The sequence below is a fragment of the Dendronephthya gigantea genome, unplaced genomic scaffold (assembly GCF_004324835.1).
Source record: "Dendronephthya gigantea isolate DGI-Jeju-01 unplaced genomic scaffold, DenGig_1.0 000196F, whole genome shotgun sequence".
NCBI lineage: Eukaryota > Metazoa > Cnidaria > Anthozoa > Malacalcyonacea > Nephtheidae > Dendronephthya > Dendronephthya gigantea.
In genome coordinates, this window is record NW_021163206.1 from 29,857 (window position 1) to 101,423 (window position 71,567).

A 71,567-nucleotide genomic window follows, 5' to 3' on the forward strand; every position below is an offset into this window, starting at 1 on the left:
GTTCAGCGGACAGCTAGTGATTTGCATCGGTTATCAAGCCAATCAGATTACGGCTAGTTCATTTATTATACCCAGCCTCCTCTTTTTGACGTGATTTGCTAGCCTGATTTCGTATTATAATTGGGTCAATTTTGTTTATTTTCCAGACTTGGTCTTGAAGCTAGAGGAAGAATTGCATACTGTAACATCTTCATCGTCCAAATAATTACACATCCCGGCAGGTGCAGTATACAATTTATTTGAAAACATTGTTGAAACAAGCATTATATGACTGCAGCCTCGTTAGAAATGCCTTAACTTTTGCAGTCTTTTGTCTTTTTGTCACCCAGTTACATTTTCGAACTTCTGGTCAAAGTACGAAATCACTCGAGAAAGTGATTTCATTGTCCGTTGCAAGTGAGTTTATGAAGTGGTTTCCGAGCTTGTTTCAACATTTCATTTGTTAAATTTGGATGTGCAAAGGATTTTAGGCGATTATTGAGTTGGAGCAAGCTCTGCATGATTCAATATGCCAGTATTGCAGCAAAATATTGTTAAAACTGGGAAATGAAATGCATACATTATTTAAGCAAATCTTCTTCAATGTAGATCAAATTGGTGGTGCAATACAAAGACAGTTCGCGGACGCCTTGAAAGTATGTATACAGTAGTCTTTGACATGATAGAAGACTTAGTGGTAGAAATTTGGGGAAAGGGCTCGTATGTTGATATTTTTTGACGTTTATTGCTGTAATAGCTTTCTTGTAACTCCCCTTATCTACATGTTTTCAAGCAGTCGTTAACCTGGTTTCCTTTGTGTCGTAATTGTTGTAAACAATCATTTTCGTAAACAATCATTTTCACGGATAAAATCTAGTCCAATCTTTCCACATTATAGCATCCCAGGTAGTTTTTCAGAACGGCGATGCATTAGGGTCGAGCGAAAAGAAAGATGTGCAACAAGCTGGCACATTTACGGTGCAATCATCTCAACCTGTGTGTATTAAAAGTAAACTCTGCATGGCAGGTAGTTAATGAAAAATGAGACAATTCATGTATTGCTGTAGCTAAATTAAGTTTCTTGTTTTTTAGGTTCATGTTCAACAGCCAGCGAATGACGGTTGGAAGAGGAAGCAACTGGATGTTTGGTCAACCAGCAAAGCAGCTGGTGGCGTCAAAGGTGATCAATTACGTCCACCATAGCATTAAGCTACAAGATGATCTTTTGTATAGTCATTTTTTAATAACGGTGATTGATTTAGGAAACCTATAACGGCTCTTCATTACTTTTTGACGCTCTTAAGAAGTTCTACTGTATAATTCTACAACAAATCTGAGGAATTACAAACCGATTTCATATTCTAATTGGGAAACTCGTATTTTAGGCTATTCTCTGCTAGTTGGGCTATTCCCTATAGTTATGCTGATCGGATTCATATCTTTACAATTACGTGTGGCTCCAGGAAATCTGATCAGAACTTTTCATGCTACAGCGATATACCAGTGGAACTTCAAAACCTACATGTCATCAAGAAACATCAGATGTTTGTTGGAATCCTCAAAAGTTCTAAACTCTTCGTACAAAAACAGGTAGAAATTTTTTTAATATATATTTTGAAAGGAGAGTCTCTAACCCCTCATCGTTTCTGGATTACTACTACTTTTAAGCGGTGTACATGCAATAATACCACTACACTATCAGTGGCAATTCTAAGGGCGTCCCCTTTTCCACAGGAACAACGTGAACTACTTGACAAAAATGGGGATTGCAATAGGTAAGTTAAAAAAATTAAATCGTAGGAAAATGTCTAGTTTCATGTTACCTTTTAATATAAAATTTGCCCAGGTTCGTCCAGATGAATTGTTCGTCTCTTGTATAAATACAGCTAATGTGATTTTTATACAGATTAATCTTACTGGACCTTTTGATGGTGCTTCCTTAGGTCGAAATTCTAAATCGGTTAGGGTTTTGTGTGTTGTTAAAACTGATATAGGAACGATATTTCATATCCTAGTCCGTTACGTTAATTCACAATGATTATCTTTTTTTTGTAAGAGTTTTGGTCTATGGAACCGACTTGAGACACAAAAAACTATTTTTGTTGAGCCACGACGAAAAAACGAATTTACAGAGGTTAGTTCTATTGCCATCCAGCAAAATCTTAAGACTAGACTTTTTAACAAATGAATATATAGTTAAACAGTTCATCTGTACGTTTTTACGAGGACGAAAAACGGATCATTTTGATCAGGAGGTTATGTTCAACTAAATAACTCGCAATGAACAAGCTGATTGAGGTTTGTCAAAGGATTTATGGTCTGTTTTAGGCAATGGAAGGATTTTATGAAAACGTTCGCAACCCATGCAGAGAACAAGCGTGCTGTTTCTTGTCGTTTGCCAAAGAAAGGTATGGTGTCTACTGTATTTTTTCGACGTATTAATACCAAAGTCTTTAAACACATACATTTAAGACGGCTTGTCAAGTTTAAAACCTTGTATAGTAATAAGCTTGTTGGCGAATCTGCTGAAAACCTGTCAGATTTGGTGGAAATAGGTAATAATTTCATGTCCAGTGTCCGCGAATATAATCCTTGATTCAAATCTTTTAGTATAAGCAATTAGGTCAGGGTTAGGGTGAGGTTTAGAATTAAAAGTTAGGAATAATTTCGTGCATCCTGGACATGAAACAAGTTATGGACATGAAACTATGATCGAAACATACAAGTCAAACACATCCTGATAACAGACCGTCAAAAAAATTGATACGAGCCTCGGATGTTTTACAAGAAACTCCTGTGTTTCTCACGTTTAGGTCAGCAAAACCGGGAAACGAAGATTTAACTGTTGAAATTGACGTTTTCTATTGATTTTTGTTTGAGACCGAAAGTATGTGTGCCAGGATCAGGTGACCAGCTGTGCATTCACCCCCAGGTTCTTGAACAAGAAACACACACGGCCAAGGCAAGTGTAAATGACTTCATTGACCGTTGGTAAATAGGCTTGTAGCTCAAATTCTACATACCATGTACCCATTTTCTTACACGGTCGATACACTGAATAATTTACTATCTTACTGTATAGGTGCACAGGTTGTATAACCACCCTCGCGATATTTTGCCCTTAAAATAAGGTAGTAATCCCCACAGTTCATGAAAGTTCTCTTGACTATTTTCAGAGGCATTTGTGCCATACAAAGGTGTTATCATGCAAAGACGTGTCATTACTATAATTTGCTGCAACAAGGTACTACCACTAAGAGATGTTTATATTGGGCTATTCGGCCATTGCCATTGGCGTATACAGTATCGTCAGATATTGTTTGGTATTCACTATATTAAATATACACACTAAATTTAGGCTCAACTCAACATATATATGCATGAGCGATATACTTATGCTGATCGGATTCATATCTTTACAATTACGTGTAACTGCAGGAAGTTTAATCGGAACTTATTTCATCCTACAGCGATATACCAGTGGAACTTCAAAATCCACATGTCATCAAGAAACATCAGATGTTTGTTTGAATCCTCAAAACAGTACCCGACTCCGCAGTTTTAAATTCTTCGTACGAAAACAAGTAGAAATTTTGTAATATATTTTGAAAGGAGAGTCTCTAACCCCTCTTCTTTTCTGGATTACTACTATTTTTAAGCGTGTTCATGCTATAATACCACTACACTATCATTGGCAATTCTAAGGGCGTCCCCTTTTCCACAGGAACAACGTGAACTACTTGACAAGCCTGGGTATTGCAATGGGTAAGTTACAGAAAAATAAAATCGGAGAAAAATGTCTGGTTTCATATTATCTTTTATTATAAAATTTTTAATATCTTTAAGTTAATTCTTAAAGAAAATTGTACTACGAGGATGGTTGCTTTCGGATTTTGCGGGAAAATTTAGATAGTTCGATCCTGCGATTTCATGAGTCAAATTTCACCAGTGTAATATAGTACAAATCAACATAGAAATTCGTATCGTCAATATCGTCAATTGAAGAAACAATAGGGTGAAATGTCAATATTTTCAAACAGCTTTTGGAAATCAACAGGCAAAAAAACACGTGCTTTATATGTAACAAGACGCCTACTAGGCGTTATATGATCGCGTCGTTCACAGCGCCAGCCCAGCTATGCAAATTTTGTGTCGTAAATGTTCTTAATAATAAAAATGAACAATATACCGAACTATAGTCGCATGTTGAAAGCAGGAGAAACACAAAACAGCCCATTTCGAAACTGCTTGAAATCCTTTAGTGCAGGCTTACTCTGCTCGGCGTGTGCAGTTAGTTGTATGTGTAATGAGTGTAAAGATAACACTTGCTAGCATTTTGATCGCTTTATTGATTCTACTTTACTGCTTCAAAGTTCGAAGGTGAAACGAAATATGCCCAAAGTGAATACAACACGTGATATAACTAGCAACTTACCTGTGCGCAGGTTCCCGATTAGGGTGATATGGCCCGCAGCTAGCGACGCTGGGGGTCGACCCGAGAGGAAAATAAAAAAAAAACCAAGCCGAAACTATAGATCGCTGTCGCTACGCGACGCGATCAATAATATAGTGCCTTTATCTATTTCACTTTCCAATCTGACACTGGGATAGTCCGGATGTTTTGCAAAATAAAAGCAGCCTTCTTTCTTCATGTACAGGTCCCTCTGTTCTCCAATGTACGTCACTTCCGGTGAAAAAGCCACGAAAAAAAGCCAACTTTGAGGCCAAAATGAACGAATGCGTCATCGAAGAAAGAATGCGTCAACAGCGCGCCATAATTAAGCGCTCGACCGCATCTGAAGCTTTACCTCCAAAGGTCGCAGAGAGTGTAACAAACGAAAACTGCTCACCGAGAAACATTCTGCGAAATGGTGCAACATTGCTAAAGAAGCAAGAGATCTTAGGTCTCGCCTACAGAAACAAACATATTACGCAGGTATATGAATTTACTATGCTATAATTGCAACTATTTCAGCATATATAAATACTGATCCAGATTGGTACTGATGGTTGAATAGCTGATATTGGTTGAGCAGGTAATGATACTGTTTAGCAGATAAGGTTTTTGAACAATCTGGTGGGAGGTTTCAGTGTGCAATTATGGGCAAAATCCAGGCAATTATATATGGCATATCTTCACCACTTGGCGTAGCCAAGATTTAACTTCACAGTTGTGAAGTTAAAATACTTTTTAAGGGTCATAAGTAGCTTTCTTGTTTTTCAAAGCTTTTTACGACAGTTGAAAAATTAGGTCACTATCCAGTGGATAACTTTATCCATGCACCTTTTGAACAACTGGCCCCAAGGCTGTAAACAGGATTTTTGCCAGGGGGGCACTGTGTGTGTTGAGGAACAGGTGCCCCCCATATAAGGCTTATGTCATCACTGATATAGTGCAAAATTACATGGTTTCTTCCAACAATATATATAATACAGGTGCTCTATAATAGTGCTATTAGTTTTTATAAAGCTTTTGTAGATTTCAATGAATGTAGGTGACAAATGAAGAAATCCTATATTAGATGTCAACCATATTATAGTCCAAAAGGGTTGCTGGGGCAAACAAACGTCATGATCTGCTGCCAGCATTGTTTTATTTTTTTATTTGCGCTGATGCAAACGCCGTTCAGCAGCCTTCAAGAGTTTTACTAAACAGATTATTGCAATGGACATTTCTATAAGCATATCGTCGATGCCATTCTCTAAATTTTAAAATTCACAATGAAACATGTTGATAACCACATATTAACTCTAAGGGCCTAACTCTAAGGGCCTAACTTCACGGGCGCCTGTTCTCGGCGAAATGCGAAATATTTTGCCTGTTTCTTTTGAATTTCGACCGCTGAATCAATTAATTTATGCATCATTGCTCACAATTCAAAAGAAGCAGGAGAAATATTTCGCATTTTGCTTGAAAATTTAGCCCGTGGAATTAAGGCTTAAGACAAACAATTTATGCATACAATTTCAAAAATTACTTACCCTTTCATGATATGAAGAGAACACAAATACATTTACACTACATTTTTAACATAAATTATTTCCCATTGCTGGAAGCCATCTTGTTCCAGTCGCGTGTTCCAGTTCGAGTTGATAAACATAAAACAAATGATTCGCGCGGCTTTTGCTCTACAATGGAGATTACAAGAACATCATTTTCACACAATTGAAAATATGATTGTATATAAATCACAGAGGGTCTATACTGTATAGTACAGTATGTATTTTGTGATATCTATAACACAAAAATATACAGAAAAAAATACAGGTTGTTTTCTTTCATATACACATATTACTCTGGTAAGAAAGCTCCATTTTAATGAGATTTATCGAACTAGGATATGTGCGAATTTGTCATTTGTTTATAATATTCAACAACAATTTCAAAGATTTACTTGCCTTTTAAATTCTGATTTTCCTGTTGGACGGGATAGTGAAGCGAAGAACATTTGATGAGAATATTCGAAGTGTATACAGCAAACAACAGCTGAACATCACGTGTTTTATGTAGAACGAAGTTTGGCTGTGAATAGCCAGTTATAAATCTTCAATCTCTTTACACCTAGGTTGAAAGAAAGCTCCATTTTAATATGATTTATCGGATTAGGATATCATGGCCGTAAAACGCCATATTGCCACTGGGTTTAAATTTACTATATTTGCGAATTTGTCAGTTTATCATATTCTACAACAGTTCCAAAGATTTACTTGCCTTTTAAATTCGGATTTTCGTGTTGGACGGGATAGTAAAGCGAAGAAATACGATCATACTGTCATACATTTGATGAGAATATTCGAAGTGTATAGAGCAAACAACAGCTGAAATCATGTGTTTTATGTAGAACGAAGTTTGGCTGTGAATAGCCATTTATAAATCTTCAATCCCGTTTACACTTAGGTTGAAAGAAAGCTCCATTTTAATGAGATTTATCGAACTAGGATATCATGGCAGTAAAACGCCATATTGCCACTGGATTTAGATTTACTATATTTGCGAATTTGTCAGTTTATATTATTCTACAACAATTTCAAAGATTTACTTGCCTTTTAAATTCTGATTTTCCTGTTGGACGGGATAGTGAAGCGAAGAAATACGATCAAGTGTATAGAGCAAACAACAGCTGAACATCACGTGTTTTATGTAGAACGAAGTTTGGCTGTGAATAGCCATTTATAAATCTTCAATCCCCTTTACATCTACGTTGAAAGAAAGCTCCATTTTAATAAGATTTATGGAACTAGGATATCATGGCCGTAAAACGCCATATTGCCACTGGATTTAAATTTACTATATTTGCAAATTTGTCAGTTTATCATATTCTACAACAGTTCCAAAGATTTACTTGCCTTTTCAATTCCGATTTTCCTTTTGGACGGGATAGTTGACCCATTCAAGAGAGATGTAAGAGTATTATTTAATTTTGACTTATCCGCCGTTTAAGCTATAAATGGCCTTGATACAACCGGGCCGGGACTATAAGTAAATGTGTGGAGCTGTATTATTATTATAAATCCAGACTGTCTTAGAGCGTTTTGAGATCGTTTAGATTGTTGTACGAGAGTTGTTTCATGAAATTGTTGTAAATTGAAAATAGAAGTAAAACCAGCGTGTGCAGGTTAATTTACTGAAGGAAGCTTGCCAAGAATTTAGTGAAAATATTTGACAAACTTTAAGCAGTTTTCATTATTGGCTGAATACCAACTGTATATTTACGGTCTACACAAAGGTCTCGGAGATGTCAATTTCAAAACAAAAAGTCAATTTCGTTTAAACTATGTACTTACAGCACGGTTTTTACCCTGGGTGACACATTGGACGAGACGAGGCAGCTCGTCGTGAAGAGAAGCGTGGCGTCATAGAATTTCACGTCGTTGGAACTGGCTGCGAGGACAGCTCTCTCAAAAGAATATTATGTGGTTGATTGGCTTGACAAAAAGTATTTTCATATCAACTAACGCGAATGCCGAAAGAATATATCACGAGATTGGTTTTGATCAGTAAGTGAACCAGTAAATTTTTAGCTGCAAACTATTGCACGGTCAAAATGGATGCGCTGTGCTTTAAATTGCTGTGCATCAAATTGGACGCAGGCACCAATTTTAGCCGTCCCGTGCTAATAAATTGACTACATCATTCTATAAAGAGCTTCTTGCTACTTTAGATGTTTTGGTTGTTGAATGTATGCAAATATCATCGTAGATAAATTGTACTGATAATTTGCTCACTTTAACTTAATCTAATGATCTGCCATCTGAGCCACTTTGTTTAGCAACAAAAGAACGAGACACATTTTTACGGCATCCATGTATAAAAACTATCGCACAAGGTAAATTTCATTCAGTCTCGAACAACGGGTTTTCACTTGTGTTAAACATTACAGACATTAAAATAATCTCCGGTTTTCTTAAACACCGTTTAAAAAATTGAAATCTGGATTACCATCACGCATTCATAAATGGAAAAAATTGCGATTAGCTAGTATTTTTGTCCAATTGGCTTCTAATATCCGCTTGCATTAAAATATGTTTGCTAATTTGCATGCTAGCCCGGACAAATAATTATGATCTTATTAACTCTCCTTCTTTCGGCGTTCTGTGAATAAAAATTTTTTTTAAATGCAAGCGTAAATTGAATATACTAACCAAAGCCAAAGCGTAAATTGAATATGTTAACACATTGAGTTTTTTAACACACACTCGATCTTTTTATTTTAAAATGTCGTCCAGTTTCGGTGACCATTCATATTGGTAGGCATGATATCTCTTGAAGAATGATTCGATTGGATTTTATACCTTATTGTATTACTTATATATAATAAATGTAATATTACACTAACTCCGGTTAACTCGAACCCCCGGTAACTCGAACAATTTTCCTTTGCCCTTGGGGGTTCGAATTAGCGAGGAAATTCTGTATTTTAAAAGCTCACTCAAATTCTATGAGTGGGAGTCATAACATTTCCATGGCGGTATTTCCACTCGAATAAGAGCTTAATTTTCAGTGTTTTACCTTAAATCTTTGTATCAACTAAGAAATAACTTTCTCTTTGATCGGTGATGACAAAATTTGTATGTGAGTGTAACACAGCCTACATGCGATAGTGTGGATACGGAAGAATATCTGATAATCGTTTGATATTTATCTGTTTTGAGAGCGTAATGTCGAAAATTTTTGTATTCGGTGTAATTAGACAGAAATTCTAGTTTCTACAGGGATCGTTTATGAAAGTATGGGTTAATGTTTGTCGCAGATAAACTACCCGAGGTAGAAGTATTAGCAACATCTAGTCAAGAATTGTGTGACAGGCAGGAGATGATTGCATTTTCTCATTGCTTTTCTGCAGTTGTCAGCATTAAAATTGGATCTTGCCAGTCACGGAAAACCTTTGAATACGTACAATCCAGAAAGTCAGTTTATACAAGACCTTCGAGAGAAAGGTGAGTGTACTTTCTGACGGTTTTGAAATACTATCTTTATTCGTGTTTAGAATCTTAATAATCACGACTGCCGTAGAACATTCTAAATCTACTGAATTAATTGAAACGTATAGATCGTGCATGATGTAACCCAACCACTGTCAGTTGTTAGACCATATATAGAATGCATATCTCTTGCTGTCCTGATCCACCTAAAATAACGTGATATAGCTATGACGCCTGTCTATGGAGATTTATTTCATTCCAAACCGTTCACAATTGGTAAATTACGACCTTTTCCAAAACAGTAAATTGATTGCGGCTTGAAAACCTAAAATTTCTCATCAACACATAACAAACTTTAAATTCACTTCATAAAATTTGAATGATTTAGTCAGGATTTGAATTTTAAACGTTTTCCTCTTTTTTTCAGAAATCTTTGGTATGAAGGGAGTTGTATCGTCAGCTGAAGGATTACACACCAAACTACGTCAAGCTGCTCAACGGATTAATGGATTAACAAAAGAACGCAAACAGTTGATTAAAATGGGAAATAAGCTGAGAGCTGAATTGTTGAAATATAAAGGTATTTGAAGGAATGTTTTGGTATATCTATTAAAATGGCATTAATATATAGACGTTAGTCGAAATAAATTACTGTAAGAATGAATTGAATACATTTTTCGTATAGTCATGACGCGTAGCTTCTGTTGTTCGCAAAAGACTAACTGCATGCATGTGCAAAGAGAACCCGCGATGATTACGTCACTACCACATGTAGGGTAGTGACACGTGACCGGGCCCCAGAACACTGCGGCAAAACGTCTGGGCACACGCCGGTCGGTTATAAGCATATTGGGAAATTTTCAATTGGAATTGTTGAAACAAAACATGCATGTTCATTGATAAAATATAAGTTAAACTTGTACTTCAAAATGTACCAAAAAAGTGGACTAAACATTCGTTTAATGTGTCCTGGCATTTAAATATGAAATAAAATTGTAATGCAGATTAAAAATACAAAACAATCGCACCGTAACCATTTTCTTCACCTGGGCGGCATATATTTAGGCGTATGGCAATTTCACGTTGATATTACAATGTAAAAGCTAGGAATAAGATTCAGTTTTGTGCGTTTTAGACAAGAAACAAAATTATCATCATCAAAGTATTTATACCAATTCATTTATTCAACGCGGGACATAAGAAGCAAGTGATTTCGAAATTATCAGTAACGACGAAGAATTTTTGATACTACGCACGTGCCCCCCCCCAAAAGAAAAGAATCCTAGGGCCCAAAAGTGCCGGGGTTTTGGTGAAAAATGCCTTTTTGGAAATGGTAATTCTGTAAATACAACTTTAAAATCGAAGGTGGCCTTTTTTGTTTCCAATGTACGCCCAGGGCCTACAGGTACGCCCACTTACCCGTTCCTAATCTTTGTGTAGACCATGATGAATATAAACCACACTACAGTCACTACTTACTAGTCGTGTCTTTGGTGCTTTGGCAATAAAACCGTCCCTATACATATTTTTAATTGCCCTTTCTATTAGTTAGAGCCCGCCCCCCAATCTCGGTATTCTCCCTACGCCATTGAGAATGGAAATTTCGGTTATTTACGGAAGAAAGATCGCTTTGAAACACTATAAATATGCCAAAAGCTTTGAAATAAAAGTCAAACGGTAAAATACGCGCAAGACTTAATTCTTCCACGCGGCGAATCCGGCTTGATTTTGTTAAATCAATTTGGACATATTTTTGACCGTTTATTAGCTTTTATTCAATTTTCTGTTTCTTTGTGCGTGAGGACAGTTTTCGGACATACGACACATACGGTGCGTTTTAATATGTGCACCCAGGTATATGTGAATGTACGCTTTCTGAGCATACTCGATCGAAGCTAAACGACACTGCATGCATACATATTCTGTGACTTGATCAAAATTATATTCGAATGTACGCAAGCAAAACGACACACTGACACAGCTCGCTTTTTTTGTTTACTCGATCCGTGTTGTGAACGCCTTTTAAGGCGTATTAAAGGTTACGTCTGCGGAACGAAAGAAGTATCTAAGCGATAAGCATTTGTGTTTTAACCGTGCCGATCATTGTGCTTCTGATTGCCGAAGCCGATTTTTTTGTACCAAATGTAAGCGTAGACATCATACCTTGATTTGTGACCTCCCGGGTGATACGAAGCCTCCTGCTGCGCCCTTTAATGAAATGCTACTTAGTCTTATAGTTCTGTCGTTTATCCTGTCGTAGTTGTTAATATAAATAGTGTTAAATGTCGCGCCGTAATCGACACGGGGCGGGAAGTTTCTACGCCTCGTCTGCATTGCTCCACAAAATAAAAGCGAAACCCAAAAAACGAGAAATGCGTCATATAGAAATGATTATTATTGAAAAAATTTCCAGGTAGTTTAGAGCAACTTTTGTGAAGGCTGAGCAACTAGCATCAATGTTCACGTTTTGACAATGAATAGCAATGCGACACCCCTTAATTGTTCGTGAAATCATTTTTCCAAAACGGTGAAATCTAGACACAAATTGGTACGTGATAGGGGGGGGTTGCTCTCGTTGAAAGAAGAATTTACGCCGATCCGACATCTTTTGTCCAAAACGGAAGTTAATTTCACAAACCTGTCTGGGGTGTTTTTTTGGCGAACATACATTAAAATGATGGAATGGTATGGATGAAAAAAAAGTCAGTCACCCTCTACGGCATTGCATACCCAGGTAATCTGAGTGAAAAAATCAACGAATAAGAAGCCATATCCTTTGCTTCACTGAAGACTGGCTTATCATATCCTTCATATCATATAACTGCGGCATTTGAAAAATTTTAGTTAGTTCATTATTTCAATGTAAAAATGCATTTGTTTTTTCGTCAAAATCAATTAGAATTTTTATTTTTGCCCGTTTTACATTAAAAAATGTTGAGTTTAGAACTACTCAGTTTGTGCAGGCGCCTTTTGACGTATTTGAAGCCATGACTAACCAGCTGATCTGAGATCATGACATCATAAAGCGTCTTATAAATTTCACATATATTGCAACTCAACAAACTATAAAACTTTCATCAGAAGTGAATTCAATCCGACAAAATTGGATCGTATGAACAGGTTGACTTCCAGGATTGGATTTTAAAATTTGATCAAAGCGTATGTACGCCTATGTATCTATTCTTACGTAATCTCCGACCACGCGGGACCAGCGTAGTTTTGCGTGACACACGTGGGGCGATCAATGCACAAAACAGCTTTACCAAATCAAAGAAAAATATTATATAGAAACTAGAAATTTTTCTTCAATGAATGTATTTTAGCACAATATGAAGCTTAAATAGGCGGGCTAATCGCTGTATATACTATACTAGATGTACTGTCCGCCGCAAAACAATCGCAAACTGTCGAAATATATCAGCAAACTGTGCTGAAGTTGGCATGACCTTCGTGCACTCAATGTGTTATTAATATGCTGCAAATACCAATGTCTGCAAACGATTCAGACTCCGTGGTTTTACAGAAGGAAAAAGAATGGCGTGAAGCTTCTCAACTCAGAGTTCAGGCACTGGAAGAAACTATAGCTGAAAAAGATAGGGAGTTCAGACACTAGGAAAAGTTGAGATTTCGTAAGTTGAAGGATGATTTTGAGTATAACTTCAAACCTATATTAGAACGAGATCAAGAGTTAGAGAAATATGATACGGTGATTGGTAAAGTTAAGGAAGATGAGCACGTTAAGACTGCTCAAGTTAGTGAATTGTGTGTGAAGATTGATGAATTCAACATCAAATTACAAAATGAACAGAAGTCCAAAGAGGAGCTACAGAAACACTACCAAAAGGTAAATTTTTTAATTTTTTTATTTTGATGAATCGATTCTGCATACAAAAATATTTAAATGAAAACAGGATAAAATTAATTGAGCTAGGAGTCTGTTAAAACCTTTAACAGGCTTTTTAATTTAAACCCCTAGTTGCAATGGCTTGGTGCAATATAGTTGAACATAGTGACATTGGTGTCTAATATTAATAGGCCGTATTCTCTGGCACGAAAAGTCGCTTAGAAAACGATTTTCGTTGCCCCCCTTCGGGCACTACTTGAAAACACGATAGAAAATTAGGATAAATTATAGAAAGTCTAAATTCACTTGTTTTCACCTTCACAAACCTGCAGTTTTCGAGCATTTCATCTTCGAAAAATCAGTAAATTTGCATGTTTTGCAATACACCGACGCCATTTTGATTCAGGAAATGTATTGGATACTTGGTGTAATATACGACATATATTGCAGATTCAGCAGTTTTATACCAGGATTTAAATGAAGTTTCCAGCATTTTTGCGGGGCAAGCAGGTTTCAACAAGGAAGCTTTGAGTCAAGTTTTACGAGGTTTTTCACAAATTTTCATAGTTTTTCTAAACTAAATTAGTCAGAGAAGACTTAGACAATTTTGCTTACACGCATCAAAATCATCCACGGGCGTTTTGTTTCAGTCAAGTTATATGAAATAATTACTACACAATTCCTTTCCTGCTTAACCTTTGTTTTATATTAACTACTTTTATAATACACACGTTTTCTCAACAAAACTATTTACAACATCTCAGTTTTTTTACAAAGTTAATTACCAACGCCTTTATCTTATTATCATCAATCCACTAAAAAAACGAATTTTTTGAGCGAAGACCCAGACATCTTTACGAAGTTGAAAGAGAACAAATTTCAAACATTTTCCTTATGAAAACGTGAGAGGACTTGTGAAAACTGCCAAGTTGGCCCAGTCTAAACTTGCTGAAGTATTGGAACCTGAATCTGGAAATCCAGAAGTCAATGTTATTCAGTCGATGAAAGGAAAATGCAAAACATTTGGCGATGATGCAGAGAGACAACGAAGAGCTGAAAAGTGAAAAAGGAGTCCAGAAAGTTCACATCTTCGGAAAAGATCAGAGTGTTCCAAAATAGTGGAAAAAGTGTTTAAGATCCGGTGAAAACAAGGAATCCCTCATATATTTTTTATGTGAACACTGGAGGTGATGGGACTCCTCCCGGTGGTTTTCCATTTCAACTATGTACGTAACTGCTAAAGAAAGATGCTATGTTTTATATCCCGGTGATTCCCCGAACGATAGTGTTACAAGTAATGAGGTGTCTTCGCTTCATAGCAACCACGAAAAAGCAGACACTCGTTTAATTCTACATGCTAACCACGCAGCAGCAACGTACGATAAAGTTGTTATCAAAATCCCTGATACAGATGTTCTTATACCTGCGATTACCATGCAACAACAGATGCAAAAAGAGATTTTCTTTTGACTGGCACGGGAGATGGACGTCGTTGCGTATTTGTAGCAATTATCTCGAAATTCTTGGGCGTAGATGTTGCTCCTTGTTTACCAGGCTTTCATGCTTTTACCGGTAATGGCATTAGCAATCAAGCAGCATCATAGTATCAGTGTTTAAGTGCAGAAATTGATCTTTCATCACCGGTTGGCAATGGCTGGACGTTTGACGATAAAGAGCTAGAGATAACTTGGATGACACGCCCACCCGCTCCGCGATCTTAAATTGAGTGTGCTGAGTGAAAGTGCAAGACTGGATGCTCGACCATGCGTTATTCCTGCAAAAAGGCTGACTTAAAATGCACCGACCTATGTTTGTGTGGTGATTGCCAGAATGCAGTGGTTGAAGATGGTAATGAGAATAATAGCAGTTATGGCCTGGCTCAATCTGATGACGATGATGAACTTGAAGGATCAGGATCTATTCTGGATTTCGGAGATGACGTCGATGATGAGTTGTGGTATTAGCTGTCCGATTAAAAGGGTTGAGTTCAACGTTTCATTTGTGTTTTGAAATCATAAGGCTCTTGTAATTCTCCCACAATTTTATTTGGTTGAAATTGATTTAAGATACGCAGTATGTTGTTTCTGTATTATATAGTTTTAACTATAGCAAGTTAGTTTATTATAAAGGAGAGTAGCATCAGTGTATGGGGTAGTAAGGTTGTAGGATAATGCGTTCTTTTCTTATTTGCAAAATTCCAGACTTTGTTGTCTGCCAATTTGTTATGTGTTTTCTTTTCGGGTCAAAGAAAGAAAGATCAGCAATGGAAGAATTACCACAATTCAATTCTAAGAAGAAAGAGAAGCGTTGGCTTTTAACCTGTAAAAGCGTTGCTGCAGCATGGGAGGGAGAACACGCTCCAGATTTTCCCAGATTAAAAGAATTGTGTAGTAATTATTTTATATAAATTGACTAGAAAGAAAACGCTCGTGGATTATTTTGATGCGTGTAAATAAAGTTGTTCTTATTTATTTGTAAATTCCAAGAGCAGAATGCTATAAAAAATCACAAAATGTCGGATGTTTTTCCGATTAATTTTGTCTGTTCTCTGACTAATTTAGTTTAGAAAAACTATGAAAATTTGTGAAAAACCTCGTAAAACTTGACTCAAAGCTTCCTTGTTGAAACCTGCTTGCCCCGCAAAAATGCTGGAAACTTCATTTAAATCCTGGTATAAAACTGCTGAATCTGCAATATATGTCGTATATTACACCAAGTATCCAATACATTTCCTGAATCAAAATGGCGTCGGTGTATTGCAAAACATGCAAATTTACTGATTTTTCGAAGATGAAATGCTCGAAAACTGCAGGTTTGTGAAGGTGAAAACAAGTGAATTTAGACTTTCTATAATTTATCCTAATTTTCTATCGTGTTTTCAAGTAGTGCCCGAAGGGGGGCAACGAAACTGAACGATAATCGGCCACAGAATACGGCCTATAAATTGTGAAGATGAAATTAATTACATTTGATAAAAGATAAATATATAAAAGCTAACTGTCTTATATTTACATGAAGAGAAGTTACAATTGTGTAATATACACTTAATGTATGCTCCCGAGGGAAATGGTGAATTTTGTTTTTCCAAGAGTCTGACTGAAGGGAAAACATAACTCACTATTTCCAAAGGTAGTGTACATTAAGTGTTTTGTTGTATAGGAACGAAAACATAAATGTTACACAACAATTTTATTTAAAAAAGAAACCCACTTTACTTTGTTATGACAAGAAGCAGGCAACAATTTTTCACTGATTGGGGCACTCCTTTCGTTGCCTTATGTAGTTAGTCCTCCGATAAGGTTTATGAAGTTTTGTTGAATTTCAATCGTTACATATAGTTGTGCTGTATACGTGTACATATGTGCAGGAATAAATTTATCCTGTGATATAGCTAGCAACGAAAAGCAACCCTGTAATTGACTGAGAACAAACTGGGCAGCCATTAAGCATATTTAGAACTGTTCCAGAATAGCTGCAGCTGAGCTGCAAGCTTTCTCTTCTGCTTGTCTTTCTTCACTAGCTATATGTTTAATTCTGATATGTTCAACAAATGATATGGTTAATTATGTCTAGAGATTGCAAGAATATCAGAATCAATTTAAAGCTTTTCAAGAAGAGAAAGATAATGTAGTTGCTAAAGAACGGGAGGAGCTTTCGTCTTATCGGAAAAATCTGGAGCTACAATTAAGGTAATCTAGTTCACCTCATGCAATCATTGTTTGTAACTGGAATACCATCAGAGCTCTTAAAGACATTTAAATTTTCGGTGATCATAATTAATGAACTCTAAAGGTAGGGTACACTGATGCTAATTAATGTAAACCATGTTTAAACAAACACCTTGTTTACATTTTCACTCACTACATTTCTAAAAATATCAAGAGCAGTCAGAATAGTTGACACTATTTTGGTTTGCTATAGTTCTAAATGAGAGCTGGAGTTTATGTTCCGAAAAGTAAAAAATGTGCTAAATTTCAGAAATTTTAAATCAAGTAGTCTACCCATATTGTTACAAGCAGAACTGATGTGAAGAAGTCACTGTAAACTACCTTTTAGTATCAGTAGAGATATATTACATGCAATGTATGCCAATGTGCAATTATGAACTTTGAGAACTTACTGAGGCTATAATTAACAATGAGTTACAGTGATTATGTTAATAAAGCATTTTTTAAAATATTGGTTAAAAATCAACATTTTGATTTTTTAGAGCAACAGAAAATGATTTTGAGTTTCGTCATCCAGAAAATGTCAGTAATTTTGATGAAGCAATAAGAAAAAGAGAACAAGAATATCGATCAAAACTGGATGAAACAAGAAGTCTCTTATTGTCAAATGACCTTAAGGTAATAATTTATACTCATTACAACCATTACAGGCCTATCTGCATGCTTTCCATTTGCCAATATATACCTCAAATACAATATTACCACCATTTTATTACTGAAGCTCCCTTCTCCTTGGACCTTTTTTTCATCTCTCTCCAAAAAACCTCCTGTGCACTTTAAACACTACATGTTGTGGCTTTAAACTATTTCACCACATAGACCAGTTGTTTAAGGCCATTTTGTGGATGACTAATACTAAGAATATTACATGTTGTGCATTGTAAACATACAAGGTGTGTGTGTAACTGTTTTCCTCAGTTAAACTATCTTGCTACCAACAAGGTTTCGCTTTTTCCCTAACTTCTTGACGAATTTAGGAATTCGCTCTCTGAGCTAAATTTTACCTATGTAGTCTAGATGCTTAAACGAGTGCATTTGGTCAAACGAGACTACCGAGCCAAACGTATAAATTGCCCGTCATAAATTAGGCTTTTGGTTTAAAGTACATATCTAGAAAGTGCTTTGTGGGATGGTTTGTCGATCATTGTCACTTGTCTTTAATAATTGACAGGTTTTTTTAGATCTGAAGTTTAACAAAAGAACTGGAGTTAATGCGATGTGATAGTCGTCGATGTAAAGAGGAACTCGACAAGAGAGAACTGAGAACTCGGGAGCTGAAGAAGATGCTTGAAGAAAAAGATTGTATGCTTTCTGATTTGGAAAACACTCATAAGTATAAGTAAGGTCACAGATCTCGAAGCACAACTGGAAAATATGAGGAGAATGGGAGACAACTTACAGGAGGATTTTAAAGGAAACATGCCGAATTGGATCGCTTTGCTCGGGAAAAGAAGAAATGTTGGCCAACGCTAAACGAGTAAGTCGCTATTGCAAATGTAGTCTAAGGCTTAATAACCGAGCTAAAAACCTTACGAAACTGGTAACACAGTAAGTTTTTTCTCTGGTAATATAGTTTTCTTGAGTAATTTGCCTTGTTTCCATGAACTGGGCAAAACTGGTAACACAGTAAGTTTTTCTCTGGTGATATAGTTTTCTTGAGTAATTTGCCTTGTTTCCTTGACATTTATACTTTATACATATATATATATATATATATATATATATATATATATATATATATATATATATATATATATATATATATATACACAAAGTGTATCAAAAAAATGTCCCAAATGTAAAATTTCCGTTTTTCAGAATATTTTGCAGAATTTGGCAAATTTTTGTGTTCCTAGAGATAGTTAAGACTTATCTGGTATACCTAGGCCAAGTTTGGTTTTTCATTAACAAAGTTATGTTACCGGGGGGGTGTTCCTTTCCACTGATATTGAGAGGGCTTGCGCGCGAAAATGTGAAGCTGAAATTGAGATATTATTTACCTGTCTAAAAGTAGGAAAGCTTTTTAATAAATTGTCAAAGTTTCAGGAAAAATAATGCAAACTGGGAGCAACGCGTGACCCCTAAAAGTGACAAATATTTTATTGCAAGCAGTGGATTAAATGCATGGTTGATTTTAGCGTAACCGATCTCATACAAGGTGGGCAAATGAATAAATTAAAGCGAGAAACGAAACAAGAAGACGAAGCGATTTAATAACAAGATTTTTATTCGTGATGTTAATCCTCAACATTTCCACCATTTCTTTTAAGCAAACTGCGGCTCGTGTGAGCATGGTAAACACTGAACGGCGAACCATTTGTCTGTCTTGCCTCAAATTATCCATTTCGTTCGAAATTCTTTCTTGCAAATCGCCTACACTACCACCGGCAAATTTAGGCGAATGGACAGACAAACGGTCCACTGTTCAGTGTTTAGCATGCTCAGACAAGCGTAGAATGAAATGGTGGACATGCTGAGGGTTAACATCACGAATAAATCGCTTTGTTTTTGTGTTCAGTTTCTCGCTTTAATTTATTCATTTGCCCAGCCTTACATGAGATCGGTCACGCTAAAATCAACGATGCATTTAATCCACTGCGCGCAATGAAATATTTGTCACCTTTAGGGGTCGTGCGTTGCTACCAGTATGTATTATTTTTCCTGAAACTTTATTAAAAAGCTTTCCTACTCTTATACAGCTAAATAATATCTCAATTTCAGCTTCACATTTTCACGCGCAAGCCCTCTCAATATCAGTGGAAAGGAACCCCCCCCCCGGTAACATAATTTTGTTAATGAAAAACCAAACTTTGCCTAGATACCGTAATTATTCGAATAAACGCCGCGGCGTTTATTAAATATTTAGCAATTAAGATGCGGCGTTTATTCGAGGGCGGCGTTTATTCAAGGGAGGCGTTTATTGCAAACTCGTAACAACTCTCAATTTATTGTGTAATTTTAAACGCCAATTTAACCAATACAATCAATCCCCAAAAAAACTAAGTGTAAAAGTTATGTGTCTTTTCTATTTATATAATTATATATGAAAATTGAACTGTGGTTATAAATAAATGCTTCGAATAAACGCCGCAATGACGAAAAGGTTGCGGCGTTTATTTGAGGGCGGCGTTTAATGATATTTTTGCTTATCCCTGCGGCGTTAATTCGAGGGCGGCGTTTATTCGAGGGAGGCGTTTATTCGAGTAATTACGGTATACCAGATAAGTCTTAACTATCTCTAGGAACACAAAAATTTGCCAAATTCTGCAAAATATCCTGAAAAACGGAAATTTTACATTTGGGACATTTTTTGATACACCCTGTATATATAGCCTGAAAACTTAATAGAACTGGGCACTGGTAACAATTTTATCCGTGCCGTGCCGATAAATTTAGTCTATAGTGTAAATGGCGCTGGTATTCGAGTGCTACATTCCTGCATGGATTTTAGAAAGCTGTGTCGATTATTGATGATCAACGCTCTTTCTCTTTCCAGGTTCGTCAGAAGCAACTAAACATTGATCAACTTCACTATCAGTTGACAACAGAGAATCTTCGGGCCAGCGAAGAAATGAATGTTTTGAAGCAGCAGAACTCTGATCTCAAGCTGCCGGTAACCCAAGCAAGACAACAGGCTGACCAATTTTACAAAACGGGTTTGGAGAGAAATATTGATGCCGTATCATTATAATAAACCAGGTAAGTTCGATGATATTGTTAAATAACTAGATCGCAGATGCAAAATGGAAATAGGTATATAACATTAAAACAAATTAAACGTGTAAATGTATCACAGTCTGAAGCTTAACGGTGAACTCACTTTCAATTGTACTCTACCCTGTTGCTGGTTAATGCAAGATCGAACGAAATTTATATGTACTTTTAAAACCGCAAGCAGTTAAGAGAGGATTTGATTAGGTATCAGCCGGATGTCAGTAACATCCTGGGAGATTCACTGAGTAAAAGCGAGCAGCTATAATGCTAAACCTAAGATATCAGTTGTGACAGCCTTATGCCTGTATTCTAAAAGCTCACTCGAACGGCCTTTAGTGGAGATCTCAATCTAAGTCATAACATTCCCAAGGCGGTATTTCCACTCGAATAAGAGCTTTATTTTCAGTGTTTTACCTTAGATCTTTTTATCGATTAAGAAATTACTTTCTCTTTGATCAGTGATAACAAAATTTGGTTGTCGCACTCGATGAGTGAGGGTGTAACACGGCCTACAGGCGAAGAATTACTGCATGATAATTGTTTGATATTTATCTGTTTTGAGAGCGTAATGTCCGAAATTTTTGTATTCGGTGTAATTAGACGAAAGTCGAGTTCGTGCAGAGATTGTTTATGAAATATTGGTTAATGTTTGTCGCAGATAAACTACCGCAGGTATAGAAGTATTAGCAACATCTAGTCAAGAATTGTGTGACAGACAGGAGATGATTGCTTTTTCTTATTGGAGTTGCTTTTCTGCAGTTGTCAGCATGCATTAAAATTGGATCTTGCCAGTCACGGAAACCTTTGAATACGTACAATCCAGAAAGTCAGTTTATACAAGACCTTCGAGAGAAAGGTGAGTGTACTTTCTGACGCTTTTGAAATATTATCTTTATTCGTGTTTAGAATCTTAAGAACGTAGAACCTTCTAAATCTACTGAATTGAAATGTATATATAAATTGTGATGGACCCAACCACTGTCCGGTTGTTAGACCATATATAGAATGCCTATCCCTTGCTGTCTTGATCCACCTGAAATGGCGTGATATAGCTATGACGCTATAGTATAGCTATGACGCTATAGTATAGCTATGACGCTATGGTAGCTACGACGTTAAAAAGTCTACGTAGATATATTTCATTCCAACTCGTTCACAATTGGTAAATTATGATCTTTTCCAAAACTGAAAATTGATTGCGGCGGGAAAACCTAAAATTTCTCATCAACACATAAGAGACCCTAAATTCATTTCATAAAATTCTGAACTACTTAGCCGAGATTTGAATTTTAAACGTTTTCCTTTTTTTTTAAGAAGTCAAGCTGCTCAACGGATTAATGGATTAACAAAAGAACGCGAACAGTTGATTAAAATTGGGAAATAAGCTGACAGCTGAATTGTTGAAATATAAAGGTATTTTAAAGGATGTTTTGGTATCTACTGACTACTGTATTAAGATGGCATTATATAAAACACGTATTCCCTATAACCCCACAAGTGAACACATGGCTCAATTAAGAGTAAAAGTACATATATGAATTGTACAAAAATTACAAGTACAAGTATATATATAAGTCTCAACAGGTCTAACAACAGGTCTCGTTCCTCGAGCACTATATCCATATTGCTGAACTATTTGGTTGCCTTACAGTAACACGAATTGAAGGACATTGAATAAGAGACACACTCTGTTGTGACTTTTAAATACAAGGAAATAAAATGGTGTCTTATACTTACAATGTCTGGTTCGTCAACAAAAACTAGCTGGTTCGGATGCAAGCAATCTATGACAATATATTCCTCGTGTTGGGATAATATTACACTGCACGTTGGACTACCGAAACGGCAAGGCTTCACATTATCCCTGTTTAAAAACGTCTGAAACGTTTTCATAACGTCTGAAACGTTTTCACTCTCCATACTTTCCAAATTTAATTTGGCGCGAAAAATTAGATAACATACATGGCTGCTGCTCCCGGATTCACTGATAGTTCTGGTGTTACGAAGAACTTCACTGCTCCCGGATTGACTGATAGTTCTGGTGTTACGAAGAACTTCACTTACAAGTTGGTTATAAATTGCACACCTCAGGTATCAAAGCAGAAATTGTTGACTTCCCAACACGAAACTGATACTAAAGAAAATTTAAAAACACATATCTTTTAACTTGGCTTGGCTTATACCTCAAATGTATTTGTGTCCATCCTCAAATACCCTCGGTAGCTTTCTTCGTCTTCGAGCCTCATTTCTTGGACGAGGGCGTGATAAGCGCCTCTTTCGTTTCTTCTGGCAATCCAACTCTTTTGCCACATATTACGTTTCCTGTCTTTGCGTGCCTTTCTTCTTTTCACCACAACGTAACGGCAACCAACATAGCAGCAGCAGCAAGTTTCTTAGCTTCCTCGTCAGCCATTTAAACCCATTGATTTAAACCTCATTTTGGGAATTTGTTTATGGTTGAAACACCTATACGTTTCTTTACGCTGGCCACCTACCTCCCCCCTAAGCCCGTCAAAAAAAATATCGGGTTGTCTGAACAGTCCACCAAAAATCGGGCCGTACGTAGTTTTGGTTTACATACAACTTTCAATTAATACAAAGAAATTTACCATACAAATTAGTGAAATTACAATAATAAACTACAAAATACTTATTAGAATTACAATTTGGAGAATACTATAAAAAAGACTACAAACTCTAATTCCCTTTTTTAACCAATGCAAACTGATTTATAATATCCCAGACTTGACTTGCGCGTGTGATACTCGCGCGCGTGCCGCGCTTACTTTGTTTACTGAAGCCTAGTTTCCATAAGGTTGTTATCTGTCGCTACGTGTCTTTCGGAGTCTTTGGAGTAATCTTGAAAGACCGATAACGACAAAGAAAAACCGAAAACGACAGTGTCGTACATCGTCACTATACCAAAAACAAAAAGGAGGCCCTTAGCAAGGAGTTTCTTCTTCAACTAAATTTGTTTATGCTCATATAAGTTTTTTCTACTTAGTAAAATATTCCATACTTATTTGTTATAAATTTTAGATTCTTCTGTATGTCACCGGACCGCTTTGACCAGAATTTTGTCGTTTCTTTTCGTTATACGTCTTTGAGATAGGGGTTCTTTCTATCCCAACGACACTGTCGTTTTCGGTTTTTCTGTATCGGTATATTGGTCTTTCAAGGTTACTCGTCAAACGACAGGTAGCGAAAGATAACGACCTCAGTATCGAAACTAGGCTTTAAGGCGGATTTCCAGACGGTGCAAAATGTCGCTTGATCGACTTTTTGCGATCGCTTTTCTTTGAAATATAAACAACAAGATGCCTACTCAGGCGATCACGGATCACTCGGGCTACAGTTATCTCGTAGTGACATGGCATGTTCGTGACACCCGCGCGAGAAACGATCCTAGGACGATTTCGATTGGTTCGAAGAATTCGTGCCGCCCACGCGTGATTTTTGTAAACTCGCGACGCAAAAGAAAAAACCGAGCCCATTTTATAACTCCGTCTACCTACGGCAACCTCGCTACCTACGGTAGCCCGAGTAATAAGGCGGAACTAATCCATTAGATGAGCTTGACTTAACACATTCGAAAGAGAGCGATGAAAGTCTGGGCTGAAAATTTGCATTTTATCTTTTGTCTCATAAAACGTCTCATCCAGTTGGGCAAAATATAATCGACCAAAAATATCGGGAAAAAAATTTGTTTGAAAAAAAAATTGTTTGTACAAGAGACAAGTCGTCGTTTGACAACATTTGACAACATTTTACGCGTTTTAAACTGATTGCAGCCAAGGGCGTAGGAAGCATCCAAAGGTTGGGGGGGGCACCAGCTTCTAGGGGCACTTTTGGTTAATAAAAATGGCGGTTAAAATGGTTAATAAAAATATATATATATAGGGAAGGTTTGAATCAGGGACCGCCGACCGCAGAGCATTTTTCGTATTTCTTGGGCTTCGTACTGCTAGGGGGGTCCGGGGGCATGCTCCCCCGAGAAAATTTTGAGATATGGGCCTCTGAAATGGCCGCAAATCCCTCTCAATTTAAGGATTATTGGGAAATAGTACATACTTTTTTGTTTCTTTTCGCTTCCAAAAAGGGCACTTTTGGTCCCTTGAAAAATCTTGGGGGGGGCACGTGCCCCCAGTGCTCCCCCCTTCCTACGCCACTGATTGCAGCCACTAGGACTTTACATTTAGTAAATCAGTTTACAGTTGTCACTCTTCAGAGCATCATGCACTTCAAAATTTAGCACCTTCAGGTATTAAATCATTGACACTTACATCTAGTTTAGTAAGTTTACAGCTGTCACTCTTCAGAGCATCACTTAAATATTTAGCACCCTCAGCTGTTAGACCATTGCGACTTACATTTAATTTAGTAAGTTTACATTTGTCACTTTTCAGAGCATCACTTAAATATTTAGCACCTTCGGCTGTTAAAGCGTTGTCACTTACATCTCATTTAGTAAGTTTACAGTTGTCACTCTTCAGAGCATCACTTAAATATTCAGAACCTTGAGCTGTTAGTCCATTGCCGCTTACATCTAGTTTATTATGTTTACAGCTACCTCTCTTCAGAGCATCACTTAAATATTTTGCACCTTGAGCTGTTAAATTATTGCCACTTACATGCAGTTTATTACCACTGCCTCTTACATTTAGCTAAATTAGCTTGGTAAGTTTACAGGTGCCACTCTTTAGAGCATCACTTAAATATTTTGCACATTGAGCTGTTAAACCACTGCCTCTTACATTTAGCTTGGTAAATTTACAGGTGCCACTCTTCAGAGCATCACATAAATCGTTAGCAGCTTCAGCTGTTTAACGATTGCCACTCAAATATAGTTTAGTAAGTTCACGGTCGTTACTCTCATGATTTTCGTTCTTCAAAAACTTAACCAATTCACGGATAGCAATGTTCGTCAGAGTACAACCATTGATCTTATAAGCTGTTTCAAGTTATTGATGTGGCGTAAAAATTATTATAGTTCTTTATTATAGTTCAATTAAGAACTCACTAATTCAGTTGCTCGTCTGAACTCTCTCTGAAGGCCTCCAAACGTCGGATATATACAAATATACCGCTACATCATTTTTGGCAGTTCCGCTTTTGTTCTTTCTTGGCAGAACCTTGGAAAATGAGCCTAGGTATCAGATTAGAACGGATATGCGGGTCATCTAGCAGAGTTTTGTGTAATCCGACCCAAAATCGTCACAAAATCTTTTTTACGACGTAAATGCACGAGCAATGGCTTGATTGACAGCTCGAGATGCCCGCTTACCATACCATTGTTGACCATTTAATCCATAAAAATACACGATTATGAGTTAAATAAATTTGTTCCTGACTCAGAAAAAGTTTATGAAACTATTGTGGTAGTAATGGAATAAACAATTATATATTACTCAGAGATTATATACAGTCACGAATTTATATAGAGATTTGAACACGGGCTAAATTCACCACTTGCACCGTGGGCGCCACGTGTACTTGACACGTGATCAAAAATGTAAACAATCGCAAAAGTTCGGACTACGGGTCACGCAAACTCTCACGCGATAGTATAAAAAACATTAGTACATTGCACGCAAATTGGGTTGTTCCGTAGTTTTTTCAAACTTGTGCTGTTTAAATTTTCTATTCTGTTTGATTAAAAAAGATATATATCTATATATATGATGTCGCGCGAAAACATAGATGATAAGTTCAAAGCGATGAGTGTGAAAGAGCTTCAAAAATATTTATCGGATCACGGCGTTACCGTAAGCGGCCATCTAAAACCTACTTTAATCAATATTGCATCTTCTGTCGAAAAAATGGGGTTGCCAGTTGATCCGAATTTTACAAAGGATGACCATAAAGAAAGTCTGGAGCGTCGATTATTTATTCATGATATTCAAATAAACGACCTGTTATATATATATATATATGTATTATATAGACGTTGTGTTATTTGTTAGATCGGAATAGATCGGAACATTATCGAGACGATTCTCCTTTTGGAGTATGGGATTGTAAGAGAGCGGACATGTTGTTAGATTGTGATTTTGCAGTCGAGTTACGTTTGTAAAACGATTTGAAGTTGATAAATAAAACAGTGTACAGTCAGTACAACAATGGCGACGAGTTCCGCAGCCGTTACGGCTACAAAAGGACCCAAGCTAAAAGTTTTACCCTTCGATCCTCATGGTGATCGGTTGGACCTAGGAAAACGATGGGAAAAGTGGTTTGAATGGTTTGAGAGAGACCTCAAATACAATGGATGTGACCCAAGTAAAACCCCAGAAATAGCCAAAATGGCCCTGTTAATATACGCAGGCACTGATGTTGAAAACCTGCACGACACGCTGCCAGAACCAGGCAGACCAGACGGGGTAGAAGAAGCAGATTGGACGGTGTATGAGAAGTCAAAAACCAAATTGGAAATACATTTTTCACCAAAACAGTGTAATGATTTCGCCATTTTTGAGTTACTCCGAATGAAGACAGAGCCCTCGGAAAGTATCACAAGTTATGCAACGAGACTGCGTAAAGCGGCAAAAAAGTGCAACTTTACAGATTGGTCAGCTGAAAAGATGATTAAGAGCCTAATCATTAGTAATATGTATCATGATACCCTTCGCCTAAAATTTCTACAGAAGGATCGAACACTCGACCAAATCTTAGATATCGCAAGAAAAAAAGAAGATGCTGTCGCCCGAAGTAAAGTAATGGATGGAGCCCGCGACCGGAAGTGAACAAGGTGGATACAAAACGAAGCTACGCATCACCAAAGAACCCAGACCAGTGCAACAGGTGCGGACATGAGAAACATATCCCTGCTTCAGAGTGCCCAGCCTTAACCAGAGTCTGCAACTATTGCAAGAAGAAAGGACACTATGCCAGCAAGTGTTTCAAGAAGCAAAAGGAAGCAGGAGTCAAGCGTATCGAGGAAGAGTCCCAAGACAACACTGAGAATGACTCCGACACAGATGAGTATGATGTGGCCCAAATCGGATTTGTAAACAATCTTGGGATGAGGGAGAAGCCATCGTTGATGAGAGTCCGTACCAACGACCAAGAAGTATTGTGGCAACCAGATACGGGGACCCAAAAGAATGTTTGGGATGAGAAACAATTCCGCAGCTTTGAGAAGAAGACCAAGGAACCGGTAAAGCTGTCGCCAACAAATATCAAGCTGTTTGCATATGGGGGCAAGACACCACTGTCGGTCATTGGATCGTTCAAAGCAGTATTGGCAGCAGGGGATCGGACAGTCAGCACCGAAATATATGTAACATCGGAACCATCCGCCTACCCACTACTCTCTGAACAGTCAGCAAAGCAGCTACAGCTAGTCAAATACAATGAAAGTTTCCTCGTAAAGCAAGTATCCGAGCCCTGTAAGAAAGTTATGGCAACAGCCAGACGCCAAGAGGTAGCAGACATGATTGCAGACAACCCAGAGGTATTCACGGGCAAGATCGGTAAAGCCAAGACGAAGGAAGTGTCACTGATGATCGACGACAGTATCACACCTGTTGTTCAGAAACAAAGACGAATACCGTTCAATCTCTTGGACCGGGCAGAAAACAAGATCCAAGACCTCCTCGATCAAGACATCATTGAACGAGTCCCGGACAACCAGCCACGTAGTTGGGTTAGTCCCCCAGTAATTGCTCCGAAACCAGATTCCAATGATATTCGTTTCTGCATTGATATGCGTATGGCGAACGAAGCTATACAATGCCCGTGTACACAGATACCAACAATGGCGGATATCGTAAACAAATTCCAAGGAGCAGAACGCTTCACCAAACTGGACCTCAAGGAAGCATACCACCAGTTTGTTCTAGACGAGCCATCGCGCAACATCACCACATTCTATGGCCCTGATGGCCTCTACCGTTACAAGAGGCTCAACTACGGAACCAAGTCTGCCCAGGATATCCTCCAGCTGGAGATGCACAAGATGCTGTCTGGTGTCCCAAACCAAGTGAACATAGCGGATGACATCTTGATCGGCGGATCAGTTGAAGAGCATGACACAACCTTGCAGAAGGTCCTGTCAGCTTTAACCAGCAATGGCATCACGGTGAACCCAGACAAATGCATCTTCGATGTAGAGGAGGTGTGCTTTGTTGGACTGGTGTTCAACAAGTAGGGCATCAAGCCGGACCCAAAGAATGTACGGAATCTACAAGACGCAAGCCAGCCTACAAGCAAAGCGGAATTACGATCTTTTCTCGGAATGGCAGGGTTTAGTGAACGCTTCATCCCGAACTTTGCAAGTATTGTCCACCCTCTACGGCAAAAGCTCAAAGAAAATGTCTGGGCCTGGGACGGAAAGTGCCAAGAAGCATTCGTAAAGTTGCAAGCCTCGCTAAGTGATTTCTCATTATTGCACCATTACGTCATCGGACATGACACCGAAGTAGTAGTAGACGCCAGCAAGACGGGGCTAGGAGCAGTTCTTGTCCAGCGGGCATCAAAGAATGAGGCCTTCCACCCAGTTATGTACAAGTCGAGGGCACTGAAAGAAGTGGAAACTAGATATTGCTCGACGGAACGAGAAGCACTGGCCGTACGCTGGGCATGCCGGAAGCTAAGGAAGTACCTGCTTGGTGCACCAAAATTCCGTATTGTTACCGACCACCGCCCATTGACCTACATGTTCCACAAACGGTGCGGAGAACTACCTCCAAGAGTTGAGAACTTTGTTATGGACGTGCAAGAGTTCGAGTATGAAGTTGTTTACCGCCCAGGGAAAACATGCATTGCTGACTACATGTCGCGCCATCATGTCGAGAGAGAAGGATCAAGCCGAGTGTCCGAGATCGAAGCAGCAGCTGAAAGCGTTGTCGAGGGATGGTACTGCCACGCCCTGAATGAACAAAGGGCAGTGACGGTAGATGACATTAGAACTGAAGGGGATAAATGCGAGTCTTACCAGAAACTGGTTAAAGCAGTTCAATCAGGAACTAACCAGGAAGATGAAGAATTAAAACCTTTTATGGTTCCAGAAATCAAACACGACTTGAGCGTGGTCAATGGTGTGGTGTGTCGAGGATCACGTGTTGTCATTCCCGCTGCCCTACAAAGACGGGTTGTGGAATTGAGTCACCGAGCACACCAAGGAGTCAGCAAAGCAAAACAGTTCTTACGAACATTCTGCTGGTTCCCCGGGATGGATAGGGCTGTCGAAAACCAGGTACGAGGTTGTCTACCTTGCCAAGCTGTCCAACCAGCCAACAATAACCAGCCAATCAAACCATCGGAGTTACCAACCGGACCGTGGCAGTATGTGGAAATGGACTTCCAAGGCCCATATCCCAATGGGGAGTACATATTCATCATGATCGATCGCTACAGTCGATGGCCCGAGATGGCATGGTTTCGAAAAGCGCCTAATGCAAACACCACAATCGCAGCCATGCAGAGAATATTCACCAACAAAGGTGTTCCAGCAGTGTGTCAGTCGGACAACGGATCACCGTTCCAATCAAGAGAAATGGAACAGTTCGCCCAAAGCAGCGGATACCACCATCATCACATTACCCCTGAGTGGCCCAGAGCGAATGGGACAGTTGAACGCTTCAATCGGAGCATGAAGGAAGCTCTGCAAACAGCAACCCTGGAAGGGACTCCCCTGAGAGATGCATCCCAAAGATTTTTACAGATGTACCGATCCACCCCGCACAGCGCGACCAACGTCAGCCCACATGCTGCAATGCATGGCGGGAGAGAAATGCGGACAGTACTGCCACTTATGACACCGATCGACCAGGTTGTAGATCGGACACGAGACCAGGAATACAAAGGCAAGATGAGAAACGGGCTTTCACCGCACAAACTTCGCGTAGGAGACACTGTTATCGTGAAGCAGACGAAAGCCAATAAGTTGACAACCACGTTCAATCCTACCCCTTTGAGAATCACGGAGGTTCAAGGCTCGAGAATTACTGCACAGGAGATTAACGGAAGCTGGACGGTTACGAGGGACGCGTCTTACTTCCGGAAGATTCAGACCGACGCACTTGCAGACAACGAAGATGAGGACGACGCGTCAGGCGAGAGTGAGGGAGAGACGGAGAATAGAAATGCGGGTAATGATACGTTGCAGGGGGAACAAAAACAACAAGAGACGCCGAACAAGAACGCCGAGCAAGCGCAGAGACCACGACGAACAACCCGAATGCCTACTTATTTGAAAGACTATGACATTTAACGGGTCGGACTATTATTGTTGGTGGGGAGAGATGTTATATATATATATGTATTATATAGACGTTGTGTTATTTGTTAGATCGGAATAGATCGGAACATTATCGGGACGATTCTCCTTTTGGAGTATGGGATTGTAAGAGAGCGAACATGTTGTTAGATTGTGATTTTGCAGTCGAGTTACGTTTGTAAAACGATTTGAAGTTGATAAATAAAACAGTGTACAGTCAGTACAACACGACCCGTTTACCATGAAAACAGAGAACAACTTCGTCCAGTCACCCCCATTTGGATTGTACGATATATTTAATCATTTAATATATCATTCCACCGTATATGATAAGCAAGGACTTGCTTCATACAAGTCATACGATGATTACAGACTGTTTGTAAACGGTTATGTCCATTCGTTACAAGCAACAACTTTACAAGATTGTGGAGTTCATGTGTACGTTGGTAAAGTGCAGCCAAGCATGAAATCAACAACTGACGACGGCAAAAGGTTTTACGAACTGTGGTTTATTTTAGAAGGTCGTGGACCAAATCGTGGTAGTGTTATAGATGCGTTTTGTACATGTAAAGGAGGCAGGGATGGTGGGTGCAAACATATAGCCGCTGCAATGTATTCGCTCGAGGATTTGTTGAACACCCGTGAGGAGGATAGCGTGACAAGCGGACCTTGTAAATGGACAAGAAAACCTCGCGTGAACACAGAGCCTTGTCCTGTGAAGGAGTTAAATATTACGAAGGATAGGATTGCACCTGCAGTTAAAGCAAAGAAAAGACCATACCAGTGGCTCCAAAATAAAGATTTTGATCCAAGGCAAATTCAGAAACCCGTAGACAACGAGGAAATTGCACGATTTACGTCGAGAATGAAAGAATTGAATCCTGGATCACCCCTCTTCCCACTGCTGAATAAATTATATTTATTAACAGATGAACCTTGCAAACCAACTTCACCTGCTTGTACCAAAGCACCACTGTCTGACCAGCAGAATAAACCATCTTTGGGTATAATGGCACAAAAAATTATCAAGTTACTCCATTTACACAGATCCCTAAGTCCAAATGATCTACTTGCATATTTGAAATTGAGTGATGAGGAAATCAAAAATATAAATGAATCCACTATTGAGCAATGGCAATCTGAGGACTGGTACATTCACAAACAAGGGTTCCTGTCGGCATTTAAATGCAAAAACTATTGCACCAGGCAAAACAGTATTAGAGAAGGAAAGTTTGATGGTTTTTGTAAACTGGCAAAACAGACTGTAAATGTTTCAGCTAGTGTACCAAGGGAAAAAATGCACAAGGACATCAATAATCCTAGGGAATGGGGATTAAACAATGAAGCAAATGCAAGAAATGCATACAAGAATGTACAAAGCCATTTGCATCATAATGTCCAACTTCAACATTGTGGCTTCATGATATCAGCTAAAAAACCTTTCATGGGAGCAAGTCTTGATGACATTAGAAGTTGTGGGTGCATAACTGGTTGCCCCAATGTAGCTGTTGAATATAAGTGTCCATGGTCGCATAAGGATAAAGATCCCAAGGCTGCATTTCTCTCAAAAGAAATTGGAGGTGTTATTGTCAATGGTAAATTATGTTTGCAAACAAGCTGCAAGTATTATTATCAAGTCCAGATGCAGATGTTTGTCATTGGCTTGTTATCCTGTGATTTTGTTGTGTGGACAACAAAAGGAATTCAATGTGCAACAGTGCCATATGATGCTAAGTTCATGAATGATGTAATTTTGCAATTGGAGGAGTTTTGGATAGGGCAGGTTGCACCTTTGCTGATATTAGAAGTTGAACATTTTACTGAGGAAGGTAATTACATATAATTTTGGAACTTATGCTTTAATTATTACTTCTTTCCAATAAAGAATATAGTTCTACATAACAAAGTTCTTGTAGAATATTGAAATTCCTTAATTTTCATCCATTTCAGATCACTCAAAATCTGAAGCGGAGACTGCCAAAGCGTGTGCAGGTTCTTGTGAAGATAAAGGTAACATTTCTCATTTGTGACTAATGATATAAGTTGTATACCTTTATCTTGCTTCTCTTTTTGTTCACACCTTGAAATTTATCAACAATAAATCTATGATTACAGGGCAAGATGGATCCATTTATATAATTGATGATGATTCTGAACCAATTGCAAATTCCTCCATTAAACTTAATGATGTTGAAATCAAAGAGCATGATCTATTTTCATTAACCCCTGGAAGGATGATCAATGATGTTATTGCAACTGCATTGTTAAAGTAGGTATTCCTGCAAGTATATATGTATACTGTGTCATGTACATGCAATAACAATTTATAATTATGCTTGCATATAGTGAACAGTTATGCCATTTTCCTGTAATTGACTGCCTGTTTTATTCCATTTTGTGTGGGGAACAAGACGGTGGCCTAGCTTCTGACAGGTAAGACAGTAATTAATTAATCTAAAATACAAAATACTGTGCCATTAAAATATTTATTGTATTTATTTATGTATAGGAAAACAAGAATGGTGGCTGCTGAAAAATATTTAACAAAAGATCATCTGGAAAAGGATTATGTTGTGATTCCTGTTGTGCGAAGGTATACATTTAATGAGCATGCAAAATGTACACACTTCTCTTTTACAGAAATATAATTCACCATTTTACACTTTTTTCATTACAGCCTTCATTAGTTACTCAAAGTATTGACACCATGGTATGACATTGTATTTATGCTTACAATAAATGTTATGAATATAGCATATAATTGTAAGTATTGCAAAATTCTTAGGCACATTATTATCATGGATTCACTCACATGGGACAAGTCTATTAGGCAAACCGAATTTCAGTATGTAGTCAGGTAAATGCTTTTTTTATTAACAATTTGATAAAGAATTTATATGAATTATTAGTTGTCCTCATTGAATAGTATTTTAATTAGGTACCTGGATCACCTCTGCACTGTCAAAAATATTCCAAAAAAACACATGCAACTATCACATCATGTACTGAAGGTAAAATTATGTATGCATTCTGATATTTATGTTATTCCACACATCTCACTTCCAGCTTAATTTTTTATATAATAGGTTCCAAGGCAACAGATTGACAGTAACAGTTGTGGGATATATAATGCATTGTTCCTAAAGCATTTTTTAATGGTGAGCAAACATTTGAGTATAAAAATGAATCATATATATATATATATTATATATATATATATATATATATATATATATATATATATAATATTATATATATATATATGTATATATATATATATAATACATAATTATTCTTTTTCACTAGGATTTAGACATATATGAAAGTAACCCAAATCATTATGTCAATGAAAATCATCAATGGTTTACTTGTGAATACGCTGAAGAATACAGGAGACAAATTAAAAGGCAATGGGATATGCAGTTTTTACTCCACACTAAATTTGGAAAATCATAATTTTTGAGATCCAAAATGTAAATACAAAATATAACTGATTTCTATGTACATATAAAACAAAAAGATTCCTCATTTCTTCAATCTGTGTCTTTGATAATTGACGGTTGAAGATTGACCAGATAGGCACACACCTTAGCAATAGAATTTATGTAAGGCTTTATAGTAAGTGGAATTGGGCTTCTTAAAATTCTAAAAAGTTTTAGCTTTCTTATCATCCTCTCCACATGAACCCTCGCTCGAGCAATTCGACGGGTTAAAGTCACTGCTTGTTCAGATATTTTGTTCTTTGCCATGATTGGAGGAGCCAACAAGTATACATGGTGAAGGGCGAGGATGTCCTGAATGTTAAAACCTTTGTCTGCCATGACAACGTCATTAGCTTCCAAAGCATTAAGAAAACCACTTCTTTGCACTATAGATTTGTCACTGATTGACCCACTATATAATTCTGAAACAAAATTAAAATGACAGATCGGAGAGAGGGAAACCAACAGCTTGAAAGTATTTGCTGACTTGTATCCACTATATGTTCTACGTTGGCTTGATGGATTGGAAGGTTTTTCAATGTAGAATTCAGTACAATCAATTACAGCTCGAAGATTTGGATAAGGTCTGAAAACCTTATATTAAGGTCTGAAAATCAGATATTCCGAAATTGTTGGCCAGCATAAGTAATGTTGGACTTCGCTTTAACCTCACCAAAGTCATCACAAACTGTTCTTTAATACTCAGGGTTGTTTGTATAACTTTTTGCTATAGATAAATAAAATGGTCAAATATTAACAAGAAGACCAAGCAAAACATACCAAACTGGTATTTACTGACCTTCACATGCTTTTTATCCATCTTAGATTTTTTCAGTTTAACACTCTTTCGCCCTTTCCACAACTTTAGCTTCTTTGCCTTTGACTTCAAGTGACCGAGAAGTAATTATATTGACTTATTTGTTAAACCTTGAATATAAATAAAATAATGAAGTATAATGTAATGCAATATATATAATTATTTATTCAAAGGATTATATATACAAACATACCTGTGTAGTGGAAAGTATTTTTTGGATCATCTACCAACGCCATAAACAACTGCCTTCGTAACCGCTTAATATTTTTCAGTTCAGAGTCTTTGTACAGCGAAATGTCGGTCAAATCAATATCAGTCTACATAACAAAAATATGTGCGAGTATTGAGTCACTTTGACATAAATTGTAATCCATGTAAAATAAAATCCATCTGAGTGCTGAGAAATTAATACGTGTATTTAAATTGCATGTACGCAGTGTACAACAAACCTGTGTACATGTACTGTTATGTTTCACTGTACTTTTCGGCGGAGAACAACCCGAGTTAAATGCATTAAGTTCTTTGTTATTTGTTCTTTGTTTGTCATTAAGTTCATTAAGTTCACTATTAATAGTGTCTTCATTTGCATCAATCGCGTCGACTTTTTCCACGCTCAAATTTAATAAACTTTCGGCAAGAGATAATTCTTCCGAAGATCTCGCTGTGCTCGACGACAAATTCAAAAGTGCCTCAGCAACCTCCTTCTCAAAAGCGCGTTGTTTTCTCTTGGTAGAGCTACGTCGTTTCCTTTCAAATCGTTTAGCCTTAACAAAACACGATTTTTAGTTGGGATGCGTTCATTAATGCATGTCGAAAATCATTACTTAATAATTTTATTTAATGCATATTATTACCTTTTCATTGCTCGAGACGGCGGACACAGGATCTGGGTTTTCCTTCGTTGGTCCATTGGTACCGATAAAATGTAAACTACAAATGTAGCTGTCTTTCGTGCACTGAACGAAATTATCACCTCGGTGACACGCGATTATCCATTTTCTTCTCCTCTCTGCCGATCGTACAATACCAGGAAAATGATAAAATTTAATTGGGTCATTGTTTTTATTTCTCTTATGCAGGTGCGGGTATCTTGAATCATTTTTACATGTTCCCCAAGCGCATCTTTTAGTTGCGACCATAGTCCGAACTTTTGCGTGCAATGTACTAATGTTTTCTATACTATCGCGTGAGAGTTTGCGTGACCCGTAGTCCGAACTTTTGCGATTGTTTACATTTTTGATCACGTGTCAAGTACACGTGGCGCCCACGGTGCAAGTGGTGAATTAACTTTGGAGTCCCGAATTGCCACATATTCCTCGTTTCGTTTATTTCTTAAAAAAATTATAATGATTAGAACCACTTTATAACCAACCTTAAATTCTCTTTTGTTTACCACCTCATCTAGGAATTGTTTTTTCAATTCCACCTGAAATGCGAGGGAAAACAAAAAAATGTTTTTGAACTTTGGAGAAGATGTCTAGAGATAATAATGGATTTTTACCATTGTTGGAGTACTAATAACTGATTATTGACCGACGGATATGTGTTTTACGACCAACCAATCAGAGTAGAGGATCTTGAAAAGCCATATTATTAATAAATCAAACTTGAGTAACCAGAAATCCAAGCGTATTTCTATTATCGGATGAAAGATATTCAAAAGATACTCGTTTCCCAATTTACTTTTGGGAATATTAAAACAGCATTAGCTAGGTGGTTAATTGGAACCACCTTTGAATCAAAAGCCAGTGGATATGGTAGTCCAGTTATGACGACAGTACGACCGTTGATATCACTAAAATCGACACCTTCGCTGACCTAAACGTCAAGAAACACACGAGTTTCTTGTAAAACATCCGAGGCTCGTATCAATTCTTTTTGCGATCTGTTATCAGGATGTGTTTGTGTTTTCTAAACCTCATGAACACCATAACTTTTACCCATATATATACAGTAGGAGGCAAAAGTTTGAGTCCAGTCGTTGTAGAATTCCAGTATTAAATCCTGGCAGCGTATTGGAGTTAAGACATGCGTGCTAGTGTTTCAGTACTGTAAACTATATTAATTGCACACTGTTTTGGTCCTAATGATCTAAATTATAACAAAATAAAGTTCTCATTCCTTTACACTGCCCAAGATGGGTAGGAAAAAGGGCAAAGTGATGGTGCACAAGGACAAATAGTTCCATTAAGTATTGAAGGATTCTTTCCTCGTAAGATCGCAGAAGAAGTGAGAATTTAAAAAGGTGGTATGCAACTAACCTTGGAGAGGTTCGAAGAAACTAAATCCTACTCAAGCAAACTTTTAGCTGCTTTGGTCATGCTCGGTTTGGCAATATTGAAAGATATAATAGGATCCTAATTAAAGAAAAGTATCATCCAATTCTTCAAGGACATGGAATTTCATCTGGTACAAAGATGATCGCACGTCTAACTACATGATAATCACCCTAAGCACATGCACATCTTCTATGTGCCAGAAATCGTTTAGAAGCAAACTCATTCTGGTGATCTCGTTGTCATGGCTTTCCACCTCATATTCCAGATCTAAAACCTATGGAGCACTTGTAGAACCGTTTTAACCGGAAGAGGGCGAGGCACAGACCCGCAGCCAGGCTGACTTGAGGCAAGTGGTCAACGAATGCTGGCAAGGTATTGAACGTGTGACATTAAAAAACCTATGGAATCTATGCGAGCAAGAATAAAGGTCATTTCAAGAGCAAAAAAGAGGGAACTAAGCAATGACATGTAAATGCATGTTTGCACATTAAAATACGTAAAAATGAATATCATAACATCTCATAGTTGTTGTACAGCATGTATTTTTCTGTTTACTTGTTTACTTTTTTCTAGTTCACTTATCGGTAAGGTTTTCTGTAGAATATTAATATATGCTGCTGAAACAAAGAAATACAGTCACTGGACTCAAACTTTTGCCTCCTACTGTATATATATATATATATATATATATATATATATATATATATATATATATATATATATATATATATATATATATATATTCTTAAACTAAGAAAATGCTCTTCGCATTAAATTTGAAGAATTTCAGCTGAAAGTAAACTTTAAAATTTAAAATTACTTGTGTTTCAAATGTTCCTTATTGTTGAAGTTTGTTGATTTCAAAAAGTTAATATGGTTCATATTTTACTGTTTTTCGTTCCAATCATTAGATGATTTTATTAATTTATCTAATTAGGAGTATGAGTAAAAATGCCCTAGTCAACAATGAAGCTTTTCGTACTTGCACCTTATACAAGCATGGCGTGACATGTTCGGTCAAGAACCATTAAAATAGAAGAAAGTCATAATATAATGTTTGCAAAATGCTGTTTTCATTTACAGAAATCCGGCGTGAGAAAATTCAAAGCATTCAAAGGTTTAATACTGATAATTGTATGGTCCAGCCTGACGCAGAGCTGATTCTTCTATTTATCCCATTATGCTTTTCGAGCGTAGACCACGAGGGATATTTGAATACTAAGCGAAACAACCTATAACGCTGTTAATGCATATTAAAGAAATATTGTTTTTTTAAGGCGAATATGGATTTCTATCTTGTTATTTACTTTATATATTACCGATAAAGATATGGACGTTTAGGATGTGAAAAAATATACACTATATCGGCGCAAATTTGTGGTATCTCATAAGGTGAGTTGATGTTTCATGATGTCATATGCCAACATGCTGATCGAGTGTGTTATTATATACAACGTATAAGCCTTTATTTGTTAGCCTTCGTTAGCCTTTATTCGACCCTATTATAGATCAAGAATTGCAGTTAGGTCTTTTTTCATCGTTCAATGATTTGCGCTATGATTTTCCATGTTATTATCTGTTTATATAGTTAAATAGTTGGCTATAGTAGGGATAGCTAAACAATACCTTAGAATTCCAGCAATTATGGCCTGGCTAGAATACCTCAGAGGAGCAAAATAGAATAGTCCAATGTTGTGATATATATATAACGAAGGAGCAGCATATGGCAGTGTTTCTAATGTCTTTGTTTGAAATGTAGGATATTATAAATAGTTGAGTTATATTTTGATTTTTCAGATTGATACTAAATCGAGAGGGGTTAATGTAACAGTGCTTCTCCACAGCAGGGTTGGGACTGTTCCAAAGGGTATAAATTGTGCATCAGAGTCTGCCTATATCATTAAAATTATCACAAAGCTCTCTTTTTTGCCTTCAGATACATTTATCCATCCATATCTTGTTAGGGACAGTTTTTGGATTTAACACAATTTGATTTCATTGGATAAGACCTCTATCTATATATTGTTTGAATCAATTACATGCATTTACATGGTGAATTGATTGGAATTTACACTATCATAGGGAGGTAGAAAAGCCGTGTAGAATGGGCTGAAGGATGGGCATATTTGATAATAGTCTTAAAGTAGTTTTCTTAAAGATGCCGGTATAGCAGGGGATAGCTAAAGAATAGCTTAAAATTCCCCATAGTAGCTAAATTATTATTTACTAGTATTTTTTGTTTGATGTACTCAATTCCTAACACGATTGCAAAGTTTTATTTTAAGTGTGAACTTAGGATTTACTTCACTCCAATTTTTAAATTATTTACTCTCAACTTTATCTGATGATGTCTCATCTGATTTTAAGGACCACAAAAATCCTTTTGCAATAATTGATCTGTACTGCAATAATTGATATTTAAAAACATGTCAAATAAGCACTGGACAAATACAAAACCTTCAAAGCCTAGGTGCAATATTATATATGATCATTTCTCTGTATTTCTATATAATCATGTAGGACCTATAATTCTCATGTATTAATGTCTGCTGTGTTTTCTATATTATGACTCATGAATATTTTAGTAAATTTACATTACATTCATACATGTAACAAAATATCATGTCAGAGTTTCTAGGGTTTCTTGAGAATTAACTTATCTTATAATAAGAAAAATATTTTCTTGGAAATATATCTTATATTAAGAAAATTTCTTAAGAAAATTTCTTTTTCTCATTATAAACATTCTATAAGAAATTTTGGACTAATTTCAAGAAAATTTTCTTAAACTGAGAAATTATTTGCGTGCAACTTTTCTTATTTTAAGAAAATTTTCTTAAGAAAAAAAGTAAGAAAAATTTCTTATAATTCTCTCAAAAAAATTTGAACTCATTAAAATGAGTTTTTTTTTCTTGAAATATGAAAATGACTTTTTGCTGTTTACTTATACTAGAGGATTTTAATTAGAATCAAGGATTATATTTGTTGACTCTGGACAATTAATACCTGTTTCCACCAAATCTGACACATTTTCAGCAGATTAACTTACAGCTTTTAAACCTGACAAGCTGTCTTAAATGTCTGTGTTTAAAGACTTTGGTGTTAATACGATGGAAAAATGCAGTAGAACCCATACTTTTCCTCGGCAAATGGCAAGAAACACAGGACCTTTGTTCTCTAGATTGTGAAATTTTTCAGAAAATTTTTCCATTGCCTAAGACCATAAAACCTCAATATGCCTGTTCATTAACAATTATTTAGATGAACATAACCTTCAGATCAAATGACCTGTTTTTCGAATAACTCAAACCAGTTAACTATGATCATTGCATGTTGCATGAGAATTGCATCTAAGTTTGGTTTGTTGATAAATAAAATCTATGAAATTCTGCAGAATGGATTTCTATTTAGACATCCCTTTCAGACTGCCATAATTCGAATTCACTGGTAATTAGTACTAAAGGCCATGTTACACGGTGCAATTTTTCTTGCAACTTGCAATGCAATTGCACTGCTAAGATATTTAAATTATTAGTCTGCAAGAAGAAAAGTGCGTGAAGTGTATGAACACAAAAGTTTTGTTATTCCCAAATTTACATACATCTCTCAAAAGTAGAATTGCACTGCAAGTTGCAAGAAAAATTGCGCAGTGTAACAGGGCCTTAACATTGTGGTTACAGCGATTTGCAAGTCGCTTCATTATGGACAAAACCCCAACAAAGAAATGTTCACGTAGAACAAGATACCAAACATTAATTCTTGTGGTAGTTTTTTGAGTGTCTAGTTATTGGACGCAACAATTGGGTTGTACAATACAATATGTACAGCCGTATATACACTCCTGGTATATTAGCTATATATCGATCATCCCAATGATGCTTTAACATTATTTAAACCTCTGATTGTTCATTCCAGGGTTTCACTGAGGAAGAAAGACAACTTCAACAGAATATTCGCAAATTACAAAACCAACTCGAAGCTAAAGAACAGGAACATCGTCAAAGGGAATGGAAACTTGTGGACAAACTGAAGGAAAATGATGTCACAATACATACGTAAGCTTTATGAAATTCCTCAGGGGGGGAGGGACGGGGGACAAGACCATGTATATTGAAATGGGTTCTTACCTAAATCATTCACATTCTGCATTTCTGATTTCTGTACCAATATATGTTCATTGGCGGATCTGGCGTAAGTCGAAATGCATTATTTATTTTGATTGTTAACCTCCAAAGGTTCATTACTCGTGTCTAGTGTCTACGAGTAGCTTTTTTTGAAAATATTTTTAATTCTCAATATGTCCAATATCCAAATGTGAGCTGTTCTAGTTTATTTTCACAAACCTAAGTTCTGCCACAGGGCATGTCTATTTCAAAACTCAGAATATATCCGCTTTTGAACCGAGAAACCATATTTAACTTATAATACTGGGCTGTAGGAAGGCCTTATTATGACTTTCATGAATTCATCCGTTCAAGAATAGTGCTTTTGAACAAGTTGATGTTGAAATTCGACAACTTTTTAACAATTCGAGAGGAACGACTTTTTACAGGTGACAAGTGATTTTTTTTTATTACACAGGCTAAATCAATCAATCGCAAACTTAAAGAGCAAGATGGACTAACAGAACCAGGAATATTCCAGATTAACTGTAGCAAAGGATGTTGAACTGGAAACGTTGCATCAACAGGATGCCAATATGAGATCTGAACTCGCGCAGAGAAAAAATAATTTTGAGAGGTTCGAATAAACGTTGAATATAACTTTGTTTTCTCGATTGTCTTTAAATTCCGACCTATCGTAAAACGTTCCTCAATAATTGCAGGCTCACCGTATGAGGTGATTTTTCATGGGGTTTAAACATATCTGGTCAGATAAACCTGGCCATTATTTGAAGCCATTCAATCCATCCGTCTAAAACACCTCCTTCGCTGAGCTGAAGTGCAAATATGTGTTCATTAATATTGTACTACAGTATAAATAAGGATTGATAACAAACGATTTTTTAAGGTAAAGAAAAAGTGAAAAAGTTTGATCGAAAATCTTAAAAAAAACATACCCGCAATTTACGAATCCTATTTTGTATTGATATTACTAGTCGTGTATCGTATTGAAGATTTCTATTAAAGATGTAAATTCAGGTCTTGATCCAACTTTTTTCTTTAGGAGGCAGAAAGAGTTGTCTTTATCTTTGGAAAGAGAGTCGTCGTTGGAACGTTCTAGGGCTCAGCTAGAGTTAGATTGGCAGCGCAGATATGAATAGGAAGAAAGAACTGGGTACATATGATAAACAAGGAGAACTAGTTAAGAATTTAACACAAGGCAAAGAAGAGGTGAATATATATATGAATATGTAAAAAATAAAATTTTACACCCCTTTCCATTGCCTCTACCCTACCCTTTTTCAATTTGGAATCCCGTTAAAGTTTCAGCCCTACAAGGTCCAAATGAAGCGATATAATGTTACTAAACTGATCATCAGGGACTTCAACGTCAACATTAAGGTTGATAGAACTCTTCTGTATTTTTTCACATCAGGCGTTATCGTTGGTGTAACAACAGAAACGTGAACTGCTTCACAAGGATAGTGTTATCCATACTTTGAAGACACAAAGAGATGAATCAGTTTCTATCCTCAAGCTTCATGGACTAACCGTGCCTTCCCAAATATCAGGTGAGTTTTACACCTTGATTGTAGGTAGATTGTAAACGCTTAGCGTTCGGTTTTTATACGGCGTATATGGGGCCCTAGCTCTTCCAGCTGGGCAGATTAACACAAATAGAGGAAATGATGTAAATTGAACAAAATTTTGTACAAGGTGTGACGGGGTGTAAAATCCTCGAGAAATTTTAAAAATGATTTAAAACATTGGTGCCAAATGAGACATCTTTTGAGATTGTTCTTCTATACCACAACTATGTATATAGAGTCTCTTTATGTAAATTCGTAATTCAACTAATGATTGTATGCAGTGGTAACAGGAAACTCATCGATTCCAAATTCAGTCTCCGTTATTCGCCGTAATAAAGTTGTTGAAAATAGATTGCAAGTCGAATCATGCTCCTCTCGTAGTGGCTATACTTAAAAGCCAATTGATGTGCTTAACGAGGTAACTGTCGCAAGATGTATAAACTTTAGATGCGGACGGAAATATCAAACGAAAATATCTTAGTATTTTCGAAACCTTACTGATTATATTACTCGAAGTTTAACGCGCATGTAATTTTCACTGAAACAAGACGCCTGTTCTGGCGTTAACTCCGGCGTGCCGTGCACGTGCCAGTCTTCAATATAAAGCTTCTGAACATAAACAATACAGTTCATATAAATCATATTCATTTAAATGCCTTGCGAACCTAAATGTTGTTCGATCGCAAAATTCAGAAGCACATCGTACTTTAAAAAGTATAGAAGTTCAATTGTTCAAAAATGTAAATAAACGGCATGATACATTCGCTTTGTCTTACACTTAACACTTTGCCTTTGGAATTCGCGCTTGTATAGTTATATTAATTAAATCTTCAATCCTGTGCAAACTATGACGAGTCAAAGCGCCCATACACGACCACATCATCTTGTTAAACGGCGAAATAGCAGCGATATTACTAAAATAGGACCAGAATCTACATGTATTAAATATATTCTTACCCCAATTCAATCTAAACTTAATCGAAAAGCATGAAAAGAACGGTTTATTTGTTCCTCTTGGAGGAATTGCTGTATCATGCGAGCGAAATCGAATCGCGCATCGGAAAATTAGCCAAAGCTGTGCACCACAACTCTTGGGAGACAAGACTGGGACATAGATAAATGCAATCACATACACATTTTAAACACTAGTATATTTCGCGCCATTTCAGACTTGCCACGACGAAAAAAAAATAAAAAAAAGAAACAAAAACAAAACAAAACCGAGGCGAATTTTCAACTCCGTCGCTGACGCCGGAGTAATAACGCGATTTTTCTTCATTGCCGAAACACTTGACACATTCCAAAATTATTTTCAGTTTGTACTGATGTAATTGAGGACCTACCCTGCGCTCGCGAATCTGAAACCTTTTTATAATATAAGTATGATATAACGAGCAATTTGATTGGCTACCGCGCGTGCATTGTGAGGCCATAACAGTGAACTCTAAAAAGACTGGAACGATAACTTGGCCGCCATCTTTGAAGCCAGCACTGATGGCCGCCATGAAGGCCAAGAGTTGAAATTACACCACCAAAACAACGCCGGTTTTTATACACAAATCCTTCTCATCTGATCATGAATAAAAGCTTAAAACAAGCATTGACACTTAGATTTTACTAAAAAACAAGTTTTATGAACGTGAAAAGGTGCAAACCTATTTTTTTTGCGAGTTGAAGGCGAAGTTTTTTTTCGGCCCGTTCAAATTCTTTAAATATTTAAGTACAAAGCTGGTACCTCGCCGGTTTTTACAGTAAGATGATGCGGATTACTTAGGTCTATCCAAAAAGGGTAAATTCGTTGTTTAAAGTTGAAGTGGTCAAATAAAAATTGCACTTTTCTCGCAATTTTTTGCCAAAAAATACGATTTTTACGGAATTTTCACTCTCCCCAGTTCTTTTGAAGGCTTGATTTGCTCGCTCGGCTGCCGCCTTAATCAGCAAATTATATTCAAATCGGCTTCATCCAATGACTAGTCTTTATTGTTGAGTTATCGTTCCAGTCTTATTAGAGTTCACTGGGCCATAATGCACGCTTCTGGCTTTTGAAGTTTTTGTTGCTAAGCAACATCTTTAATAACATGTAAGAAGAATTTCATTATTGATCAAATAAATAAATTTTGTTGTTGCCCTATAATTTCTTCTTATATTATAAAAGAATTAAAAAAGCTTGTCGCGTGCCTTTATGGTGTAATAATGCACATCGTGCATTATTACACCATAAAGGCACGCGACTCGTTTTTTAATTCTTAAACATCGATACCTCTCCCATTGCTTCGCAAGATTTTATCATTTCTCTAGATTTTATCAGTCATGCATGTTTCACCAGTCGAAGATGTTGGCACACCAGCAGCGAATATGAATAATAAAGAACTTCCAGTTCAGAACGAAAATTTGCGTCTGTTATTCATCAAATGAGAGAGGACATGGAGGATTTGACGAAACAGTTGACGCAACGTACCACTGGATCGATTACTAATGCAAGAGATGGCGTACCCATTACGGAAGGTAATTAAATGATAATAAAGCGGGAAAATATTTCATAACAAAACAATTTCGAAAATATAAAGCCAGATTGTTTTCTATGCATGGATGATTTTAATTTTTTCTTAAAACCTTATGTTTAATATAGCTACTCTACTGTAGCCTGGGTTTGACCCCCGGGGCTTATTAGGCAATCCCCGTTCTACTGTACATATATAGCTTCTGTATTTTGAAAGACATATTTTTAGAATGACTAATCGTTATAGTGATCGTAACAAAGATCAGTGTGAATGGAATTAATCTGGTATTTCTTTACTAAACATTTCAGAATATGTGACAAGTCTGAAAAAAGAAATTTGAGAAGTGAAGGCGAGAAACCGCGAACTGACCCAATCCATGGCTAATACAAATGCTAAACTGAAAATACTGAGCCAACTTACGTTTTAGATGGAAGTAAGGATAATGTTCATGTAAGAGGTCTGGTGGCACAGCTGAACAGCACAATCGGTAAGTGGTAGATAACAAAGTTCAACCATACAACAGCAGTTCAAGAAGTTACAAAGCTTAAACATAGCATCATTAAATTGAAACATTACCTCATCCCCCGCATACCCAGCAGTTTTCATTGTGTTATCTGAATAGTTATAGTTTAACGTTGAATTAGTTTTCTGTGTCTAATGTCAAATTTTAACCTACAATGTCCTGAATAATTTCTGCGGATTTTCGCTCCGCACGCGGGTAGTATAAAAACAACCCCTACATACATTGCCTCGATATGCTGATTTATTACACCGAGTTACATAACTGTTCACTATCTTTACTGCAAATATTTCCGTTAAGTCAAATATTTGACTTTCAAGTTACGTAATTTTGTGGGTCATTAAAAAAACACTATAGCATGTTGATTAGCCCTGAGAATTTACCCGAGTGAAAATTTGAAAAAAATGCCTGTATTTTTTTGCAAGACACAACTGGAGTATCAAGGATTAATGTAAGAGCTGATATTCCAATCGCATTGTACTATTGACCATGGTAACTTAAATTGTGGGAATCGCACGAAAGGCATTCTGTATTAACCGACTAGAATTTCAGATAAGGTATATAATATAATTGCCTATTTCACAATATATATTCTTGCACGTCTTTAGGTAGTTTACGCCAGGGCGTCTATAAGATAGGGCGGCGAAACGCACGGATGGCGTGTTGAAACATGTGTGATGCGATTTTAGGACTGGGACGGGGCGGTCGGCGAAAAATTCTCGAGCGAAACAATATTTACTTGGTTTTTAACAAGCTCGATTAAAACCACTCAATCTCTGAAGCTATTAACGCGACATCTAAAATAAGATTTCTCCTGTGTAATTTATAACTCTTTCTATTAATATTGTGTCTTAAAATTGTTTCTTCAAAGTTAACTGACCGAATTTGTCAAATTAAAACTACGGACACGCACGGCTACTTGGTCTGTTTTTAGATGTATCATACATATTTTGATTTTTCTCAGTGAGGAAAATCCCCAAAAGCATTATACTTCAAGATTTGGTGTCCAGAATATTGACGAACATTTGTAGCAAATTTCACTACACAACGTTTTGAACCTTTTTTGCAATCATTTGTGGAAGTGAACGTATTCAAACTTTCTACAACAAAATTGTTTTCACGGCTGCGAGGTCGGAAAATATCAACACAAAATCCCGTTAAATTATATTATATACTTAGATAACGTTCCGAATTGAAAATATGATATGTTTTTCTTTCGTCATGGCAATGTCGACCTAGCCAAGCTAAAAACAAAACAAGAAAATGCTAACTTACTTGCAGGAGCATTTGACCGCGTCACAACAACGTTTTCGAATTTTCAAAATACAAAATTTCCATTAAAAAATTGAAAACCTTGCCATAGCTCCTAAAGCTGGGAAATTTAGAAAATAACTCTCTTGTTCATTAACATCGATTCCACGTGCAAATAGTCGCATAATGTTTTGAACCTTTTTCACAATTTTCTCTGGAAAACGACAACCATAAAACGGAACCATGTTTACAAACTTGTCTTGGTAACCAGCGGACTTGGACGAGTATAAAAAACACGAAGAAACCCTTTCAAGAACAGCAATTATCTCATTTACATTGAAATTAACAGTATTTCCAACTGGAAATGACGAATTTGTGTCATCTGTTTCCAGATCAGTGTCATCCAAACTAATAATCATCTCAAGTTCTTCGTCTTCTAAGTAACCCGCCGCCATTTTGAAAACAGTTTTTCGAATCTTTATGGGGGGTCCGCACATCACACATGTTTCAACACGCCATCCGTGCGTTTCGCCGCCCTATCTTATAGGCGCCCTGTTTACGCCAAGAGAAATTAAAACTTATACCTCAATTGGGAAAATGTAAAGCAATTATCGTTCATCTTCAATGTTTACTTCATCATTCTTCAGAAGAGGTGAGTCTTCTTCTCTAAATGGCTATAGACTTCTGTTTTAATGCACTTGTATTTTTATCCGTCATCGCTGAGAATGTTTGTGATGTATGTTCTCGCATTTTTATGGTGTGTATTTATTAGCAGTAACATATGTCGTGCCGATAAATTTAGTCTATAGTGTAAATGGGGCTGGTTTTCGAGTGCTACATTCCTGGATTTTAGAAACCTGTGTCGAGCATTGATGATCAACGCACTTTCTTTTTTCAGGTTCGTCAGAAGCAACTAAACATATCAACTTCACTATCAGTTGATAACAGGGAATCGTCAGGCCAACGAAGAAATGAATGCTTTGAAGCAGCAGAACTCTGGTCTCAAGCTGCAGGTAACCCAAAAAAGACGCCAGGCTGACGAATTTTACAAAACGGGTTTGGAGAGAAATATTGATGCTGTATCATTAGGAAACCAGGTTAGTTCAATGATATTATTAAATAACTAGATCGCAGATGCAAAATGGATATAATAAAGACATTCTTTAGGTATATAACATTAAAACAAATTAAACATGTAAATGTATCACAGTCTGAAGCTTAACGGTGAACTCACTTACAATTGTACATTACCGTGTTGTTGGTTAATGCAAGATCGAACGAAATTTATATGTGCTTTTAAAACCGCAAGCAGTTAAGAGAGGATTTGATTAGTTATCAGCCGGAGGGCAGGAATGTCAGTAAATCCTGGGTGATTCACTGAGCAACAAGCGAGCAGCTATAATGCTAACCTAAGATATCACTTGTAACAGCCATATGCTGGACCGGAAACTATCGAAATAATAAAAAGTTAATCAGTGTATAATAAACATAATATGACACCAACTCCGGTTAACTCGAACCCCCGGTAACTCGAACAATTTTCCTTTTCCTTAGGGAGTTCGAGTTAGCGAGGAACTATTGTATTTTAAACGCGCACTCGAACTTGTTGAGTGGGAGTCATAACATTTCCATGGCGGTATTTCCACTCGAATAAGAGCTTAATTTTCAGTGTTTTTCGTTAAATCTTTGTATCGATTAAGAAATAACTTTCTCTGTGATCGGTGATGACAAAATTTGTATGTCACACTCAATGAGTGTGAGTGTAACACAGCCTACAGGCGATAGTGTGGATACGGAAGAATTACTGATAATCGTTTGATATTTATCTGTTTTGAGAGCGTAATGTCCGAAATTTTTGTATTCGGTGTTTATAGAAAGAAATTTGAGTTTCTGCAGAGATCGTTTATGAAAGTATGGGTTAATGTTTGTCGCAGATAAACTACCCGAGGTAGAAATATTAGCAACATCTAGTCAAGAATTGTGTGACAGGCAGGAGATGATTTTCTGCAGTTGTCAGCATTAAAATTGGATCTTGCCAGTCACGGAAAACCTTTGAATACGTACAATCCAGAAAGTCAGTTTATACAAGACCTTCGAGAGAAAGGTGAGTGTACTGTCTGACGCTTTTGAAATACTATCTTTATTTGTGTTTAGAATCTTAAAAATCACGACTGCCGTAGAACATTCTAAATCTACTGAATTAATTCAAACGTATAGATTGTGATGTAACCCAACCACTGTCAGTTGTTAGACCATATATAGAATGCATATCCCTTGTTGTTCTGATCCACTTAAAATAGCGTGATATAGCTATGACGCCTGTCTATGGAGTTATATTTCATTCAAACCCGTTCACAATTTGTAAGTTACGACCTTTTCCAAAACAGTAAATTGATTGCGGCTGGAAAACCTCTCATCAACATTTCTCATCAACACATAACAAACCCTAAATTCACTTCATAAAATTCTGAATGATTTAGTCAGGATTTGAATTTTAAACGTTTTCCTTTTTTTTCAGAAGTCCCTGGTATGAAGGGAGTAGTATCGTCATCTAAAGGATTACACACCAAACTACGTCAAGCTGCTCAAAGGAAAAATGGAGTAACAAAAGAACGCGAACAGTTGATTAAAATGGGAAATAAGCTGAGAGCTGAATTGTTGAAATATAAAGGTATTTGAAGGGATATTTTGGAATATCTATTAAGATGGCATTAATATATATACGTTAGTCGAAATAAATTACTGTAAGAATGAATTGAATACATTTTTCCTATAATCATGATGCGTAGCTTCTGTTGTTCGCAAAAGACTAACTGCATGTGCAAAAGATCCCGCGATGATTACGTCACTACCGCATGTAGGGTAGTGACACGTGACCGGGCTCCAGAACACCGCGGAATAACGTCTGGGCAAACGCCGGTCGGTTATAAGCATATGGCGAAAAACTTCAATTGGAACTTTTGAAAGAAAACATGCAAGTTATATTAATTGATAAGATATAAGTTAAACTTGTACTTGAAAATGTACCGAAAACGGGTGGACTAAACATTCGTTTAATGCGTCCTTGCATTGAAATATGAAATAAAATTGTTTTGCAGAGCGTCTTTAAACCATTTTTGATAAATTGTTAAGAACAAAAGTTTAAACCTATATAATAGAAGTTGAGAAAAACTACAATTATTGAGAACACGAAAATTTCTTGTTTCTCTGCAGCGTGGCGGCTTTGGTATAATGAGAGATGCTGAAATAAGTAATCTCGTGGTAAAATCGATTATATTTAGTGTACCGCTGCCACCGTTTTGATTTTAGAATGTTATTCTATCGTTATATATTAGGAGGGAAAAAATCGCCTTCAATTGAGGCACGTCAATCGTCCAAAGATCCGCAGAATGTGGCGCAAACATCCCGATCCCAACTACGGGGTTTGGAACAGTTGCAATATGAACTAACAAGCAAAGAACTGCAGTATGCACAGAGAAAACTAGCGAGGAATAATGATCAGCATTCGCTATCTCCTCGGAAAAAGAATTCCGCGTCGGCCCAAAAACTTCAAAAACACTCTTCAAACACGGAACTCGCAGAAAAAGCAGGCCTACCGGAATCGTCTACTGTTCGTGACGAAATCGTCTCGCCATGGCAACCTTCGTTCTCATCAGACGACCGCGCGTCGTTACAAGATGTCTGGAAACTACTAGGCGAGGACAGTCCTGGATTAACCCATCGCGGGACGAAGTCAGCAAGTCTCAGCTTCGGGAAAGTTCCTCAACTACGGAGAGTTTCACAGTCAAAGGTCAGCCTAGTCACGTGCATCTCAAGCCAGAGTGTTCCAAGGCTGCGCTGTCTGTCAAGGCAGCTGGGAAATGGACACTCTCCCAGGTAAAAGCGAAGATAAGAAATTATAATATATAAGACGAAGATGTTCGCGAGGGATTGTAGATATTTTTATTTACCTATAATATTTGTTTTTAGCAAGACCGATCATTCATGGCAGTAGGAGGCTGTGTTGGGAATGCCTTTAGAGGCTATGTTTAACCCTCACTTCCAATCTGTCCTTAATTATCCAATTTTCTTACTTACTATTGATCCCCATGCAGTATTAATTTATACCCATGACGTTTGCATGCATTATAATAATCATTCTATTTCCGCATGATTTCCAACACCCCCCCCCTATTATAATATAAAAAGTATTAGAATAAAAAAAAGTTGTGCCTCGTTCAGTGTTCACCGTCCCAATAAATGTTAACTTGATTGAATTCTAATTTTAATGCAACTGTTCGAAATATATGTTAAAATCTAAAGCACTAAGTTCTATACTGTCTTTCGTGTGCGACCAGATCTAATGATCTTGATCTAATGACCTGTATCTCAATTGGCTACTGGAACTTAGCTAGACTCCTTAATTGGTGCGGTCACGTTCTCTGTAGGCTTTTCTCCCACGCCGTCCATCTAGCTTCTAACTCACGAAGCAGTTTGGCATCCCAGGGGACCTTGGCGTCACAATACTCGCGGTAGAGGAACTTTCCTTGCAGAATAATGGGCGAAATCAACCCGAGAGGATCATAAACTTTCGCGATCCTTCCGAGGACTCCTCGCTTCGTCGGACTTGCTGGGTCAGCAGGAAACTAGATTTTGTATGGCTTGAGCATGTATGGCTTAGGCGGCCAAAGGAGTGGAAATTCTGTCCCAAACAGCTTGGACCTCACACTATTTTAGGAAGACTAGGCGTAAATTATAAGATTATCAGAAACAGGTCGAGAGTTCATGGTCCATCACGACAATCTAAAACCTTACTTTATGCCTACTGAGCAGGGAAAGTTTGCTTGTCCTGGTTTGTTTGTCCTGGTCAGGAATCGGGAGATTTTGATCGTAGTTTCTGTATCAACTTTTAACGTTTTCGGGACCAAAACTAATGTGAGAAGAAAGTGTGGCGCGCGATCAAAATGATTGCGTAAATAATGCATATCGCAATACATAATCTTGTAACTACAATTTGCTAGAGGAACATTGATTAAGCGATTGTGATACGTAATTGACGGATGTAATATAAGAAAGAAATTGATATAAATAAATCAGACTGGGGATGGTAGCCGTGCTGTGACCGACAGTGACTGTGTCTTATAGGATCTTAGGTGTACGCTGCATGGAAACGAAGATGTTGTGACGAGCGGATGGTACCGTGTAAACGCAGCTTAAGAGAAGTAGAGTTATTTAATATCTGTTGCGTTATAATGGAGATTTGGAGTACAATTTCAGCTATGAAATAAGTGGAAAATGTTGAAACATTCTAATGAATCTGAATTACCATTTTCCTTCAAATTTTAATTTGTGACCTGTGAAATCAGACTTGACTTCATTAAAAATACAAAACAATCGCACCGTAACCATTTGCTTCACCTGGGCCGCATATAACTAGCTTATGGTGAAATAACGCTGCACCTTTTCTCAATGGTCTCCATACCTGTGATATTATACCGGGTGTCCCAAAAAAAGTACCTGTTTTTAATTCAACATAACTTGTAAGGAAACTGAAGAATTGCAATCAAACAATCCATATTAAGTAATGTCTAACTTAAAGTTTGATATATTACATATGAAGTTTGAACGAGTAGTGTCTGAGATATTGCGTTTAAAGTTGTAGCAACGTTTTGAAACTTGTCAAAAATCAGGAAAAAATGGCCTATTAAACTTGTTTCAACAATACCGGTTCGTAACATGGTATCTTGTAACTTATTTTTTATGTTTTTTTAAAAATCGTTTTTTACTTGCTCTAATTCATCTGCAAATTCATGTCCACCAGCAGCAACGCACTTTCTTGCCCGTTTCAGCATGCTATCAAAAGACCTTTGAATCATGTGGGCGTCCAAATAGCGACATGACCTAACAATCGCCTCGCGAAGATCTCCCAAGTTTTGAGTTGTTGGTCATGAGGAACTTCCCAAATCTGCTGTTTAAATAGCCCCAGATGAAGAAATCACACACGTCAGAACAGGGGAGCGTGGAGGCCATGCCAATCGCCGCGTTTACTCATGAGTCGACCAGGAAATTGCCCCTGTAGATATCGGATTGTTGCATTTAACAGCCATTATTGCTGATTTTTGACACATTTCAAAACGTTACTGTGTCTTTAAACACGAATATCTCGGAAACTATTTGCTCAAACTTCATATGAAATATATCAAACTTTAAGTTAGACATTACTCAACTACACATGGATTATTTTATTGTAATTCTTTAGTTCGTTTTTAAGTTATGTTGAATTAAAATAGGTACTTTTTTTGGGACACCCGGTAGCGTCAGCAAATGAATCAATTAGGTTAAAGTTACGAATAAGATTCACGTTTGTGCGTTTTAGACAAAATAGAAATCATCATCATCAAGCAAACGTATTTAAACTTACGTAAAATCCTTCGAAAAAAGGTTGTGTAAAATAAAAAATTAGGTAAAAATAAAACAGTGTAGTGACACTCCTGAGTTCTGCTGGTCTAGTGGTGAACGCAATGTCCTCCCATTTTTAAAACTTGGGATTCGAGTCCAGGAACGTCCGAATCTGGTTTGAATCTTACCATAACCGTTTTTTCATTATGAACTTCGTGAAAAAGATAAAGAAAATGAAATAATCCTAGCCGTTAAGCACATGATCTCGTAGTCTAGTGGTGAAGGCAGTGGTCTTCCAAATGGTAAATCGATGATTCGAATCTTACCAACCGTTTTTTCATTATGAACAACGTGAAAAAGATAAAGCAAATTAATAATCATAGCCCTTCAGCAAATGATCTTGTAGCCTAGTGATGAGGACAATGGTCTCCCAAGTGGTAAGTCGATGGTTCGAATCTTACCATAACCGTTTTTTCATTATGAACTTTGTGAAAAAGATAAAGTAAATTAAATAATCATAGCCCTTCAACATGATCTTGTAGTCTAGTGTGAAGGCAATGGTCTCCCAAGTGGTAAGTCGATGGTTCGAATCTTACCATAACCCTTTTTCATTATGTCCTTTGTCAAAAACGTTAAAGTAAATCAAATATTCATAGCCACTCAGCACATGATGTCATAGTCTAGTGGTGAAGACAATGGTCTCCCAAGTGGTAAATCGATGGTTCGAATCTTAACATGACCGTTTTATCATCATGAACTTCGTGAAAAGGTTAAAGTAAATCAAATATTAAATAGCTGTTCAGCACATGTTCTCGTAGTCTAGTGGTGAAGACAATGGTCTCCCAAATGGTAAATCGATGGTTCGAATCTTACCATACCCGTTTTTTCATTATGAACTTCGTGAAAAAGATAAAGTAAATTAAATAATCATAGCCCTTCAGCACATGATCTTGAAGTCTAGTGGTGAAGGCAATGGTCTCCCAAGTGGTAAGTCGATGGTTCGAATCTTACCATAACCCTTTTTCATTATGTCCTTTGTCAAAAGCGTTAAAGTAAATCAAATATTCATAGCCGCTCAGCACATGATCTCATAGTCTAGTGGTGAAGACAATGGTCTCCCAAGTGGTAAATCGATGGTTCGAATCTTATAATGACCTTTTTATCATCATGAACTTCGTGAAAAGGTTAAAGTTAATCAAATATTAAATAACTGTTCAGCACATGTTCTCGTAGTCTAGTGGTGAAGACAATGGTCTCCCAAATGGTAAATCGATGGTTCGAATCTTACCATACCGTTTTTTCATTATGAACTTCGTGAAAAAGATAAAGTAAATTAAATAATCATAGCCCTTCAGCACATGGTCTTGAAGTCTAGTGGTGAAGGCAATGGTCTCCCAAGTGGTAAGTCGATGGTTCGAATCTTACCATAACCCTTTTTCATTATGTCCTTTGTCAAAAGCGTTAAAGTAAATCAAATATTCATAGCAACTCAGCACATGATCTCATAGTCTAGTGGTGAAGACAATGGTCTCCCAAGTGGTAAATCGATGGTTCGAATCTTATAATGAACTTTTTATCATCATGAACTTCGTGAAAAGGTTAAAGTAAATCAAATATTAAATAACTGTTCAGCACATGTTCTCGTAGTCTAGTGGTGAAGACAATGGTCTCCCAAATGGTAAATCGATGGTTCGAATCTTACCATAACCGTTTTTTTATTATGAACTTCGTGAAAAAGATAAAGTAAATTAAAAAATCATAGCCCTTCAGCACATGATCTTGAAGTCTAGTGGTGAAGGCAATGGTCTCCCAAGTGGTAAGTCGATGGTTCGAATCTTACCATAACCCTTTTTCATTATGTCCTTGTCAAAAGCGTTAAAGTAAATCAAATATTCATAGCCGCTCAGCACATTATCTTATAGTCTAGTGGTGAAGTCAATGGTCTCCCAAGTGGTAAATCGATGGTTCGAATCTTACCATAACCGTTTTTCTTTATGAACTTTATGAAAAAGTAAAGTAAATTAAATAATCATAGCCTTCAGCACATGATCTTGAAGTCTAGTGGTGAAGGCAATGGTCTCCCAAGTGGTAAGTCGATGGTTCGAATCTTACCATAACCCTTTTTCATTATGTCCTTGTCAAAAAATAAAGTAAATCAAATTTCATAGCCCTTCAGCACATGATCATAGTCTAGTGGTGAAGACAATGGTCTCCCAAGTGGTAATCGATGGTTCGAATCTTACCATACCCGTTTTTTCATTATGAACTTCGTGAAAAGATAAAGTAAATTAAATAACATAGCCCTCAGCACATGATCTGTAGTCTAGTGGTGAAGGCAATGGTCTCCAAGTGGTAAGTCGATGGTTCGAATCTTACCATAACCCTTTTCATTATGAACTTTGTCAAAAACGTTAAAGTAAATCAATAATCAAAGCCGTTCAGCACATTATCTCGTAGTCTAGTGGTTAAGACAGAAGTCTCCCAAATGGTAAATCGATGGTTCGAATCTTACCATAACCGTTTTTTTCCATTATGAACTTTGTAAAAAAGATAAAGTAAATTATATAATCATAGCCCTTCAGCACATGGTCTTGAAGTCTAGTGGTGAAGGCAATGGTCTCCCAAGTGGTAAATCGATGGTTCGAATCTTACCATAACCCTTTTTCATTATGTCCTTTGTCAAAAGCGTTAAAGTAAATCAAATATTCATAGCCGCTCAGCACATGATCTCATAGTCTAGTGGTGAAGAAGACAATGGTCTCCCAAGTGGTAAATCGATGGTTCGAATCTTAACATGACCGTTTTATCATCATGAACTTCGTGAAAAGGTTAAAGTAAATCAAATATTAAATAACTGTTCAGCACATGTTCTCGTAGTCTAGTGGTGAAGACAATGGTCTCCCAAATGGTAAATCGATGGTTCGAATCTTACCATACCCGTTTTTTCATTATGAACTTCATGAAAAAGATAAAGTAAATTAAATTATCATACCCTTCAGCACATGATCTTGTAGTCTAGTGGTGAAGGCAATGGTCTCCGAAGTGATAAGTCGATGGTTCGAATCTTACCATAACCCTTTTGCATTATGTCCTTTGTCAAAAACGTTAAAGTAAATAAAAATCATAGCCGTTCAGCACATGATTCGTAGTCTAGTGGTGAAGAATGGTCTCCAAAGTGGTAATCGATGGTTCGAATCTTACCATAACCCTTTTTCATTATGCTTAATCAAAAAGTTAAAGTAAATCAAATATTCATAGCCCTTCAGCACATGATCTCATAGTCTAGTGGTGAAGCAATGGTCTCCCAAGTGGTAAAGTCGATGGTTCGAATCTTATAACCTTTTCATTATGAACTTCTTGAAAAAGTTAAAGTAAATAAAAAAATAACGTTCAGCACATGTTCTCGTAGTCTAGTGGTGAAGGCAATGGTCTCCAAAGTGGTAATCGATGGTTCGAATCTTACCATACCCTTTTTCATTATGAACTTCGTGAAAAAGTTAAAGTAAATCAATAATCTTAGCCCTCAGCACATGATCTCATGGTCTAGTGGTGAAGAGAATGGTTCCCAAGTGGTAAATCGATGGTTCGAATCTTACCATAACCTTTTTATCATCATGAACTTCGTAAAAGTTAAAGTAAATCAAATATTAAGTAACTGTTCAGCACATGATCTCGTAGTCTAGTGGTGAAGACAATAGTCTCCCAAATAGTAAATCGATGATTCGAATCTTACCATAACCGTTTTTTCATTATGAACTTCGTGAAAAAGAAAAAGTAAAATAAATAATTAGCCCTTAGCACATGATCTTTAGTCTAGTGTGAAGGACAATGGTCTCCCAAGTGGTAATCGATGGTCAAATCTTACCATCGTTTTTCATTATGAACTTCGTGAAAAAGTTAAAGTAAATTAAATAATCATAGCCGTTCAGCACATGATCTCGTAGTCTAGTGGAAGACAATGGTCTCCCAATTGGTAATTGGTAGTTCGAATCTTACCATAACCGTTTTTTCATTATGAACTTCGTGAAAAGTTAAAGTAAATCAAATAATCCTAGCCGTTCAGCACATGATCTCGTAGTCTAGTGGAGAAGACAATGGTCTCCAAAGTGGTAAATTGGTAGTTCGAATCTTACCATAACCGTTTTTTTCATTATGAACTTCGTGAAAAGGTTAAAGTAAATCAAATAATCCTAGCCGTTCAGCACATGATCTCGTAGTCTAGTGGAGAAGACAATGGTCTCCAAAGTGGTAACTCGATGGTTCGAATCTTACCGTAACCGCTTTTTCATTATGAACTTCGTGAAAAAGACCAACTTGATTAAATAATCATAGCTGTTCAGCACATAAGTCAATGGTTTGAATCTTACCATAACCGTTTTTTCATTATGAACTTCGTGAAAAAGATATAGTAAATTAAATAATCATGGTCGTTCAGCACATGATCTCGTAGTCTAGTGGTGAAGACAAAAGTCTCCCTAGTGGTAAATCGATTGTTCGAATCTTCCCATAACCGTTTTTTCTATAGGAACTTCGTGAAAAAGATGAATTTAATTAAATAATCAATGCTTTTCAGCACATGATCTTGTAGTCTATTGGAGAAGACAATGGTCTTCCAAGTGGTAAGTCGATGGTTCGAATCTTACCATAACCGTTTTTTCATTATGAACATCGTGGAAATGTTAAAGTAAATCAAATAATCCTAGCCGCTTAGCACATGATCTCGTAATGTAGTGGTGAAGACAATGGTCTGCCAAGTGGTAAATCGATAATTCGAATCTTACCATAACCGTTTTTCATTATGTCCTTCGTGAAAACGTTAAAGTAAATAAAATAATCGCCGCCGTTAAGCACATGATCTCGTAGTCCAGTGGTGAAGACAGTGGTCTGCTAAATGGTAAATCGATGGTCCGAATCTTATCATAACCGTTTTTCATTATGAACTTCGTGAAAAAGATATAGCAAATTAAATAATCATTCTCGTTCAGCACATGATCTCGTAGTCTAGTGGTGAAAAAAAGAGTCTCCAAACTCTGGGTGATAAACTACACCTACTATAAGTTGATGAAACCCTCTATGTAAGCGAGAAAGACGTAGCAGAGACCACAACACTTCCACATTTTCGCTTTGCATATCTAATAATTGTCGACAAAATATTGATGACTTCACGTATAGACCGACACCTCCATGTAATTTATGAACTCGGTCTCGTCTCAACAATTGATAATTAGGAATATTAATTGCTTCATTTGGTATTGATTCCTTTAACCATGTCTCTGTAAACATAGCAATGTCAATGTCTAACGTCAATATGGTTTCCACAATTTCATCAAGTTTAGGAGCGAGCGACATTGTGTTGGACAACAACAATCACGGTACAAATTCTTGCTTTCGTGTATTAACGAAAAGGGAATGTTCAGGCAATCTCTTAATATGAATCAAATTTGAAGGATTCGAATAAGGACAGCGTCTGTTTCGTTTATTTACGCGATTGCGAGGAGAAATTCTAATTGAAATCTGAGCCATTATTCAGAAGTTGAGGAGTTTTCACCTTGGGGTGATTTGCTTTTGGTTACAGCTTTTGCTTTATTGGTTTTCGCAAAGCTTCTTAGATTTCCATAATTGGCAAATCACAAATTGGGCCAGAAATCTTTTTGCTGTAGGGAGGGAAATCAGCGGAGGGGATGTGTACCTTGGCCGATACCGTTCCCTCACGTTTACTGGAAAGACCGAAATAAATGTTGGATTTATATTTCGCTGCGTGAGGTAGGATTGGATATGTTTTTCATTCACGCTGCTTGCAATTCCAGATAGGAATATTCTCTTTGTTTGGTTTCGCCTACGCTCTACTCCTACAAAACCATCAGCACTAATCCTACTATTGTTATGCTTAGTGGTAAAATGTTGTTGTGGTTTTAGACCGGCTTTGATCCGGCAGCTTTAGCATACGTTAACTTGTCATTTTTAGCTTGTTTATTGGTCTCAACTGGACTGTCAATAATTACAATATCTTTGTTATTTTCGGGACTTAAGGCCTGGTCTTGGTTCGAACTAGCGGGATTTTCACTCAACAAGTTGGTATTCTCATTGTTGCTCGTAATCACAATTCATAGCGATTTCGATGGCTCAGTGCTCGCTAATTGTTTCCTATTTGTGGGCTTACTATCGCTATCTACTTCATTTACATCACCAACAAACACTTCATTTGAATGTTCTACATGGAACTTTGTATATTCAGCAGCTAGAAGCGATGTTTCTCGTATAATGCTATCATCGTTTTTACCCATAAGATCCCGAACTTGTGATACACAGCAGTCATGTGTTCAAACTTATCTGACAATGCTTGAATCGCTTTCCTATTCATGATCTGCTCACGTTTAAGCTCCTCAATTTCTGTAGGGGGCCAGCAGCTTCGCTCGAATAATCACTAATGTATCTACAAACCTCTCTCTTGAATTGGTTTGTTTTTTCTGCTTCGAAGAATAGAAGATTTTTGTCCTTTCGCCATGTGATAGAACCTCTTTAGCAGTAAACACCTTTTTGTCACCTCCAGGTTGAGACCAGGAGCCATTTATCTTCAGCCATTCAGCCACAAAACACTTTAATGAATCAAAGTCGCCCGACCAGGCCAGACCAAGTGATTTGGAAATAGATTCAGTTGCCTTTCTGATGCAGTTGTCCTTCCCAATGTTTAGCGAATCGTCTTTAGCGAAATATAGTAATGAATTAGCCAATTTCTGGCTTGGCCTAGGACATGAATCACTTGGATTAACGGAGCCCAAGATCACACGTCTGATCTCCATAAAAGCGTTATGCGTAACGCTTTCCCAAGTAGTAAATCGAACCATCGATTTACTACTTGGGAGACGATTGTCTTCGCCACTAGACTGCAAGATCTTGTGCTGAATTGTTATGGTTATTTAATTTATTTATCCTTTTCACGAAGTTCATCAAGAAAAACGGTTACGGTAGGATTCGAACCATTTATTCTTGTACTGGATGACCATGGTTATTTAGTTTACTTTATCCTTTCACGAAGTTCATAATAAAAAAAGTTTTGGCAAGATTCGAAACATCGATTTACCACTTAAGAGACAGTTGTCTTAGCCATTAGACTGCAAGGTCTTGCGCTGAGAGGCGATGGTTATTTAATTTACTTTATTATTTTCACGAAGTTCATAATAAAAAAGGTCATGACAGGATTCGAACCACGATTTACTACTTGGGAGACGATTGCCTTCGGCACTAGACTGCAAGATCTTGCGTTTAACGGTTATGGTTATTTATTTATTTATCCTTTTCACGAAGTTCATAATGAAAAACGATTACCCTAGGATTCGAACCATCGATTTAACACTTGGGAGACCATCGTCTTCGCCACTAGAGCACAAGGTCTTGTGCTGGATGGTCTTGGTTATTTAATTTACTTTATCCTTTTCACGAAGTTCATTGTGAAAAACGGTTATGGTAGGATTCGAACCATCAATTTACCACTTGGTAGACCATCGTCCTCGGCAATAGACTGCAAGTTCTTGTGCTGAACAATTATAGTTACTTAATTTACTTTATTCTTTTCAGGAAGTTCATAAAGAAAAAGGTCATAGCAGGATTCGAACCATCGATTTACCACTTGGGACACAATTGTCTTTGCCACTAGTCTGCAAGGTCTTGTGCTGAACGGCCATGGTTATTTAGTCTACTTTATTCTTTTCACGAAGTTCATAATGAAAAGGTCATGGCAGGATTCGAACCATCGATTTACTACTTAGGAGATGATTGTCTTCACCACAAGACTGCAAGAACTTGTGCTGAACGGTTATGGTTATTTAATTTATTTATCCTTTTCACGAAGTTCATAATGAAAACGGTCATGGTAGGATTGAACCATCGATTTAACACTTGGGAGACCACCGTCTTCGCCAAAGAACCACAAGGACTTGTGCTTAACGGTTATGGTTATTTAATTTACTTTATCCTTTTCACGAAGTTCATAATGAAAAAGGTTATGGTAGGATTCGAACAATCGATTTAACATCTAGGAGACCATCGTCTTCACCACTAAAGGACAAGGTCTTGTGCTGGCTGACCATGGTTATTTAATTTACTTTATCCTTTCACGAAGTTCATAATAAAAAAAGTTTTGGCAAGATTCGAAACATCGATTTACCACTTAAGAGACAGTTGTCGTAGCCATTAGACTGCAAGATCTTTTGGGGAATGGCCATGGTTACTTAGTTTACTGTATTTCTTTTCACGAAATTTATAATGAAAAACGGTTATGGTAGGATTCGAACCATCGATTTACCACTTTGGGACCATTGTCTTCGCCAATTGAGTACAAGTTATTGTGCTGAACGGCCATGTTCATTTAATTTACTTTATCATTTTCACGAATTTATAATGAAATACGGTTATGGTAAGATTCGAACAATCGATTTGCCACTGGAGAGATCATTTAAGTTTGAAAACCTTCAATCCAGCTGTTTTTGAAGCATTCTAATAAAATTTTGTGTGTTCCTTCACAGGCAGCTAGTGATCTACAATAAAAATAACCAATGATTCAATATTTTGTCCACCACAACCCAAGGTGTGTACATAGTTTTTACTAGTAAACAACTCTAACATGCCTTTCCCTGAACAAGTAAAGTTGTCGGGTTTAAATAGAAATAAACACACTTACAATGATTTCACAACTTCTTCTTCTCGTTCCCGTTTGCTTCTATCCGATTCGTTAAACAAGTTTTTAAAGAAAATATCTAAAGCTGGTAACGTGATGTTATCATTGAATCACCACCTTTTCGTGTATGGAAATGAATATTGTGTTTCCATACTGCTTAATTCACGATCAATATGGCGGTTGGTCGGTAGCTCTATATATTTTTTATATTTTTTAAGATATTTATTTTATCTAACGAGTTTCGTACATCTCGACCAATTAATACGGCATTTAAGAATGCTAATTGCATGGATTTGGACGGAATGGCTGCGGATGGCATAACCTTGAGTATTTGTAGAGATATTGCTTTTCGATGTCGGGTCAACATACAACGAGTTGGTTTTGAATCTAAATACAAAGTCTCATTTGCGATTGCTAAAGAAAGGAAACATTGATTTGTTAGTCTAGTCCTATGTGCGAAGCCTTTTAAGCAGGATCTAACAATGTGTGTGGATGTTTCGTCTAATCCTGGTCCTGTCGGATAAGATGTCTCAACATCGAAAGCAGTCACGTTTGATGAACACGTTTCGACCCGCTAATAATCCTTAGGAGCTTAGTTCGATGCTTGGGCAGTTGAATCTACAGAAAGGTTGGTTGTTCCATATGACCTATAGGAATATTTTTTATAATACCTACTTGGCAAACACCTCCGCGACACTATACAATCACTCCTCCTATTGTAAAAAAGTGTTTCCTATATAATTCTATGGCTTATATTAGGCAACTTAAGCAACGATAACGTTGACGTCCTGGACGTTAACTGTACTTTCGTACTCCCATTTACCAGTAAGGATAAAGGTCAGCTTAAGAGCTGCTTTCCAGTTACGCGTTTTTTATATGCCTATGTTTTATATGCCTAAGTTTTTGAAGTGGTTTTTCTTTCGTGTTCTCGTTGCTTAAGGTCCCTACTTGTTTTATACTACGTTGGAATATGAATTCACTTAGTTTGTTAGATTTTTTCGTTGTTTTTTCTTGGTTCACACTTGGGCTGCTGCAATCAGCAGTTCATAATTATTGAGAGAATCTTTCCATGTTGTTGGCTCCTGCAGTTGTAATATTCATCTTCCACGGCAACGCTGCCTTCGATCGCTTGGATATCATGTTGCAGGCACTCCACCTTATGATCAACCGCGCCAACTGACTCGGGCAAGAAAAAAAGTTGATCAGAAATGCCATGAGTAGTGTGGTATCTGGATTTTCTCACATAATGGGCATTCCAGGACTCCTTAATAGCCTTTAGGGAATCCCTCATCACTTTAATGAAATAAAACCAAAGACATTCCAGCTGAAGTATATTGCTTGTGTCAACAATACCTCTGTCTACCAAATCTTTAAAAAAATTAATCCACCACGATGCCCACGACCGACGTAGCATGGCCCACCACGCCTCTATACGCTGGTTGCTGTGTGACGATTCATAGCGATGTGCTTTTATCCTATTATAGTGATCTCTGTGGTTTCGACGTAAGTAGCACTGAGCAGTGGCCATTATACCATTTTCAGTCCTTTTGTCGTTCGTAGAATTGTTGGGCAACCGTTTTGGGATTTAACACAATTAAGAAATAATCCTCCAATGACCCGAGGGTCGTTATTTGTTCGAACGATCTCTAACCACATAATTCGCCTGCTAAACCCATCAATGCAGCCGTGAATGGGAAACCCAAACTGTTTGAGTTTATCGTACCCATCGGCATGCCAGGTAAAGTTTGGACCAGGATTTAAATACTCCCTCCGCTGCAGCTTATGAGCTTTTCTTACTGCACAACCTTCAGGATCAAGCACCTTTAAGATACTTTGAGCTGTTGAACGGCGCACACGCATGCCATGTTTTGATTGCAGTTTCCTCCACATTGATCTGTATCCTAAGAGGTTGCCATTTTCATGTAGTTCTCTTTGAACGCATTCCCTAACTTGTTCTTCATTCGCGTTGTATCTTCTTCTTCCCAAACCATACTCCTGTAATCTGGTGATGAGCGTTCTTTTACATATTTTGATATCATGATATTTTTCTAAACATTCCAGTATCGTTTTGTACTTAAAATTTCTTCCGTAGTAAAAACGGATCGCTTCCTCCATATCAATAATTCTATATTTTACTAGGCCAAAAGACAAAAATGCACTTATAAATGTATTATACTTTGCAACAATAATATTAATAAACTTATCCTTGTTGACTTTAAATTTGTGGTGCGCTAGCTCGTTTTGGATTTGGATAAATAATTAAATATTTGCGTTTGTGTTTTGAATTTGCGTTTGTGTTTTGAATTTGCGTTTGTGTTTTGAATTTGCGTTCGTGTTTTGAATTTGCGTTCGTGTTTTGAATTTGCGTTTGTGTTTTAAATTTGCGTTTGTGTTTTGAATTTGCGTTGTTTTTGAATTTGCGTTTATGTTTTTGAATTTGCGTTTATGTTTTTGAATTTGCGTTTGTGTTTTTGAATTTGCGTTTGTGTTTTTGAATTTGCGTTTGTGTTTTGAATTTGCGTTTGTGTTTTGCACCTCTGGGCCACCGTACCGTACATTAGCGATATTATGAATCTTTTTCTAGTTTTGTAACTCCTTGTTTTTTACAGGGAGAAATACTTGAGAATTCAGTGTTGACACATTTAGACTACATTGCGAAAGATCGGGATATTTTTGTGCAGATCCGAGCTGTCCAGCTTCTGGTCGATGTTATTGCATCCTCTGATTCACCGAAAGTTTGCGATGTTTTGCATGTAATCGAGAAGGTACTCAATACAATCCTTTTCATACAGTTTCATTTCTCCACTCCAATTTGCCTCTTCATTCGTGATGAGCTGATACTGTACTTCAATAGAAACTCTCCTTATCAGTGAAAGCTTCCTGACCTGAACCCAACTATATATCCGCAAATTGGATCGTTTTACACGGGAGTCGTGAATGCAAACGCATCAGTGAAGTAAAAGGATATATATTTCATTTATCAATTCCAGATTGCCACTGTCCAGTAGATCCTCTCAAGCGATACGTCAAGCCGTCGTGTAAAGAACGTGTAAGGTAATTATAGAGACTGCAAGGTATTTGTAGGAACATCTAGAGACATATAATTACATCTAATCACTGTAAATTGTCTTTGTTGCTAAAGCCTTAGGATGAAACAGCGTAGAAAGACATCAAAGAGGCTGCATTAGGATTAGTACGGGGAACTATTTTGGCTTCAAGCTAAATAGGGATTTTTGTCAGGACTTATCGTTCCAGTTGTATAAAATGAAACTATTCACAATGAATTCCAAATCGTAATTCATCATGGTATCAATGCCCCCCCCCTCTCTCTTTCAAAAATTAGACCCATATTCCATTTCTAATTTAATAAGTGGGTTCTTTATAAAGTGATAAGCTAGCTAAAGCTAATGTTTCCAAACTATTTCCACATCAACATATGCGATATTTTTGTGCAGAAGATTAGTTATCAGACGAGGGGCGAGGTGATATCAGTTTTATCGCGGGAGGGACGATATCATAAATGTCACGAGTGAGCGCAGCGAACGAGGGTCATTTATGATATCATCCTGAAAGGGATAAAACTGATATCACCTCGTCCCGATTGTGATAACCTGTTTATCACATACTTCCTTTTTTTCTATAAAGCAATCGACATCGACTGAAACAAACCCCGAACTGCTCGAGTCAGCCATCTTTGTTTTGACAGCGGCAAATGCAGCGGGACAAAAAGCGATATCAGTGACAAAAAGCGATATCAGTGACAAAAAGCGATATCAGTGACGATATCGTTTTTATGTCACCCTGTTATCGCCCTGATAAAGGCACAAGTATGTGATAAATATATATATATATATATATATATGTATATTTATATATATATATATATTATATAATATATATATATATATATATATATATATATATATATTTATTTATTCATTTACATAATTCTTAAAAAATTGGCATCGCTACTCTGAGTTTCATGCCACAGAGGCAATCATCAAGGAAGATATGCCCTGGGTAAAACGGAACGCCGATTCCATGTTCGATGTCACTATGGGAAGTTTCGATGGGGCGGAGATTTGTGAATTAGTCGGCCTGTTCATTCTCAATACGCTAACACAAGAGTTGGGGAATGATAATGTTGGACTTTACCGCGATGATGGTTTGGCGCTAATTCCAGGCACTAATGGACGAGATGCTGATGTTGCAAGAAAGAATTTATTCGATGTTTTTGACAAAATCGGTCTAAAGATTACAGCGCAGGTTAACCACCAGATCGTCAATTTCTTAGACATTACCCTTAATTTGAGCAACGGCAAATTCACACCATACAGAAAACCAAACAATGACCCTCAGTATATTAACAGCCAAACAAACCACCCACCGTCTATCATTAAGCAAATTCCTAAATCCATCAACCAACGTGTATCCTCCTTATCCTCCGATCAGCAATCCTTTGACGCTTGTAAACATGTCTACGAAAGCGCACTTAAAGAAAGCCACTTTAATGCTGAATTAAAATATTCCTCCGGTAATCCCCAAATCACCTCAATCCCTTCATGTAAAAGAACACGGCGGAGAAACGTAATCTGGTTCAATCCTCCGTTTAGTAAATCCGTGAAAACAAATGTTGCCAGAGACTTCCTGCGACTCATCGACAAGCATTTCCCAATTTCTAGCCCTCTGCACAAGCTGTTCAACCGAAACACAGTCAAGGTTAGCTACAGTTGCATGCCAAACGTGAAAAACATCATATCACGACACAACAACAAGATCTTGAACCAAGCTGCTGAGGAGCAACTACCCCGTTATTGTAACTGCAGAAATACCTCACAGTGTCCACTTGACCAAAAGTGCCTATCTAAGAACGTGGTTTATTCAGCCGAAATAGTATTAAATAGCGAAGATGAAACCAAGCAATACCTCGGAATGACCGCGAATTCGTTTAAATCAAGATTCAGCAACCATAAAAAGTCCTTTAACCACGCCAAGTACGAGAAGGAAACTGAACTTTCAAAGTATATTTGGAATTTGAAAAGAAATGATAAGAAGTTTACACTTTCCTGGTCCATCACGAAACGCGCGCCAGCATACTCACCGGGTGCTAAACGATGCAACCTCTGTATTGCAGAGAAACTGTGTCTTTTGCAGGGTGACGCAAACAAACTGCTCAACAAAAGATCAGAGATCTTCGCCAAGTGCCGCCACCGAGAAAAATTCTGGGCAGGAAATTTTAAACGCACGCGCAAACAAGAAAGTCGCACGTCATCAAACTTGTAACGAACTGAAATTTAGTCGCCTGATGATTGCCTCTGTGGCATGAAACTCAGAGTAGCGATGCCAATTTTTTAAGAATTATGTAAATGAATAAATATATATTGCTCTATTTGCTTGCAGTATTGAGCACTCTTTTATCTCATACGAAGAATTTCTTAATAATTGTTTATATATATATATATATATATATATATATATATATATATATATACTTGACATTGCCAGACATTTGAATATTTGTGATTTGAATAATTCAACTCAGGCTTTCATTCCATTTCTATACTTAGGTCTCAGATTATCCTAGGGGATTTGTTGTTGTCTGTGGTGGTTTTAGCACAATGGTATGTACCAGATGTTGCTAGTACCAGCCAAATAGTAACAAAAGGATAAGATACTTGTTATTTTTGTAAATTGAAGTTTTACATTTTGTGCACAATTTTGCTTTTGTTTTCCAGCATCTTTTCACATCAGAGAGGAGAGAGGAATTGCTGAAAAAGATGATGGAATCTTCTTTCAATAATGTTGGTGTTACGATAAAGTATGTGAAAATTTTAAGTAAACAAATTTTAAGTAAATGACAAAATGACTTACATTCAGGTTACTTTATTTGTTTACGTTTTAACCGTTTCTGACAAAATTCCTTCCAGGTCTGTAATTTACTTTGAGCTGTATTTTAGGCAGAAGAAAAGTTCCATCAAAGTGGAGTCGTTTTTTAAAACAAATTTGGAAAATACAGTTGAATGATATATTATTAAGACAGTATTTCGTTTGTCATGTGTAAAGAATGTGAGATATGACAGTAAATGACAAATTTTTCGTTTCAGTGATGACGAACATATCACATCAATGTCAGAATTCAGCGTCTATAAAGAAACTTCTAGGAGTAAAGTGAGTTATGTTGTTAATAAAATTCTTCTAAGAGTCTATCCTTTTTCTCATTTTAAAATCGATTTGACACTCTCAAATTTAGGATCCTGTTCAAAGAACGCTGTGTTTCTTAGAAACGTACAATATCGTCACCCTTCATCCCCTAAGTCATGCGACATTCCATGTCAGTTCCAGTAATTGTTCATATCTGACCTTGAAAGAAAACACTCCAAAACCTCCAAACACTCCTAACACTCCATGTCTTTTGACCTGGATTCAAGTTTACTGCTTTTATCGTCTTTTTTATTTCACGTTTCCATTTTGAACATGTCCAATTGCAAAAAAGTATCCAGCCGAGTTAAAATAGTTTTATTTTTCCAGTTACTTTCCAGAATATAGCGTATATACCGTATAGTATATCATAGTTTTCAAACTTCTTTTTCTGTCAGATATTTTCAATAATTCGCTATCGAAACCATCCTCAGTTGTTCGGGCTGGAATACACAAGCAGTCGGCTGAGAAATTACTCGTCTCCTGACAGGTAGTGTAAGAAAGCAAATTTTGTATGAAGCTATAAAAAATATTTCTTGTTTGAATGTTTTTATTTCACTCAATCTAGGGAAACATTATTGGCTGGTTTGCTACACGGTGTTCGAGCCAGTTGAAACAGAGATGTTTGGGTAAAAACGACCCCAACGAAGAGAAGTACTGTACGCTTATTCATAGATGATTGAGCGAAAATTATGGTCAAAATTTTCCTGATGAAAATCTCGTACTGCTATGATTACCCTAAATACGATCCCTCATTTCATTCTCCTGCTGACGTATGTGATCTCATATAACACACCAACAATTACACTTCTCGTCAGGTATCAGCCAATAGCATTATTCCTATTAGCCAGTTCAATACATCACATACAGCAAAAGAACAATTGTTTTTTTAAGATGATATATTTTTCAAGGTTATCGTTGGGGTCCATTGTATAATGTTGTTGACGAAGAAGTAGAAAGCAGTCATTTAAATTCCTCGCTGCGTCTCCAGGTGAAATATTTCTCTTTTTATTTCACTTTAAATTTTTGAAATATCTCCAAAAGCTTATATTGTCTTATGACTGGTTCCTTGCAGGAAATTTAACCGAAGCTGTGTACAGATTTAACTGCAATATTTCCCACTGCGGTCTACTTCATGCAGTCACCCAAGACGTAAGTTGACAACTTCTTATCTTGTACTTTTCTGCAGAAAAAATCCTGTGTAGAGAATATTATTGCCTTTTTATTGAGTTTTAATGTTCTGTCAAAATCTGGATTAAGGCTGTTTTCCACTGACGTGTTTTTCATACGCACGTACACGCACGTAAAAATCTAAATCCTTATACATGTTACCTTTGAAAAAACTAAGTGAATAAATCGACCTATATAGATGCATGTTAATTAATAAAAATTTAAAAGCATTTAAAATTCTCCGTTTGTGTACATGCGTATAAAAAACGCGTAAGTAGAAAGCAGCCTTTAGTGTAAACTAAACGATTGCTAGGCTGCATAGTTACGTTAAATAAAAACATTTGCCCATTTCGGCTGCTAATTGAAAACATTTAGCAGGGTTTAAAACGTCTGCAAACAACACGGTACATTTAAACTGGTTTATCCAGTTTAGCCAAAGGCAAAGAGTATGGCTTTAATAAAAATACCCTATCCTGCTACTGTTCTGTGCACAAATGTACACAAAACACTAATAGTACTCCCTAAAAACCGCCGTAACTCCAGCCTAGTCCCAGGCCTCTCATTGCGCGTGTTTTATATTTCCGTCACTTCACCGAATGAAACGCGCGCGAGAGGCCTAATACAAAATATTTTCTAATCTTAACGGCCCGTTTAATGTTGTGAACTTGAAATTAGAATTGTTATTAAAGTAAATGTTTGCAATTTACAACAGTAACTGCATGGTCATTGCATTTATCGATTGTTTCAGGTAGGTTTACGATAAAACTGCAATAAATAGTACCAATTGTACCATTTCTTCGCTTATGTATGTTTTACTATTGCCCCGCTAATGGTTCTTACCAATCGTGGTTTTGAATTCGTTCCTCAACAATTTCAGCATCCGTCGACAACAATTGTGAAAGGTGCTAGCATGGTTCTGAAGGCGATAATCGAAGTACGTTTTATTCATTCATTCCTCCATTGAGAATTTTCTGCTTTTGACAAACGTCATTTAAAACGTTCTGCATTATTTTAGCAGTGATGAATTTACATATTAGTTCAGTTGATATTTAAGAGGTTTTAAAGGGTCTTAATTTCGAGAGGTATTATACACACTTCAAATTCAAGCCAGGAACAGTTGATGGAAAAATGAGTCAACTATAGATCCTCCGGCAGGAATCGCTTTTGCGATGCCGGTGCAATGCTCTTGTCACTGAGAACGTATAGTTGACTCATTTTTCCATCAACTGTTCCTGGCTTGAATTTGAAGTGTGTATAATAATACCACTCGAAATTAAGACCCTTTAAAACCCGAATTAGTGTGATATATTAACAAATTGTTGCAGATGTATAGCTTCGATTTCATCCGGAGAACCTGAGTTGTATTTTAGCAACATTCTTAGATTCATCTTAAAACTTGTGATTTTATAATCCTCTATATACTAGCCAACTGTAAATAGTTCAATTGAGACTAACAAGCATACTCCATAAGTAATTTATAATCTTTATTGTTGGCATGTAGGCAATTGAGTGGACATCTTGTGGCTTTCTGGACAACTGGTCATCCAACAGCAATGGCATTACTTGTGAGAATAATGTTCGTATTAAAGTAGTTATAGCTTTTAATGTCTAAAATATACAATAAAGTTTAAATGCGAGATTTCCCGTTCGTAAGTTTTAGTTCATAAACAATTATGTAATAAATTTGAATACGATTTTCAC

The 71,567-nt window shown here is 37.0% G+C and overlaps 6 protein-coding genes and 4 long non-coding RNA genes across 12 annotated transcripts; 9 read left to right on the forward strand and 1 right to left on the reverse strand.

Moving 5' to 3' along the window:
- Positions 1 to 3,150: 3,150 nt before the first annotated feature.
- LOC114539201 lies at positions 3,151 to 7,849 on the forward strand. 3 transcript variants are annotated; one of them, XR_003688853.1, is made up of 5 exons: positions 3,151 to 3,223; positions 3,450 to 3,563; positions 3,704 to 3,744; positions 4,638 to 4,915; positions 7,767 to 7,849. XR_003688853.1 is itself a non-coding variant. In XM_028559876.1 (4 exons), the coding sequence occupies exons 2-4, from the start codon at positions 3,741 to 3,743 to the stop codon at positions 7,785 to 7,787; spliced, it is 303 nt and encodes a 100-aa protein (XP_028415677.1). In that variant the 5' UTR covers positions 3,154 to 3,223; positions 3,704 to 3,740; the 3' UTR covers positions 7,788 to 7,849. The 3 variants fall into 3 exon arrangements, 1 of the variants encoding a protein (XP_028415677.1); XR_003688852.1 differs by having other exon boundaries at positions 3,450 to 3,551; XM_028559876.1 differs by lacking the exon at positions 3,450 to 3,563 and having other exon boundaries at positions 3,154 to 3,223.
- Positions 7,850 to 12,635: 4,786 nt separating this feature from the next.
- On the forward strand, positions 12,636 to 18,373 carry LOC114539203. Its single transcript, XR_003688855.1, has 4 exons — positions 12,636 to 13,246; positions 16,820 to 16,935; positions 17,457 to 17,592; positions 18,156 to 18,373. It is a non-coding gene; the product is annotated as an uncharacterized LOC114539203 (long non-coding RNA).
- A 50-nt stretch (positions 18,374 to 18,423) lies between these two features.
- On the forward strand, positions 18,424 to 21,489 carry LOC114539205. The gene is made up of 3 exons (XR_003688857.1): positions 18,424 to 18,451; positions 20,471 to 20,673; positions 21,448 to 21,489. It is a non-coding gene; the product is annotated as an uncharacterized LOC114539205 (long non-coding RNA).
- Positions 21,487 to 23,322, forward strand: LOC114539204. The gene is made up of 3 exons (XR_003688856.1): positions 21,487 to 21,544; positions 22,003 to 22,101; positions 22,340 to 23,322. It is a non-coding gene; the product is annotated as an uncharacterized LOC114539204 (long non-coding RNA).
- A 3,485-nt stretch (positions 23,323 to 26,807) lies between these two features.
- Positions 26,808 to 28,834, forward strand: LOC114539209 (uncharacterized protein K02A2.6-like). The gene is made up of 2 exons (XM_028559878.1): positions 26,808 to 27,393; positions 27,519 to 28,834. Exons 1-2 carry the CDS (start codon positions 26,808 to 26,810, stop codon positions 28,832 to 28,834), a joined length of 1,902 nt encoding a protein of 633 aa, XP_028415679.1.
- Positions 28,835 to 28,921: 87 nt separating this feature from the next.
- LOC114539210 (uncharacterized protein K02A2.6-like) lies at positions 28,922 to 30,898 on the forward strand. The gene has a single exon (XM_028559879.1). It carries the CDS (start codon positions 28,922 to 28,924, stop codon positions 30,896 to 30,898), a length of 1,977 nt encoding a protein of 658 aa, XP_028415680.1.
- Positions 30,899 to 31,022: 124 nt separating this feature from the next.
- Positions 31,023 to 33,591, forward strand: LOC114539212. Its single transcript, XM_028559880.1, has 7 exons — positions 31,023 to 31,030; positions 31,115 to 32,733; positions 32,855 to 32,914; positions 33,020 to 33,173; positions 33,251 to 33,337; positions 33,414 to 33,497; positions 33,582 to 33,591. Exons 1-7 carry the CDS (start codon positions 31,023 to 31,025, stop codon positions 33,589 to 33,591), a joined length of 2,022 nt encoding a protein of 673 aa, XP_028415681.1.
- Positions 33,592 to 33,608: 17 nt separating this feature from the next.
- On the forward strand, positions 33,609 to 35,010 carry LOC114539200. The gene is made up of 5 exons (XM_028559875.1): positions 33,609 to 33,614; positions 33,690 to 33,761; positions 33,843 to 33,915; positions 33,991 to 34,062; positions 34,211 to 35,010. The coding sequence occupies exons 2-5, from the start codon at positions 33,703 to 33,705 to the stop codon at positions 34,358 to 34,360; spliced, it is 354 nt and encodes a 117-aa protein (XP_028415676.1). The 5' UTR covers positions 33,609 to 33,614; positions 33,690 to 33,702; the 3' UTR covers positions 34,361 to 35,010.
- A 280-nt stretch (positions 35,011 to 35,290) lies between these two features.
- LOC114539213 lies at positions 35,291 to 36,342 on the reverse strand. Its single transcript, XM_028559881.1, has 4 exons — positions 36,058 to 36,342; positions 35,653 to 35,967; positions 35,397 to 35,520; positions 35,291 to 35,313 (listed from the first exon to the last, which is right to left on the reverse strand). Exons 1-4 carry the CDS (start codon positions 36,340 to 36,342, stop codon positions 35,291 to 35,293), a joined length of 747 nt encoding a protein of 248 aa, XP_028415682.1.
- A 2,347-nt stretch (positions 36,343 to 38,689) lies between these two features.
- On the forward strand, positions 38,690 to 46,072 carry LOC114539202. The gene is made up of 7 exons (XR_003688854.1): positions 38,690 to 38,874; positions 41,398 to 41,537; positions 42,064 to 42,222; positions 42,649 to 42,815; positions 43,021 to 43,156; positions 45,473 to 45,679; positions 45,984 to 46,072. It is a non-coding gene; the product is annotated as an uncharacterized LOC114539202 (long non-coding RNA).
- The last annotated feature ends 25,495 nt before the right edge of the window (positions 46,073 to 71,567 follow it).

Coding starts and splice junctions, on each gene's coding strand:
- LOC114539201 (XM_028559876.1), top strand. Junction 4,916..7,766: donor GAAACAAACATATTACGCAG/GTATATGAATTT, acceptor ATGTACTTACAG/CACGGTTTTTACCCTGGGTG.
- LOC114539209 (XM_028559878.1), top strand. CDS start 26,808: ATGGCGACGAGTTCCGCAGCCGTTACGGCTACAAAAGGACCCAAGCTA. Junction 27,394..27,518: donor AGAAGATGCTGTCGCCCGAA/GTAAAGTAATGG, acceptor TCCCTGCTTCAG/AGTGCCCAGCCTTAACCAGA.
- LOC114539210 (XM_028559879.1), top strand. CDS start 28,922: ATGGCAGGGTTTAGTGAACGCTTCATCCCGAACTTTGCAAGTATTGTC.
- LOC114539212 (XM_028559880.1), top strand. Junction 32,734..32,854: donor TGAACATTTTACTGAGGAAG/GTAATTACATAT, acceptor CATCCATTTCAG/ATCACTCAAAATCTGAAGCG. Junction 33,338..33,413: donor GGTGGCCTAGCTTCTGACAG/GTAAGACAGTAA, acceptor ATTTATGTATAG/GAAAACAAGAATGGTGGCTG.
- LOC114539200 (XM_028559875.1), top strand. CDS start 33,703: ATGGATTCACTCACATGGGACAAGTCTATTAGGCAAACCGAATTTCAG. Junction 33,762..33,842: donor GAATTTCAGTATGTAGTCAG/GTAAATGCTTTT, acceptor TATTTTAATTAG/GTACCTGGATCACCTCTGCA. Junction 33,916..33,990: donor TATCACATCATGTACTGAAG/GTAAAATTATGT, acceptor TTTATATAATAG/GTTCCAAGGCAACAGATTGA.
- LOC114539213 (XM_028559881.1), bottom strand. CDS start 36,342: ATGGTCGCAACTAAAAGATGCGCTTGGGGAACATGTAAAAATGATTCA. Junction 35,968..36,057: donor CCGTCTCGAGCAATGAAAAG/GTAATAATATGC, acceptor TGTTTTGTTAAG/GCTAAACGATTTGAAAGGAA. Junction 35,521..35,652: donor ATAACAGTACATGTACACAG/GTTTGTTGTACA, acceptor TTTGTTATGTAG/ACTGATATTGATTTGACCGA.